At 40.2% G+C, this 72,089-nt stretch overlaps 1 protein-coding gene across 1 annotated transcript; it reads right to left on the bottom strand.

Moving 5' to 3' along the window:
- Positions 1 to 26,410: 26,410 nt before the first annotated feature.
- Positions 26,411 to 56,816, bottom strand: CYSLTR2 (cysteinyl leukotriene receptor 2). Its single transcript, XM_079779486.1, is given in 5 exon segments — positions 26,411 to 28,825; positions 28,828 to 29,831; positions 53,646 to 53,718; positions 53,937 to 54,099; positions 56,642 to 56,816. Coding segments are annotated over 2 exon segments (1,035 nt in total). The 5' UTR covers position 29,831; positions 53,646 to 53,718; positions 53,937 to 54,099; positions 56,642 to 56,816; the 3' UTR covers positions 26,411 to 28,793.
- Between the last annotated feature and the right edge of the window lie 15,273 nt (positions 56,817 to 72,089).

Here is a 72,089-nt window from a genome sequence, read left to right as displayed (position 1 = left end):
CACTCTAACTTTCTCTAGAACCCCCTTCCAGATGCCCAACTGTAGACTGTTCTAGTTGTTGTGCCCATTTCCTCTTCTAGTATAAGTTCTGAACCCTCTCAAGTAATCTCAGGTAGTAGGTATTACTAATTTATATTAAATAGCTTTCTATTAAAATTTATAATTTATTCTCATGGATACCAATATTCTATTGTGTGCTAGTTTATGCTATTTGGTCTTGGAATCTGCTCCATTCATTTGCGGGTTCCTGAATGGAATTTGGATAAATGTCTACATTGGTGTTTTCAATATATTCCGTAAGTCTGAACAAAAGCCTGACATGGTACTGCACACTCATCACTTCCTTCTCTTCAGGAATTACTCTGTGCAATAATAAACGCTATTCCTTCTTAGTGATTTGTTTGTGACAAAAGCCAGAATTGATATTCTGCTGAAGAAAGATCATATTTGCCTTTAAAAACAAAATTTTATTTCTTTCAGCTATAATATAATTTGATTTGTCATTGCTTCATGGATATTACATTTTCATCTTTGTTTTTCTGAATTCTAATATTCTAGTTATCTCTGTTTTATCATGAAGATGATGAGAATTTAAGGCAAAAACTCTCAATACTTGAGCCAGTTTTACTGTTTTCTTTGCAAAGATGTAAGAGATAAAATGACCATTCCTATATTAGCTCCTTTGTCCTGTGGAAAGGAATATAATAGACTTAACTAGAAGCCAAATCTTAGTGTCTTTGTGGTTGGGAATTGTGAGAGTAAGTAATGGCATCTTTATTGACAGCCATGACTATTTGGCAATGAGGGAAAACACTCTGAGCTACTTAGAAGAGTACATTAGCATAGTGAATGTGACACCTGAGTAGGTTACCATATGTGCACTCTCTAGAATTGAGTCTCCTAGTCACTGAGTGATTTCAAATCCAGACACATTACTTTTACACAGTTGGGTGAAAAACTGGGAATTTCATAAAGGACCTCCTCCTTGAAAGGAGACATGTGTCTCTTGCTTGTGAGATCATAGGTCTCTATACCTCACCCTGAGCTGGTGGTGGCTTTGAATGCTTCTTGACAGCACTATAAAGTAAGTGAAGGCCACCTGGGGTATCTTTCCACATTTCTTTCAGGGACCCCTCACATCACTCTGGGTCTCTTCTCTTATGGCATTTCTCGCGGCCCAGAGCCTTTGCTTGGGCCTGATCCTTGGCAGCTCTTACTTCTTTCCCTTCTTTATCACTGCCTTTGAGAGAAAATATAAATACATAACATTTGCTTTTAACACCTATTTCTATTTCAAAACTATCTCTGAACTTTATCTATATAAACGATTTAAAAAATTTTATTGGATTTTTCAAAAAAATAAAACATGTATAAGATATGTATGCTGAAAACTACAACATGCTGTTGAAAGAAATCAAGGAAGATCTAAACAAATGGAAAGACATATCATGTTCATGATATAGAAGATTCAACATAAAAAAGATGTCAGTTCTACCCCAACTGATTGATAGGATTAATACAATTTCTATGAAAATCCAAGCAAGATTTTTTAGTAGATATAGAAACACTTATTCTATAATTTATAAAAAAAACACACAAAAGAATTAGAACAATTTTGAAAAAGAACAAAAAGGATGGTGTCACTCTATCCGATTTTAACACTTATTACATAATACAGTAATCAAGAGAGTGTGGTGTTGGCAGAAGGATAGAAACAGATCAATGGAACAAATAAAAATCAAGACAGAGGCCCATACAAAAATGTTCAAACAAGTCAATGGAGGAATGGTACTGAAGCAATTGGACATCCATAGGCAAAGACAGACAAACAAACAAACAAACAAACAAACAGAAAAACCTTGAATTAAACCTCAAACTTTAAATTTAAATTATCTTAAAATAGATCATAGATTTAAATATAAAACTATAAAACATTTAGGAGAAAATATAGAAGAAAATCTTCAGGACCTAGGGCTGGATGAAAAGGTCTTGAGGTGATACCAAAAGTACAATTCATTAAAAAAAAAAATCAATAAGTTAGAATTCATCAAAATGAAAAACTTTTATTAAAGTTTAGGAGCCTATTAAAATGATGAATGGACAAAATCCAGAGTAGAAGGAAATATTTGCAAACTACATGTCTGAGAAAAAAAATTACATTTAAAATATATAAAGACGTGAAGTCAGAGGAACGGCAGCATGAGAACACACCCTTTTTTCTCCCTTGGAAATTTCAACAAGTTAACCAACTATAATTGAATAAAGAAATCCCTGCTCAACACAGACATATACCTGAGAGACCCGTACACTTATTCCTGGTTACCCATCGAAAGGTGGGCAGCCAGGAATAAATGGGAAACAAGAAAGGAGGAAAGCACAGGTAGCCCACAGACACAGACCTGCAGTGGGGAGCTCATGGCTTGGATGGCCAGGAGAGGATAGAAAGCCAGTGGTACTAGCCACATCCTTTGGCTGGGAGGAACAAAGAGCTGCGGGTGGCAGACAGCAGGGCGAGAGGAATTGAGCAAACAGTTACTGAGTCAGCACACCTGACAGAGCAGGGGGTTCTGCTGCATGGCTCTCCACTGTCTGGTCAGACCGTGGTGTTTCAGACAAAGAAATGGAACCAGGGAGCCCTGTTGCCCTTTGGATTCCCAAAATTTGCCTCTTGTTGCCCTTGGAGTAGCGTCCAGGACCATATCATCTATAAATCAAGATCTTTGCAGTAGAACCACTGTTTCCCTCTGTAACTGATCCCCAGGAGGGGTACTTGGGGTGGGACACCACAGAGGTCAGGGGTTGCCATTACAGTTAGGCCAAAACAAACCCCACCCGAGGTAAAAAATAAAAAATAAAAAATAAATCTTGTGATTCAGCACCATCTACTGGAAAATAGTAGAAAAACCTCTTCAGAGATAAATGAGTAAGTAAAGGACAGCTAATACCATGAAGAACCACAGTAAGGAGGATGACCACAAAGAAAATGAAAAATCCTCAGAAAGCAAGCTGGAACACATGGAAATATGTGATATAAATGACAGAGATTTCAAGATTGCAGTTCTGAAAATACTCAATGAGATGAGAGAAAATACTGACAAGAAATTCAGTGCACTCAGAAAACAAATCAATGAACAAAACATGAACTTTACCAAAGAGATTGAAACTTTAAAAAAGAACCAATCAGGAATCCTGGAAAGGAAGTATGAAATTAAATAGATAAAGAGTGAACTACTGAACATAGAAAACAGAACCAACCAGATGGAGGAAATAATGATATTGAAGATAGGAATGAAGAAATGATGCCAAGGGAAGAAGAGACCTGAGCATAAAGAAAAATGAAACAGCTCTACAAGACTATCTGACTCCATCAGAAAAAGCAATATTAGAATTCTAGGATTGAGGAGGAGGAAAGGAGGAAGTATGGAATGGAGAGTCTCTTAAAACAAACAGTGGATGAGAACTTCCCAAATCAATGGAAAGAACTAGATCCTTGAATCCAAGAGCAAATAGAACACTTAGTTACCTCAATCCAAAGGGGCCTTCTCCAAGGCAGACCTGAAAATACACCTCTCCCAAGAAGACATACAAACAGCCGATGGATATATGAAAAGATGTTCAACCTCACTGTCAAAAATTAATGACAAAGAAAAAAATCTGAAAGCAGTCAGGGAAAAGTAGGAAGTGACTACAAAGGAAAACCCATCCGAATTTCATCTGACTTCTCAGCAGAAACTCTACAAGCCAGGAGAGAATGGAACCAATTATTCAAACATCTGAAAGAGAGAAATTCCAGCCATGAATAATATATCCAGCAAAATTATCCTCTAAATATGAAGGAGAAATAAAGACATTCCCAGACATACAGAATCTAAGATATTTTATCACCAGAAAATATCCATTGCAGGAAATACTCAAGGAGTTACTCTACCTGAAACAAAGAACATAAGGTCACAACACTGTGAGTAAGATCTCCAAAAAACAGCATAAACAGGGATAATTTGTGACAACAAAAACATAAAAGGGGAGGGGGAAAGGTCTGGACTGGCAAAGGAAGATGAAGGTCAGATGCACTAAAAAGAAAAAAAAAACACAGTATATATGCAACTTCATTTTTTATAAACCTAGTGGTAATCACACACACAAATTCCCAAACCAGGACATATAGCATAAAAAAAAAAAAGAGGAAACAAAGGTAAGAAGTATGGAATTCTACAGACAGAAACATAAAGGAAAACAACAGACAGAAACATAAAGGAAAACAAAATGGATCAAAGACATAAACATAAGACCCAAAAATATTAGTTACAGAGAAGAAAATATATGCACCAAACTTATGGAATTAGGTCATAGAGAACATTTTATGGACTTGACCTCAAAGGCAAGGGAGGTAAAGGCAAAATTAATGAATGGGATTCATATTAAACTGAAGAGCTTCTGCACAGCAAAAGAAACTGACAACAAAACCAAGAGGCAGCCAACCAGATGGGAGATGATATTTGCAAACAGTAGCTCCAAAAAAGGTTTAATTTTCTAAATATATAAAGAACTCATAAAACTCAACACCAAACAAACAATCCAATCAAAAATTGGGCAGAGGAACTGAAAATACACCTCTCCCAAGAAGACATACAAACAGCCAATAGATATATGAAAAGATGTTCAACCTCACTGGCAATTAGGGAAATGCAAATCAAAACTATAATGAGATACCACCTTACACCAGTTAGAGTGGCCATTATCAACAAGACAAGCAATAACAAGTGTTGGAGAGGTTGTGGGAAAAAAGGGAACCCTCATTCACAGCTGGTGGGAATGTAGACTGGTACAACCACTATGGAAAGCAGTCTGGTGATTCCTCAAAAAATTAAGAATAGAGTTACCATATGACCCAGCAACTCTTCTCCTGCATATATACCCAAAATACTTGAAATCATGCATTAGCAAAGATATATGCACCCCTATATTCATTGCAGCATTATTCACGGCAGCCAAGTCATGGAAACAACAAAAGTATCCTGAGATAGAGGACTAGATAAAGAAGATGTGGTATATATACACAATAGAATATTACTCAGCTATAAGAAAGGATGAACTAGCGCCATTTGCAACAACATGAATGGTCCTTGAGAACATTATGCTAAGTGAAGTAGGTCAGTCAGAAAAAGCTAAGAACCATGTGATTTCACTCATATGTGGGATACAAAACTGTAACTTGTAAAAACAAACAGCAGAGTGGTGGTTGCCAGAGGGAAGGGGGGTGGGCAGGGAGAAGAGGGTCTAATATGACTTTGGGTGGTGGGCATATGGTTCCATGTACAGATCTTGTTACATAGAAAACCACACATGAAACCTATATATTCATGTTGACCGATGTCACCCCAATCAATTTAATTTTTTCAAAAAGAACCAATGGAGGCACAGAGCTACCAGAAAACAAAAGATAAAATGGTTAGAGGAAATACTCATATATCCGTAATTACCCTAAATGCAAATGGTCTGAATTCACCAATAAAGAGGCACAGAGTAGCAGAGTGGATCAAAAAACAAAACCCAAATAAATGCTGCCTATAAAAGACACATCTAAGCACAAACACAAAGATAGCTTCAAAGTAAAAGGTTGGAAAATGATTCTCCAAGTAAGTAACATCCACAAAACTGCAGGTATAGCCATACTTATATCTGACAAAATAGATTTCAAGATAACAAGAAAAAAAGATGGATACTTTATAATAATAAAGGGAAAATAACACTTCAAGAAAACATAACACTTCTTAATATACATGCACCCAACCAGGGAGCACTGAAATATATAAAACAACTACTCACAGAACTAAAGGGAGAAACAGACCAAAGCACAATCATAGTTGGGGACCTTAATAGTCCATTGATAGCTCTAGATGGATCAACCAAACAGAAAGTCAAAAAAGAAATATAGGTTTTAAATGAAACACTAGACCAAATGGACATAATTAACATTTACAGAACCTTTCATCCCAGAACATCAGAATATACATTTTTCTCCAGTGCACATGCACCATTCTCAAGGATAGACCATATGTTGGGTCACAAAACTAGCATCACAAATTCAAGAAGATTGAAATTACACCAAGTATATTCTCTGACCATGATGCCTTGAAATTAAAAATCAGTTGCAAATAGGAAGTAAAGAAACCCACAAAAACATGGAGATTAAACAACATACTCTAAAGGAGAAATAAAAGATGAGATCAAGTGATATATAGAGACAAATGAGAATGACAATACAACACATCGAAACTTCTGGGATGTAATGAAAGCATTAATAAGAGGGAAGCTCATATCATTACAGGCCTATTTCAAGAAACGAGAGAAATCCCAAGTGAACAACTTAACATGACATCATAAAGTACTAGAAAAAGAAGAACTAAAGCAACCCCAAAGTCAGCAGAAGAAAGGAAATAATAAAAATTAGAGCAGAATTTGAATGAAATAGAGAAAAAAAAGGCTATATAAAAAAATAAATAAAACACAGAGATGATTCTTTGAAAAGGTTAATAAAATGGACAAATCCCTGGTTAGACTCACTAAGGAATAAAGGGAAATGATCCATATAAACAAAATCAGAAATGAGAGAGAAGTCACCACAGACATCACAGATTATACAAAGGATCATACCAGAATATTATGAAAGACTATAGGTCACCAAATTCAATAACCTACAAGAAATGGATAACTTCCTAGAAATGTATAACCTTCCTAGACTAAATCACAAAGAATTGGAAAATCTAAATAGACCAATTAGCAGTGAGGAAATTGAAACAACCATTAAAAACCTTCCAAAAAAACAAAATTCAGGATGAGATAGCTTTACCAGTGAATTCTACCAAACATTCAAAGAAGACTTAAAACCTGTCCTTCTCAAACTTTTGTAAAAAAAATGAAGAAGAGGCAATAATACCTAACACATTCTATGTGGTCAATATAACCCTGATATCAAAACCTGGCAAAGAAAACACACAAAAAAGGAAACTATAGACCAATATTTCTGAATACAGATGCAAAAATCCTAACAAAACACTAGCAAATCAAATACAACAGCACAACTAAAAAATAATACATCACCATCAAGTAGGCTTCATTCCAGGGGCATAAGGATGGTTCAACATATGCAAATCAATCAATGTAATACTACATTAACAAAAGAAAGGATAAAAATCATATGACCTTATCAATAGATGCAGAAAAGCATTTGATAAGATACAACGTCCATTTATGATTAAAATAATCAAATAGGAATCTAAGGAATGTACCTCAACATAATAAAGGCCATGTATGATAAACCCTCAGCTAATATCATACTCACTGGCAAAAAGCTGAAAACTTTTCCTCTAAGATCAGGAACAAGACAAGTTATCCACTCACCACTCTTATTCAACATAGTGCTGGAAGTCCTAGCCAGAGCAACAAGGCAAGAGAAAGAAAGACATCCAAATAGTGAAGGAAGAACTCAAACTGTCACTTTTTGTGGATGACATGTTTCTGCATATAGAAAACCCTAAAGACTCCATCAAAAAACTGTTACAAACAATAAACAAATACAGTCAATTTGCAGGATACAAAATCAATGTGCAAAAATCCATTGTCTTCTTGTATACTAACAACAAAACTTCAAAAAAAAAAAAATGAAATGAAAAAACCCCCGCAATTGCAACCAAAAGAATAAAATACCTAGGAATAAAAGTAACAAAGAACATGAAAGATGTATATTCTGAAAATTACAAAGCATTATAAGGCAGGGGTGGGTGAGAGGATGGGAATAAATCAAAGAACTTGTATGCATATATGCATAACCCATGGGCAGGTGTGAAGTGATACCTCATTGTCCTTTTAATTTGCATCTCTCTAATAATTAGTGACGTTGAGCATTTTTTCATGTGTCTCTTGGCCATTTGTATGTCCTCTTTGGAGAAATGTCTATTCAGGTCTTCTGCCCATTTTTTAAAATTATCTTCCTTTTGTTAAGTTGTATGAGTCCTTTATATATTTTGGAAATTAACCCCTTATCAAAGGTATCCTCAGGAAATATGTTCCTGATACAGAGGGTTTCCTTTAAATTTTGATGCTGGTTTCTTTTGCTGTGCAGAAGCTTTTTATTTTGATGTAGTCCCATTTTTAAATGTTTTCCTTTGTTTTTCTTGCCCTAGGAGATGTATTGGTGAAAATTCTCCTCTGTGAGATATCTGAGATTTTGCTGGCTATGGTTTCTTCTAGTATTTTTATGGTTATATGACTTAATGTTTAAATCTTTTATCCATATTGAGTTTATTCTTGTGTATGGTGTAAGTTGGTGGTCTAGTTTCAGTTTTTTGCATATACCTTCTAATTTTCCCAACACCCTTTATTGAAGAGACTGTCTTTATACCATTGTATGCTCTTGCCTCCTTTGTCAAATATTAATTGGGTGTAATGTCTTGGGTCAATTTCTCTGTTCTGTTCCATTGATCTATATGCCTCTTTTTGTGTCAGTACCAGGTTTTTTTTAATACAATGGCTTTATAGTATAACTAGAGGCCTGGTGCACAAATTTGTGCATGGTGGGGTCCAGCTGGCACACCCCAATGGGGGCCCATCGGGCCACACCGGCCAGGGGGAGGGGCTGCGGGTGGTTGGCTGGCCAGCCCCGCCCCTGATCGGGGTGTTGAGGGCCAATCAGGGGCCGGATGAAGCGGGGGGACTGATCAGGCTGGTTGGCTGGTACAATGCTCATCATAGCCAGCGTTCGTCATAGCTACCGGTCGTTCTGGTCATTCCATCATTCTGGTAGCTTGGCTTTTATATATGTAGATTTGATATCTGATATTGTGATTCCTCCAACTTTGCTTTTTTTTTCTCAAGAAGAGCTAAGCTATTCAGGGTCTTTTTTGGTTCCATATAATTGTTTTGGAGGGTTCAATCTAGATCTGTGAAATATGCCGTTGGATTTTAATAAGGATTTCATTGATTCTATAGATGGATAGTATGGACATTGTAATGATGTTAACTCTACCAATCCATTAATACAGTATATGTTTCAACTTGTTTATATCATCTTCTATTTCTCTTTTCAACATTCTGTAGTTTTCCAAGTACAGGTCTCTTACCTCCTTGGTTAAGTTTATTGCTGAGTATCTTAATTTTTTTGTTGCAATGGTAAATGGGACTGTTTTTTTAGTTTCTCTTTCTGAGACATCATTATTGGTCTATAAAAATGCCATAGATTTCTGGGTGTTAATTTTGTATCCTGCTACCTTGCAGACTTCATTTATTAACTCTAGTAGTTTTTTAAATATATTTTATAAATTTTTAGAAAGAGAAGAAGGGACAGGTATAGAGAGATAGAAACATCGATGAGAGAGAAACACTGTCAATCAGCTGCCTCTTCCTCGCCCCCCATAGGGGAACAAGCCTGCAACCTAGGCATGTGCCCTGACCTGGAATGGCCTCTTGGTTTCTGGTTTGATGCTCAATAGCTGAGCTATATACCAGGTGGGCTTAAATTTAGTCGATTTTTTTTATGGAGTCTTTAGGGTTTTCTATGTACAATGTCATGTCATCTGCAAATAATGAAAGTTTTACTTCCTCCTTTCCAATTTGGATGCCTTTTATGTTTTCTTCTTGTTTCATCACTATGGCTAGGACTTCAGTACTATGTTGAACAAAAGTGGTGAAAGTGGACATCCCTGTCTTATTCCTGTTCTTAGGGGAAATGGTTTTCGTTTTTGCCCATTGAGTATGATGTTGGCTGTAGGTCTGTCATATATGGCTTTTATTATGTTGAGGAATGATCCCTCTATTCCCCTTTGTTGAGAATTTTTATCAAAAAAGAGTGTTGGGTTTTGTCAAATGCTTTTTCTGCATCAGTTGATATGATTATGTGATTTTTGTCTTTCAATCTGTTTATGTGATGTATCAGATTTATTGATTTGTACATATTGTAACAGCCTTGCATCCCTGGAATAAACCCCACTTGATCATGGTATATGCTCTTTTTAATATATTGCTGGATATGATTTGTTAATATTTTGTTGAGTACTTTAGCATCTACGTTAATCAAAGATATTGACTTGTAATTCTCTTTCTTTATAGTGTCTTTATCTGGTTTTGGAATTAGGGTAGATAATGCTGGCCTCATAGAAAGATCTTGGAAGTGTTTCTTTCTCTTGAATATTTCAGAATAGTTTGAGGAAGATAGGTGTTAGTTCTTCTTTGAATGTTTGGTAAAACTCCCCTGTGAAGCCATCCAGATCAGGGCTTTGGTTTGCTGGGAGTTTTTTTTATTATTATTATTACTGCTTCTATTTCATCAGTTGTTATTGGCCTATTCAGGTTTCTGATTCTTCCTGACTCAGTTTTGGGAGATTGTATTTTCCTAGGAATTTGTCCATTTCATACACATTGTCCAGCTTATTCATAGTATTTTTTTAAATGATCCTTTGCATTTCTGTGGAGTCAGTTGTTACTTTACCTCTTTCATTTCTGATTTTGTTTATTTGGGTCCTTTCTGATTTTTGATGAGTCTGGCTAGAGGTTCATCAATCTTGTTTATCTTTTCAAAGAGCCAGCTCTTGGTTTATTGGTCTTTTGTATTGTTTTTATAGTCTCTGTCATTTATTTCCATTCTGGTATTTATTTCTTGCCTTCTACTTTGGGCTTTTCTTATTGTTCTCTTTCTAATTCCTTAAGTTGTAGGGTTAGATAACTTATTAAAAATTTTTCTTGATTTTTGAGGCACTTCTGTAATGTTATGAACTTCCCTCTCAGGACTGCTTTCACTGTTTCCCAAAGATTTGGGGTTGTTGTGTCTTCATTTTCATTTGTTTCTAGGATGTTTTTTATTTCTTCTTTGATCTCTCTGGTAACCCATTCATTGTTTAATAGCATGCTAATTAACCTCCATGTGTTTGAATGTTTTTGAGTGTTTTTATTGTAGTTGATTTCTAATTTCATGCCATTGTGATCAGAGAAGATGCTTGATATGATTTCAATATTCTTGAACTTGTAGAGACTTAGTTTGTGCCCTAACATGTGGTCTATTTTTGAAAATGCATTTGAGAAGAATGTATATTCTGTAGCTTTGGGGTGAAATGTTCTGAAAATGTCAATTAAATCCATCTGACCTAGTGTGTCTTTAAGAGTCAGTTTCCTTATTGATTTTTTGTCTAGAATATCTATCCAATGATGTCAGTGGAGTGTTAAAGTCCCCCACTATGATTGTATTGCTGTCAATTTCTCCTTTAAAATCCTCCAGAAGTTTTTAAATATATTTGAGGGCTCCTATGTTGGGTACATATATGTTTACCAGAGTTATGTCCTCTTGTTGTATTCATCCCTTTATAGAGTAGTCTTGGGTTCAGTCCCTTGGTTTTTATTACTTTGTATACTTCATGCCATTCCCTTCTGGCCTGAAGTGTTTCTATTGGGAAGACAGCTGATAGTCTAATGAGAGCTCCCATGGAGGTAACTTTCTGTCTCTCTCTTGCAGCCTTTAAGATTCTTTATTTGTTGCCCTAGCCAGTTTGTCTCAGTGGATAGAGCATCAGCCTACAGACTAAAAAGTCCCGGGTTCGATTCTGGTCAAGGGCACATGACCCGTTTGTGGGCTCGATCCTCAGTGGGGAGCGTGGAGGAGGCAGCTGATCAATGATTCTCTCTCATCATTGATGTTTCTATCTATCTCTCCCTCTCCCTTCCTCTCTGAAATAAATAAAAATATATTTTTAAAATATTTTTTCTTTGTATTTAATGTTAGCCATTTTAATTATTATGTGGGTCTTTTGGGGTTCATCTTGGTTGAGACTCTCTGTGTTTCATGAACTTGAGTGACTTTTTCCTTCACTAGGTTAGGGAAATTTTTTGCCATTATTTCTTCAAATAGGTTCTCTATTGTCTTTCTTAATCTTGAGTTCAAAGTCATACAGAGTATAATGAAACCATGGAAATTGGATATGATATGACTAAGACTCATGCCGGTGAACAGCTGTTTCCAAGGGATTATTTAAACACTGTTCTCAGGAAATTCTATGGTTTTGCCAAATGGGGTCCACATCCATTCAGACTGAGAAGCAGTGACCAGCATTCACAGAGCGTTGGCGAGGGAGGCAAAGCCTGTTGCAGAAATCAATTTGATAAAGATGCAGGGCTTAACAACTCCACTTTCAGCAACTGTGTAAATAAAGGCTAAGAAGTCAGTATTACCATCTGAAGCAGGAAGTGGACACTTCAGCAGAGGCAATGAAGGAAAATAAGACTCAGGAGGTCTCCTGGGATGTGGCAAAGATACCGCGTGGGCCTCTCACCACATGAGGGCAATACCCCCACCCCACACGTCGTAAGTGAAGATAGACGGAAGTTTGATGACAGAATTCAGCAGGGGTCACCACACAGTAGTGTTTGAATTACTGTCCTCACGAATACAGTAGGTTCAGCCATCTTTACCAAATTTTTTTAAAGTCTCAAATTGAAGAACACATCTGACTGGAATATCTGAACAGGGTGGATCCAGGGGAGCCTTCCAGTGTGGACAGAGCCCGGTAAGGAGCCCCTCCAGAGCTTTTCTTCATGCACTTTTTGCCTTTGTGTCTATTACAAATGCATGCCTCTGAACGTGGGCATGAGGAGAAAGGGTAGAAGGGGAAACAGGAGAACTAAGGTTTACTAAATACCTATCTCCAAGACCTTATCGTTAAGCATTTTATTAACATGATCTGCAGTCCTTACAGGTGTCCTGAAAGATGGACATTGTTAACTTTATTATACAAACACAAACACGAGGTTAGAGAGGTGAAGCCATCTTGGCAGACATCACAGCTGGGAGACTCTGAAGCTGGGCTCTGCCCATCTCTTGTAGCTGGTTCCTGGAAACCTGCAGCTGCAGGCAGGCTTCCTTCTCTGGGCCCTCGGCCTGTAGAACAGGAGCTGTACCGTGATTAGCAGAGTTACTTCTTAACACAAACAACCACCTTGCCATGTAAGGTAGCTTCTTGGTGAAGAGGTTTGGAAACTCCTGCAGCAGGAAATGATGCTTGTATCAACACAGCACAAGCTGTTGAGAAGGCAGCATGAGAAAGCTTTTTAAGTGCATGCCGTGGTGGTCATTAATGTGTTACTCAAAGTGGTCATTAATGTGTTACTAAAGGTGGCTCAGAGAAGGGTGACTTGTTACAGGAGAACATGTAAGAATAGCTTCCCCTTTTTGCCTTGCAGACCCCATGCCTTATCTAATTTAATCACTGCTTTCCTAGAAAGGTAGCAGAGTCTTTGAGAGACTGGGGAAGTTATCAAGGCCACACAACTCCTAAAGAGCAGGACCACTCAGACTCAGGTGTTCTGTCTTGGGAACTCAGGATTTCTCTGCTGTGATCCAGATGCAGCACTTCCCAAAAGAGCCTGTTGGTGCTCCCAGACAGTTGAAATTGTGCCACCTGCAGCTTTGGGCTGGCCAGCTCTGTGGTGTGATTTTCAGAGACATTAGAGGGGCGGGGGGCGGCCCATTAACCGTAGACTACCCCCCATCTATTTCCTATGGCGGGGGATTTTCTTTTAAACAAGGGACAAGTCCACATCCTATAACTAGAGATGTTGCAAAATGCAAATACTGGTGCAAAGGTAGCAGCATTGATGTAAAGTGTAAATAAGCAACATAGTACAAAGGGAAGAGTTCTGACTTTGTTGAGTCAGAACTGATTTCAAACCTGGCTCTGCCAGATGTGAGCTGTGTGGCCTTGGGCTTGTTGGTTTGTCTCTCTGAACCTCAGATTCCTCATCTGCAAAGTGAAAGTTATGCTGCTTACCTCTAGGATAAACAGAAAAATTACTTGAGAAGTACACAGAAGTGCCCAACACAGTGCCTGGCACACAGTATATTCTGAATCAATGATAATTATTCTTTTTATGACCATAACAACTCCTCAGTATTTTTGAGATCCCCAAATGTGTAATCATACAGGACAAATAGCAACTGTTATTTGCTGACTTCAGCTCCACCATTTGGTGGCTTTGCAATTTTAGGCATTATCCTTTACCCTCTTAGCCTCATATCCCTCACTTTAAAATCAGACCATTGTATTAAGTGAAATAATGTATGTGAAAGGGCATGTAACATGGAAAAGTCTGTCAATCTGCAATTGTGGTGGATATTTGAAAGTGGAGGGTTATACAGAAGTATCATTAGTTTAGAATTATAACATTATTGACCAAAGTACTAATTACAGGTTATCGAATGTTGATGGCAGAATCTTGCTGGAGTTGTAAAGAAATTTCACCTTAATGCTGTATCTATACTAATGTGTATATGTGTAAATAGACACCATTTTATAGATATGTGTAATAATATGTTGTATGATGGCATTAGTTTAATTATGCCTCACATAAATTCAGCAAGAGGCCTGTGCTTTGTTTTGAAGCACTTCGTAGTATTATCCTCAGGCCAATCTGGGAATAAATGCTACTGTACATGTGGATTCACAAAAACAAAACATGACACTGAGTTGGGTCACCAAACACCCAGATGGAGCCTGAGGTCACACCAGGACCTGAAGGCAGCATGCCCCTGAACAGAACTTGTATGCAAGCATTACACAGACATGGGCTTCCTCTGAGGTGGCCGGACAACAAATATGAAAAAGCTATTCACAAGGTTTCCCAGGCAAATAAGTTCAGAAATAGGCTCGGCAGAGTAGAAAGCTCTTTGAAGTTGTCTGGGCAGCTGCTGGTGGCTACTGTATCTGCTCTGGGGTCTGGCAGCCCCGCTCCTCCTGACAGGTACTGTCTCCTTCACAGTATGCCTTCTGTCTTCCACCCCCTCCTTCAGCTAAAACAGTATTCTCAGTGTTCATCGGCTTGCCACAAATTCTTGGGCTGTGTTTTACCAGAAAATTCTCTTCCCTCCAGAGAATTTGCCAAGAGGGCCTTGCATACAGAGCAGGTTAGGATGCCAATAAATGCAAAAGGAAAAATAAAGGTTGTTTTTATGAAGCTGTTGGCCAATTGGATATAGTTAGCAGCTATCAAGCCCTTGAAATATGAAAATTAATTAAATTTAATTTGATGAATAAGACTAGTCACTTCAAATAGGATACTGTGATAAATAACCCCTTACATAAGAACAACAATAATTTCAATACTATAGGTGCCTTATTTTGAGAATTGCTGAAATGCAAAAAATAAAAATACAAATAAATCCAAGTGTATGAAGAGAATGGAACAAATGATAATGAAGCCCTGCCCTGAAGGCCCCACCAGCGGGACTCCTGCTTCTCCCATTGCAGCCAAATGGGAGTGCTGTGATCACCAGAGGTACACACTTCTCCTCGGAGTATTCATTTCCTATTGCTGCTATAACAAATTACCACAAACCTAGAGGCTTCAATCACCTTTTTGTTCTCTTTTGGTCTGTACATCAGAAGTTTGATATGGGTCTCACTGGACTATAATCAAGGTGTCAGCAGGACTGTGTTACTTTTGGAGACCTTAGGGGAGAATCCATTTCCTTGCTTTTTCTAGCTCTTAGAAGTCACATACATTCCTGGCTCATGGTCCCCTCCTGCATCTTCAAAGCCAGTGAAGTAACAGCTTCAAATCTCTCACTCTGACCCTTGCTTCCAGTTTGGCATACTAGCACATGCACTTAGAGTATATACATTTGTCCAAATCCATAGAACGTACAACACCAACAGTGAACCCTAAGGTGAACTGTGGACTGGGGGGGATAATGATGTGTCATTGTAGGCTCATCAGTTGTAACACATGAACCATTCTGGTAGGGGATGTTAACAGTGGGGGAGGCTGTGCATATCTGGAGAAAGAAAGTAGATGGCTCAATTTTGCTGTGAACCTAAAATGGCTTTTTAAAATAAAATCTCTTTTTAAAGTCTTTTAAGAGAAGAATTATGTGAGCAATGTTCTTGAAAAAGTTGGGAACCACTGCACTTGAGAGAAGAGATTCTAACTTATGTCAACGTTATGTCCTGAGCGTCGCACAAATGCCTGCCTGTGGAGGGAGCTAAATCCATGACCAAAGACCAGAGGGAGACCAGGGTGTGGTCAAGATTGAGCCCTCAGTGACAGTGTCTGCTTTTGCAGTGTGATGGCTCCTCCTGTAGCCCAGAGCATAAGCGGGGAAGGAAACTGGCATTGTTTAGCTCTGTGCCAAGTACTTCTGTATTGTCTCACTTCGTGCTTACAATAACTCTACAAGGTAAGTACTAACAGTTCCATTTTTAAATTAGAAGAATGGGCTCTACATGGCTAAATAACTTGCTGAGCTATAGCCTCAGGGGCTGCAATTCAAATCCAAGTTTGTGTGAATCCAAAGCCCAGGCCAGGCTTCCTCCTCAAGTGAAAAGAGTAGAGGATAGCAGTTCTTTGTGAGTGTTCTGAGCTCTGGGTGTGGAAAATGATGCAGAAAAATGAGCCTGCAAACCAGGAGAGGTCCAAAGGGAGGATTCTCTGTTGGTTTACAGTTGTTCAAATAGAAAGTAATATAATAATTAATAAATAATAATTCAAGAATAAAGTGTTTTGCATACTCACAATTGTAACCCTACTTTTGCCCCACCATGTATTCATATAAAAGACTGGCTGTCCCTGAAGGAATTTTCAACCTTTGTAAGATGCCAGTGGTCTCTGTAGGCCCTCCCAGAAAGGGGAGCCACCTCTCAGGCCATCAGACTCAACCAAGAAGTGCTGGAGCAGAGAGAGGCCAGCAGAGGGCGCTGTGCAGGCATGTTGGCCAGGTCTTTCTTTCCAAGGCCCCTGCCCAACAGACCCAAGACACCCAGAGTAGGTGCCTAGGACTAAGGCAGGGAAGGAGAAATGTCTTTTTGAACTAAATTGGTTTCCTTACCTTGAGAACATGTAGCCCAGAGAATATTTTTCAGAAAATATTGGGGAGTGAAGTTTGCCTCTTGCAAAATTACTAATTGTTGTAGTTTCTTTTTCTTACATAAAACTTCCTTTTGCCCCAGTAGATGTGAGGAGGCAGTGCAGAAAGTGGATATAGCAGCAAAAGTAAGCATGTGCAGCCCTAGATCTGTCTCTTATGAGAGGTATGGGTTTGCTCTGAGCCTCTTTTTTGTCTTCTGGAAGCTGGAGATCAAAGGCTTTATCTTACAGGTCTATTCTGGAGAATAAAGAGAACGCACCAAAATGGTACATAAGTACATGATGTCACACAATTTGCAATTATTTCGGTCTTGTGTCCCCTTTACACTCTTAGAAATTATTGAAGACTCAAAGAGCTTTTGTTTATATGGGTTCTATCAATCAATATCTACCACATTAAAAACTAAAATTTGTTTTTCAATTAAATTTCTTATTAAAGTATTTACGTTAGAAAATAACAATAAGCCTATCACATGCAAATTTTAAAACCTTGTTTTTATGAAAAAGAATTACATTTTCAAATTTTAAAATAGTTAGAAGAGTAACAGTGTTTTTTATTTTGCAAACCTATTCTGTGTTCAGACTGTTGTGACTTCATACACCATGTAGCCTGTGAAAACTCGTGAAAGAATGGGAGTGAAAACACAAATAATATCTTAGTGTTCTATGAAAATTGTTTTGATCTAGGCACTCAATAAGTGATATTGATTACATTGTTCCCTGAGCAAGTTTATCCCAAATTCCTGGTAGCAACTCTAGCTTATAACAAAAGATGCTCTAGCAGGTAACTTGATCTTTGGAGAGAATTTCTGACTAGGGGGTTATGAGAAGTTTTACTCAGCATGCAAAGAACTTGATGAAAAATCAAGTAATTGATGAAATAATGCAGACATGCACAGCTGGAGCATGCCTGAGCTTGTGTACCTTACTGTATGCCAAGGTAATATCTATCTTGAATATAAAAAATCAAGTCACTCAGACAGCAATTGGTTAACCAAATATTTTATTAGAAACTAGAGGCCCGTGCACGGAATTCGGGCACAGGAGGGGAGGATCCCTCAGCCCAGCCTACACCCTCTCACAATCCGGGACCCCTTGGGGAATGTCCGACTGCCAGTTTAGGCCCGCAGGGATTTGGCCTAAACTGGCAGTTGGACATTCCTCTCGCAATACGGGACTGCTGGCTCCTAACCGCCCACCTGCCTGCCTGCCTGATTGCCCCTAACCACCTCTGCCTGCCTGGTCACCCCTAACCACTCGCCTGCCTGCCTGATCACCCCTAACTTCTCGCCTGCCTGCCTGATCACCCCTAACCTCCTTTGCCTGCCTGCCTGGTCACCCCTAATCATTCGCCTGCCTGCCTGATCGCCCCTAACCCCTCTGCTTGCCTGTCTGATCACCCCTAACAACTCGCCTGCCTGACTGATTGCCCCTAACCCCTCTGCCTGCCTGCCTGACCGCCCCTAACCACTTGCCTGCCTGCCTGATTGCCCCTAACCACTCGCCTGCCTGCCTGATGACCCCTAACTGCTTTCCTGCCTGCCTGATTGCCCCTAACTGCCTCTGCCTGCCTGCCTTATCACCCCTAACTGCTCACCTGCCTGCTTGATCTCCCCTAACCGCCTCTGCCTGCCTGCCTTATCACCCCTAACTGCTTGCCTGCCTGCCTGATCGCCCCTAACCACCTCTGCCTCAGCCCCTGCCACCACGGCTTCGTCTGGAAAGACGTCAGAAATTATGTACAGAAGGTCGTTCGGCTGTCCAGTCTAATTAGCATATTACACTTTTATTATTATAGATTAACATAAAATCTGCCTTTTATTGACTTCTAAAATGTTTCATTCCTTCCTGCTTTGGATGATGAGATACATTTACTGTATTTCCATCTCCTCCTCCCCAGGTGGCATCCAAGCCTGATGAATCCCGTGTTAAGGAACTTCTGCCTCCTGCTGAGACCTGTGTCATCTCCCCTCAGGTCTGAATTGGCCTGCTTCTGCCCATGTGGGCATAAAACTTTACCCAGGCCTTCTGCAGAGGGACATCACCGGCCAGCATAACCAACTGTGTCTCTAGATTCCTCTTCCTCCCCTACTCCTTCTATGCTGCCATCCTTTTACAAAGCACACTCTACTTGATCCTTTAGATTCTCTCAGACCCTTTGTAACCCCCATTTCTTCTCTAGTTTCCTCTGTCAGCCCAGCCTGAATCCTACTCTCCACTGACTCACTGCTCTCTCTCTGTCCAGGCCTACCTCTCCATTCAGGCCCTTCTTCCTCCCTCCTCTCTCCTCTGTGCCTTGCAATAGAACACCTTTCATGTGCAGGGAGCCAGAGCCCCAGTCATGAGGGGCCTATGAGCCATGGTAAGCTGTTATAGGATTTGACTTGTTTCTAGGTATAATGCTTTTTACATTGTATCATGTAACCTCTTCAAGGAGCTATCATAAGAGATAGTACAGTTTTAAAGATCAGCAAAGAAGGTGGTTTGGACTCTCATTTGCTTTCCTTCAGTCTACTCGCCAACCAGCCAACAATCGGAGTGAAGGTTATGTACAAGATCAAGAATGCAAGGGACAACTCTTCCTAACACCTCCCTTATTCTTCTCAGAGAACCCAAGTTCTGAGTACATATAACTCATGAGGAAAGAGGAATATGCCATCAAGAGGAGCCAGAACCACTGAGCTGAGGAGAATCATGTTGTTCTAAGGGGCTCTGCCTCAAAAGTATCATTACGCTCTTAAAGACTGAACTGCTTTCCCCAACAAATTCATATGTTGAAGCCTTACTGCCCAATGTGACCATATTTGGAGATAGGACTTTCATGGAGATACTTAATGTCATAAGGGTGGGACCCCAATCTAATAGGACCGGCATCCTTATAAGAAGAAAAAAAAATACCAGAGCACCCTCTGATGAGCTTGCCTCACCCCCAGCACCCCCCACACACCCCATATACACAGAGAAAGGCCATGTGAGGCACGGGGAGAAGACAACTATCTACAAGCCAGGAGGAGAGGCCTCACCAAACCACACCTTGATCTTGGACGTCTAGACTCCAAAACTGTGGGGGAAAAAAATCTATGGTTTAACCCATCCACCTGTATTTTATGGCAGCCTGACCAGACTAATATACACTCCAATGAGTTATTTCTGCGTTGTTTCTTATTGCATCATTGGACTTTTATGAGGCCAGGTCATGACCTGCCTTACTAACAAACTGGGGAGGAGGGTCCCCTCTGACTTCTAGGAAGGGCAGTTTTGCTTAAAGGAGGGCTGAGCCAAGGGTGGTTTGGAATCCAGGATGCCTTAAATTATTTATGACTGTTCCTTCATCTATAAAATGGGAATGATAATACCAGTGCTTTGGGGGAAGGTCTAAATATAAAATTCAATTGGATAAATAGTTGCTGACTTTGTTTATATATAAGGTGTTGTACTGAGAAGGATATAAGGGTAAATGTGTTTGTATCCCTTATGGGAAATTTTTCTTCATAATAATGTATGTGTGTAATATAGTTGTGAAAGCACTTTAGGGATATGACATTTAGAAAGGAAGAAGAGTCCTAGCCGGTTTGGCTCAGTGGATAGAGCATCGGCCTGAGGACTGAAGGGTCCCGGGTTTGATTCTGGTCAAGGGCATGTAGGTTATAGGTTCCCCAGCCCTGGTTGGGGTGTGTGCAGGAGGCAACCAGTGGATGTGTCTCTCTCACATTAATGAATGTTTCTCTCTCTCTCTCCCACTCCCTTCCACTCTCTCTAAAAACCAATGGAAAAATATCCTTGAGTGAAGATAAACAATAAATAAATAAATAAATAAATACATAAATAAATAAAATAGAAATTAAGAAGACTTTAAATTCATAATACTAACAAACTTATTACTTGTTTAATGTAATCATTATAATATTCTAAGTATTGTCTCTTTTTAAAGTTCAAGGATACATCATTTATTGAAAATTCTAGGGCTAAAAAATTTAAATTTTAAAAAAATCTTTGTGTTTTCTTAAAGTTTTCAATTATAATTGACATTCACTATTATTTTACATTATTTTCAGGTAGGTAGCATAGTGCTTAGACATTTATATAATTTACAAATAGCACTCTACATCATTACAATATTATTATTTTTCCTATGCTATACTGTATTTCCCCATGACTATTTTGTAACTACCAATTTGTACTTCTTGATTTTTTTTTACCATTTTACCCAGCCTCCCAACCTTGCCTTCCATCTGGCAACAATCATTTTATTCTGTGAATTTGTTTCTATTTTATTTGTTCAATTATTTTGTTCTTTAGATTCCACATATAAATGAAATAATATGTTATTTGTCTTTCTCTATCTGACTTATTTCACTTAGTGTAATATTCTCTCAGTCCATCCATGTTAATGCAATCTTACATGGTAAGATTTCATTCTTTTTACTGGTATGGCTGAGTAATATTCTATTGTAGATATGTACCACCTCTTCTTTATCCAGTTATCCAATGATGGGCACTTAGGTTGTTTCCATATCTTGGCTATCTATATATATAAAAATCCAGTGAAGGGAACACCATAACAACCAGAACAATTGGTTGCTATGATGCCCACTGCAGCCAGCAAACCCGCCTGATCAGCGGGTGGGGCCTGCTGGCCAACCTCCTGCAGCCCCTCCCCCTGGCTGGCCCCTCCCCTGATTGCCCCCCCCACTCCCATAGGGTGCAGGGCCAGCCCACCAACTTTCTGCAGCTCCTCCCCCTGGCCAGCCTCACCCCAAAAGGAGGCGGGGCGGAAGCCAACCTCTTGCAGCACCCATGGCCCCTACCATCCCAATCAGCCTGTGGCCCCTCCCCCCAGCCAGCTCTGCCCCCAATCGGCCCCCCCAACCCCATTTGGGAGTGGGGGCCGGCCAGCCCACCCCCCATAGCCCCTCCCCATGGCTGGCCCCACCCCCAATCAGCCCCCACCACCCAATCGGCCCTGATCGGCCCCCTCACATACCAATCAGGGTAGGGCTGGCTGGCCAACCTCCCATGGCCCCTCCCCCAGCTCCATTCGGGGGGCAGGACTGGCTGGCCCACAGCCCCTCCCCACAGCTGGCCCTGCCCCCAATCAACACCCCCACCCCAATCAGGAGCAGGGCCCACCAGCCAATCACCCACAGTCTTTTCCCCCAGCCGGCCCAGCCCTGATCAGCCCTGATTGGGATGGGCCAGCTGGCTAACCTCCCACCATCTCCTCCTCCCAACAAGTTCAGGCCCAACCCGCTGATTGGGGCCAGGCTGGCTGGACCCCACCTGTGCACAAATTCGTGCACTGGGCCTCTGGTTATAAATAATGCTGGTTCCAGGTGCACTTAAAAAGAATGTATATTCTGCTGTTTTGAAGTGAAATGCTCTAAAAATATACAATAAATCTATCTGGTCTAATTGTGTCATTTAAGGCTACTATTTCTGTACTGATTTTCTGTCTGGAAGATATATCCATTGATAACAATAGGGTATTAAAGTTCCCTACTATGACTGCTTTATTGTTGATTTCTCTTTTTATGTCCATAAATATTTGCTTTATAGATTTAGGTGCTCTTATGTTGGGTGCATAAATGTTTATAAGGATTATATCATCTTGTTTGATTTATCCCTTTATCATTATGAAATATTCTTCTTTGTCTCTTAGTATAGCCTTTGTTTTGAAGTCTGTCTTTTCTGATATAACTATTACTACCCAAGCTTCTTTTGTTTGTTTCTACTTATAAAAAAATATCTTTTTCCATCCCTTTACTTTCAATCTCTGTGTGTCTTTCAAACTAAAGTGGATCTCTTGTAGAAGCATATATATAGGTCTTGTTTTCTTATCCATTTAGCTACCCTATGTCTTTTGATTGGAACATTTAATCCATTTACATTTAAAGTGATTATTGATAGATGCATAGTTAATGGCATTTTATTAGTTGTATTTATGTTCTTTCCCCCCCTCCCCCTTCTTTTCCTCAAAGAAGTCCCTTTAGGATTTCTTGTAATATTGGTTTGATGGTGATGAGCTCCTTTAGCTATTTTGTGATTATGGCTTTTTTCATATATTTTTGTAGTTACTAAATATATTATGTAAGAAGCTGTTTATAGATGTCTGCATTTGAGAGGAGGTTAAGGAGAGCCAGAGTTACTTTGAATCATAAAGAATTTGGCTTTCATGATGCCACGTCTTAAACAAAGAGGATTAAAGTAATTTGGTCCCAGGGACCCCTGTGGTCCACTTGGAGGAGCTCCAGAATGTTGTCTTCTCCCTTGAGGGGCAGGCTCCCTTCTGTCCAGTGCTGCATTATGCTACATCATTGCAATCTTTTCAGTTGAAACATGACTATGACCTATTTTCAGAACATTCAAAATAACCAAATTCAAATACAAACACACACACAAACACACACACACATACACAAACAAAACAAATTAGGGACTGACTCATCACAAAATAATTATTTGCTTTAATTAAATTTATTGATTATTTCACTTGCATGGCAGACTCCACAAAGGCATTTAAAATGTAATTTGAGTAATAAAACTCTGTTTATATAAAATATCTAGTAGTATATAATAGCTTGCATTTCTGTAGGGTTTTATAGATTTCAAAAGAATTTGGTATGTGTTTTCATATTTTATATTGTCTTCATCTTGCAAGATTGGACTTGTATTGTCATTTCCATGTTACGAATAAGAAAACTAAGGCAAAAAGAGCTAAATCCTTTGCCTAAGCTCACATAGCTGAATAAGTCCTGACACTATTTAAACTCTTTGTTTAAATATTCTTTCCCTATAAGCATATTTCTTTTTCCGATTTATATTTTCCATTGAAACTGAACTTAGATAGTTAGGGGCTATTTTGGGGGTACATTCAAATTTGAAATGGAGAACTGTTTATAAAAAATGATTTGACTTCTTCCAAAGAGAGTAGTTGGAGATCTGTCAGGTTCTGAAAAGAGAATATAAAAATATATTCCATCAGGATCACCAGTGAAGCTTTTAAAAAACACAGGTGATAGGAACCAAGATGGTGGCATAGGTAAACGCTGGTACGTGCTGCTTCCCACAACCACATCAAAATTACAGGACCACCATCACTCAGAACGGCCTGAAATCTGGCTGAATGGAAGTCCTAAACTAAAGAAGTAAAGAAGAAAGCACATTGAGACTGGTAGGAAGGGCAGAGGTGGGGAAGAGGTTGGTCCAACACCCACGTGTGCTGTTTTTTTAATCAGGAGGGAGATCGTCCCTGCGTAGGCTGTCCATGAGGAGCAAGGGGTCCCAGCCCCACACCAGACCCCCATCCAGGGTTCCAGAGCTTGGAGAGAAGTCCCCATAACTTCAACTTCAGGCTATAAAAACCAGCGGAGATTGTGGCTGAGGGACACAGAGGCTGCTGGAGACCCAGGTGTTCCTCTTAAAGGGTCGATACACAAACTTACTTGGACTTGATCCCTCTAAGCTCCAGCGCCAGGCAGCTTTGGGGGTCCCAGATACATATGGGGAGGAACTGGATTGTCTGGCATTGGGACAGGAACTCTGGGGTGGCTTTCTCACAGACAGGGATTCTCACAGGGGTCATTGTTCCTATGCTGGAACCTTCCCTCTGTCCCAGGGCTGACTGGCAGCCATATCTGAGTCTTCATGGGCCTGGCTCACACTGTTTGCTCTGCCCTGGTGATTGACAGAGACCCACTCCAAGCTGTGTTTCTTTGATCTCTCTGTGGATTTGTGTGCCAGTGCCATACTCTTTTTATTTATTAGAGCTTTGAAATACATGTTAACTTGTTAACAAGCCCTCTCTTATTATATTTCTCCTTTTGACTTTTATTAGGCTCAACTAACTGCCTCTATCTAATTGGGGGTGAAATGTCCTCAGAGGAAGAATCTCCCATTGCCATATTCCCTCCCTTTTCACCCCATTCTCCCCTGATAGGGTCTCTACTTTCAAGTTCTGTTCCAAGAATAAAAATGAGTTCTCTATGGAAAGCCACCACCTTGCCTATCTCCCCCTCCTAATCTGTTTTGGGCCAGTTTGCCATTATTTCTACTTCAGAATAAGTTGCAAATCAACTCAATTAAATTTAAAATAGAGAATTGGTCATATAAAGCACAGTTTCAGTATCATAGTTATACTAAAATTTACACAACAAAAATCCTCTCTTCCAGTTGAACAATTTATGTACTTGCTTGGGGGGTACCTAACCTCTCAAACAAAAACAAACGGTGTCTGAAACCCTGGACACTCTTGGTTTTCACATTGGTAAATAAAGAGTTCCATTTTGTTTTCTTCCTCAAGGACAACATTCTTCAACAAATGAGAAAATGAGTTGCTTCATCCTGGCTAGAAAATGTCTTGAAAAATGGAATAGTAAGTCATTAAGCGCTCTCTCTCTCTCTCTCTCTCTCTCTCTCTCTCTCTCTCTTAAATAGTTCTTAAAAGGCCAAGAGAGGTTCCCACCCTATCTCTCTCTCTCTCTCTCTCTCTCTCTCTCTCTCTCTCACACACACACACACACACACACACACACACTATAGACTTAAGGACACATAAATTACAACCCCTGCATTACTGCTCATGCCAAGGGCCTTGGTTGCTCTCAGTTATTTCCAGTTTTATATGAACTATCTTATACTTAGAGAGTTGTTGAGATTTCTAGTTGTCATTTGAAAATCTCCTATAACTTCTTCAAGTGCAGCATCCTTCCACCTTCCTCGGCTGCAGGGCCTGCTGCTTAGGTACGGGCCGTGCCCAGCATGGATGCCTGGCTGGTGGCAGTTCTCTTTCCAACTCATTGAAGGGCAGGATATGTGGCTTCTGCAAGCCTCATTTGCTTCTTTTCCAGCTGAATGTTCAATGGTTTAACTCAAACCTCAACTCTAAGTGTAGACTCATATCATCCTTACTCAGAGCAATCCTTTCTTTCCTGATTTCCTTTAGAAGCTGAGTGTGTGATCTGAGTAGATCTTACCAAAAGGAAGCTCATGACTTTTTTTTAGTTGAGTTGGGCAGGAGAGATTCTGTTTCTTCTCCTGGATGCAAGTAAAGAAGTATGTAGCCCCAAGCTGCTTGCAACCAGCTTTTTCATGGAACCAAGCCAACACCTGGAGAGGGAGGCTCACAGAACCCTGACGGAATAAAGCCAACTTCCTTGTATTATGTTTCAGTTATGTGAGATAATGATTATTTAAGCCACTTGGAGATGTGTTTTCTGTTACTTGCAATTAAAAAATATCCAGATCTTTCAAATCACCTCTGACCCCAGGAAGGGACACGCCTCCCATGGCAGAGGTGGGTGGGCATCCGTCAGGGTTCTGAATCCAAGCCTAGTCCTTTTCTGCTTTTCTTTCTCCTGTCAGTATTCAATTTCCATTTCTGGTGGAATTTCTTTTTGTCTTCCTCATTTAAAAAAAGACAACACAAATAATTGATTTGAGGTTTAAAATTTAATTTTAACTTAATTTTTATTTCATATCAGCAATACATATTTGTAAGTTAGACAGTTAAATAGTTCTTAAAAGGCCAAGAGAGGTTCCCACCCTATCCTCTCACCTGCAACTTCTCTGTAGAGTTAATCCCTGTCTATTCTTTTCAGTTTCTTCTGGACTTTAGCTCTTATTGCTAAATAAATTTTTATACAGTTATTTATCAGTTTCTAGCTTTAGTTATGTATTCTCTGTGATGGTAGATGGGGATTTAGTTTGCTGACACTCCTCTCCCACATACAAATCCTAACCCCCTCATTTCTTGAAAAAAAAGTTTATATCATAATATTTTGTTATTTACATTATTCTGTATATAAATATTATTCACAGCTAAACCATGCAGTATATTATATCCTTTCTTTAAAAACAAACAGGTTTCCCTATTATTTAATAATTGCATTGTCTTTTCACTTGCTATTTTTCTACTTATCTTCACTAGCTCATCCTAAGTTCTCTAAGAAACATATAAATCGCTCCAATGTTTACAAATCAATTTGTTTCTTTTGTGTGTGTTTTTGCTGCATACCAACATCCTGGGAATTCTTTTCATCTTTCTCCTGTGTTGGATTTCTTGTTTCCTACACTGTTATGTTTTCCTCTATCTTAGTTTAACCTGTTATTTTGGACAAGAACATCCTCCAGTAGATTTCTAATCAAAAGTGCAAAGGTGATAACAAATTTGAGAACTCTCATACTAAAAATATCTCTATCTATCTTCTCATTTATTTGTTAGTGTTTTCCAAATCTGGCCCTTTTTCTCCAATATGTAGTAGTCATTGACTATTCATAATTAAGAATGAGACTTTAACATGTTAATAGATACTGTAGACAATAGGGCAAGCCCTGGCTTTTGTGTTGGGGAATCCCCAACAGTCTGTATATGTTGATCTTTTTTCTTGGGATGGGCAGTTTTTTCATGGGAGGATCCTCCAGGCTCCTGTCTTGACAGGCTATGCGTCTGTCATCATTCTGGCAGCTGAGTAAGGGAAGGGTTCTGGCGCTCTTATTTACCATGAAGGCTTTGATGCATGTCCTCCCAAGCTGCAGAACACCACCTCCCTCCCATCCTCCACTGTGCCCGAAGTCAACAAATCAGAAGAGAAAACCTCCATCTTCAGTCTTCTCATGAGAGTGAGGAAGGGTAGATGCCTGCTGGGAGAAGAGAACTGTTATTCTGACTCCCAACCAATCTTCTTAGAAGTTTTCAGGGGGAACAGTGGAGGAAGGACCCAGCCAACCAGCCATAGAGGTTTTTAACTCTTATGATCTGTGTGAACTTGAACAAGTTTCTTGATTTCTCTGAACTTCAGTTTCTTCATTTGTAAAATGGAAACACAGGGCTTTGGTGTGAGCATTAAATGGGATCAATGAGTGTGAATGCCTGTCACAGTCTGCCCAGCATAAAGAGGGCACTCCATGGTTGGACATACAGTGGTCATGATGGTAGTAGTTGTAGTCTCCTTAGCCTTTCTACACTCTCAAAAGGAGAGCCTCCCTACTTATGTTCTGCCCAAGTTTTAATAAAATTTCAGGGGCATCACAACCTTTGCAACTTGTCCTCCATGCCACTCTCTCTGAGCACCCACTAAACCTTTAAAACGCCCTCCTCCATTCTGACCCCTAACCCAATGGATTAACATGAAAGATTGAGAACTTCAGTGAAGTCAGTCTGAACCCAAATCTCAAAAGTAAAACTGGTCACCCTTCTCCCTTATTCTATGCAATGCCCTCTGTCTTTCTCCTATTTTCCCTCTCTTATCACTCCTGGCAAAAGAGAAGAGAAAGGAACCTTCCTGCCTTCAGTGTGCTAGAGTCCCTCTCCCAGTGCAAAGTGAGATTCCTCCTTCCCACCCTTCTCACCAGTTCTCTCACGCCCTTGTCCTTCTTCCCCATTTTTCTCACTACTCATTTGGGACAGGATAGCCTTTCTCTTCACAATCAAGGTCTTTTCCCTAAATTCTTAGGATACTTTTCTTATCTGCTCTGGAACCTCCAGCAACTTTGTTAATTGGCTATATCTCAGGGGGATTGAATAAGGAAGAGGAACTGAAGAAGCTGGAGAAATTGAGATTATCTTAAAGTTAAGAATTTAGAATGCTTGATGGGCCATCTAGTACAGAATCTGATGAAAAGTAGCACCCACTGTGTTTGGCATTTTTTCTCAGTCTGACACTTCAGATTGCAAAACTCTAGTTAAGAGTGTCCCTACTATGTTCCTCATGTGCCTCAACCACTAAAAATACACCTAATGAAATTTTTGAAGTAGGTCTTACTAACAAAAGTCATGGTGAAGTAAATGTTGGAAATTGACCTTTGTTGGGAACGAGGTAAATACATGATCATTTGGAAACTATGTTTTAATAAAAGTAGATAGTGAAATATAAGAGCAAGCCTCATTTAATAATCTCTTACATTCTTATTTCCTTTTTCAACCACACGCAACAGGAAAGCTGCACTTTGTTGTCTGTGCATGACTTTTTCTGAATGCAAACCTTAGTCTGTCCTTAAAATTCTCCCCAGCAAAATAATAAAGCAAAGGGTTGAGGCAGCTATTGGCAGCTGCCAAGGCCAGTGTGATGATCACAGCTTTTTGCAGCCTGTCTGTGCATGTACCCACTTTCCACACAACCAGGTGGAAGGTTCTCAGTACATGATAGGGCAGAAAACACAGGAGGAAGATGATCAAGGCGATGACGATGGTGACAAGCGCCTTCCTGTGAGAAACCCGCAGCCCTGATTCTGGGACCTCCACCTTTAACAGGGCTCGAATAATCAGCAGGTAACAGATGCTGAGCGTGCAGAGTGGCAGCAGGAAACCCACCACTAAGGCGATGTAGTTCATGATCTGCAGTTTAGCAATTTTATTGAAATTCAGCTCTAAGCATGATGTGACATTACCCTTCTGCTCAGAGCCATTCTTCAGAAGTATTGTTGAAGAAGCCATGATGAGGGTCCATATGATCCCACATAGGACCCAGGCACTTCTGATGCTGGTGACATGGAGGAGCCGGAAGGGGTGAACAGTTGCCAGGTAGCGCATAACACTCAGCACAGTCAGGAAATAAATGCTGCTGTACATGTTGGCATACAAGGAGTAAGACATAATCCTGCAGGTCAGGTCCCCAAATATCCAATTGGAGCCTCTGAGGTAATAGTCAACCCTGAAGGGCAGTGTGGTTGTAAACAAGAGATCAGAAATGGCCAGGTTCAGCATGAAAACGTTTACAGATGTGGACTTCTTATAAGGCTGCAGAAAAACATATATGGAAAAGCTATTTCCCAAGGCTCCACAGACAAATATTATCAGGTACACAATAGGATAAAAATCCCTCTTGAATTTTTCAATCAGGCAGTCCTTGTGGCTGTTGTTATTGCTGAAGGTGTCATTGGGTTCCATTTCTGATATGGAAGTGGATAGAGGCAAAGACATAAGTTTTCTCTCCATGCTAGATTAAAAAAAAAGACACAAAAAGTTACTTCCTGCTCACTGTTTACATATTTTCAGGTTTTAATGAAGTGTGGAGAAATATTAGTTTTTCTTTGAAACTTAAATCAAAAGTATATTAGCTAATATTTACTATATGCTTCATTATATTTCATGATAAAATTCTAGGATGCAGAATATACATTAATTCATTTGATTGGAGCTGAAGCCTTAAACTTGAGAGACTTTTGGCCTAGTGTCCATGTTGACATGAATGTCCTGCAACACTGCGGTCTAAATCTACCGGACAGCAGATTTCTGATTACAATCAATGGAACACAGAAGGAAGTGGTACAACATTTTTCAAGTGCTGGAAAGAAGGCTCTACCAACCTAGAGTTCTATAACCAGCAAAAATATCCTTTAAGTGTGAAGGCAAAATCAAGACATTCTCAGATGATAGAAAACTAAGAGAATTTGTTGCCAGCAAACCTACTTTAAAGAACGAAGAAAAGAATTTCCCAAACAGAAAAAAATCAATAAAAGAAGGAGCCATGGAATATCATAAAGGAAGAAAGAACACAATAAGCAAAAATATGAGTAAATGCAATAGGACTGGTTCTTTGAAAAGATCAATATAATTGACAAACCTATAGCAAGATGAACAAAAGAAAAATAGAGCAGACACAAGTTACTATTATCAGGAATAAAATAGGGAATAAAATAGGGGACATCATTATAGGCACTGCAGACATCAAAAGGATAATAAGGAAATACTATGACCACCTCACAAACATAACCTTGACAACTTCAGTTAAATGGATTAATTACTCAAATAATACAAACTATCCCAATTCACCCCATATGAAATAGGTAATGTTACTATTAAGAAAATTATCTTCTTAATTAAAAATTCTTAATAAAGAAATTGCCAATACTAGATGGTTTCACTGGAGTATTCTACCAAACATTTAAATACTAGTAAGAATTAACACCAATTCTATACAATATCATCCAGAAAATAGAAGAGGAGGATACCTACCCCAATTTATTTTGTGAAGCTAGTATTACCTTGATATCAAAACCAGACAAAGGCAAACAAATAAAAAACCTACATAAGACTACAGATCAATAATCTTTATGAAAATAGATGTAAAAATCTTAGCAAATAGTTTTTAGCAATATACAAAACAAATTTTTTTACACCATGATGAAGTAGGGCTTATTCCATGGATTCAAGATTGGTTCAATATTTTTAAAATACTCAATGTAATTCATGTAAGTAGGCTAAAGAAGAAAAATCACAGGATCATATCAATAATATACACAAAGCATTTGAAAAAATCCAATAGCTATTCATGATCAAAATTCTCAGAAAGAGAGGAAAAAGGGGAGTTCTTCAATTTGATAAAGATCATCTCAAAATATCGACGGCTAACATGCTTAATGGTGAAAGACTGAATGCCTTCTCCCTAAAATTGGGAAAAATGCAAAGTCCACTCTCACTGCTCTTATTCAACATATTTCTGTTACATTCTAGTCAGTTAAATAAGGTAAAAAAAGGAAATAAACATCATACAGATCAGAAAGGTAGAAATAAAACACTTCCCATTTTCAGTGACATGATTGAAATTAAAATACAGTTCCGTTTGTAATCATTAAAAAATGAGACTTAAGTGTAAATCTAACAAGACATTATAAGATTTGCATACTGAAAACTACAAAATGCTAATGAAATAAATTGAAGTTCTAAATAAATGGAGATAGGTACCATGTTCATGGACTGGATGGTCAACAGAATAAAGATGTAAGTTTTCCTCAAAATGATATACAGGATTAATGCAATTTCTACCAACAATTTTATAGGACTTTTTTTGTAGATAGAGACAATCTTATTCTAAAATGTATGTGGAAAGGCAAAGGAAGTAGAACATTTTTAAAAAAGAAGAATAAAGTGGAAAGAAGCAATCTACTCAATTTTAAGACTTATAGCAAAATTTATCAAGATTGTATGGCATTGAAGGGATAGACACAAAAAATCAGTGGAACAAAATAGGGAACCAAGAAACAGATTCACACAAATGTGCCCAAGTAATTATTGACAATGGTACAAAAGTGATTCAACAGTGAAAAGACAATTTTTTGAAGTGCTAGAGCAATTAGATATCCATAGGCAAAAGAATACAACTGAACCTGAATCTCACACCTTATACAAAAATTAACTAACATGGATCATGGACTAAATGTAAAAAGTAAAATTATAAATTTTTTTTTAAGAAAAAAGCATAAGATAAAATCTTTGGGATCTAGATTGAGGGAGAGAATTCTTAGTTTTGACATAAAAAAACATAATCCATAAAAGGAAAAATTGATAAATGGGACTTCATCAATATGAAAAAGTTTTGCTCTGCAAAAGGTCCTGTTTATAGGATGAAAAGGCAAGCTATAGACTAGTAGAGAATATTTACAAACCACATATCCCACAAAGGACAAGTACCTAGAATATATAAAGAACTCTCAAAACTCACCAGTTAAAAAACAACTAAAACACCAATCCAATTATAAAATGGGCAAAAGACATAAACAGATATTTCTGACAATGTATAGATAACAAGCACAAGAAAAGTTGTTCAACATCACTAGCCATTAGGGAAATGCAAATTATAATTTTAATGAGCTATAACTACATACTTATTAGAAGAGCTAAAATAAAAATTAGTAACAACACCAAGTACAGAGAAATTGGACTACTCATATATTACATGCCAATGATACAGTCTTTCTGGAAAACAATTTGGCAATTTCTTAAAAAACCAAACATGCAACAACCTCACAACCCAGTAATTTCACTCTTGGAAAATTATCCCATGGAGGTGAAAATGTATGATCATACAAAAACCTATACATGAATGTTTATAGCAGCTTTATTTGTAGTAGAAAAAATTGGAAACAAGCCAGATGTCCTTCATGGATTAAATAAACTGTGATATACTATATACATGTCATGGAATACTACCCAGAAATTAAATGGAGTGAACTATTGATACATGCAATAACTTGGATAAATCTCCAGGGAATTATGCTATAAAAAAGCCAATCTCAAAATAGTATAAAGTACAATTCCATTTATAAAATAAAATCTTTGAGCCCAACTGGTTTGGCTCAGTTGATAGAGCATCAGCTTATAGACTAAAGGGTACTGGGTTCCATTCCAGTCAAGGGCACATGCCCCAGTTGCAGGCTCAATACTTGGTGGGGGTTGTGCAGGAGGCAGCTGATCGATGATTCACTCTCATCATTGATGTTTCTATCTCTCTTTCTCTCCCTCTCCCTTTCTCTCCGAAATCAATAAAAATATATTTAAAATCAATAAAAAATATTTTAAAAAATATTTGAAATGACAAAAATGTAGAAATGAATAACAGATTAGTAGTTACTAGGGATTAAGAAGGTGATGGTAATAGGAGAGAAGTGGATGTGGCTATAACAGGGCAGCTTGAGGAATCCTTGTGATAGAAATGTTCTGTATCATAACTGTCCACGTCAATATGCTGGTTGTGATATTATCCTATAGTTTTGCAAAATGCTACCATTGGGGGAAAAGATAAAAACAAGTGATATCTCTATTGTTTCTCACAATTGCATGAAAAGCTATAATTAGCTAAAAATGAAAAGTTTAATTAAAAAGGAACAGGTTAGTTGTAATTTAAGCAGGATACCCCAGATGACTGTAGAATTCCATCTGGAAATGGTTTTGGATTTAGAGCCTTTTATTATTATTATTGTGAAAGGTCCCCTTCCCCACACACAGCATTCCTCTCCAACCTGTGCACACTGTATACCAGGAGATATCATCTCAAGGAAGATGGGAAAGGGCTCTCAGTAGCCTTGTTGCAGTTAGTAATAAAGCCAACTTGTTCAATAACAGGTGTGTTTCTGGTGGTCTTCGGCTGAAGGATATTAACAAATTGGAGTTTGACCAAGATTCCTGCAAAGTTTTTCCTGACTTAAACTAGTACCTCAACTCAGTAATAGTGCACAAATCTGAGACCCCTGCTCATGGTTGGATATGAGTTCATATTGCATTGAACTCTGACATTTTATTGAGAACCTTCAGCAGTGTGCATTTTGTTTTCTTAGGAATAGATCCTCTGAGTCATTTTAGTTACTGATCAGACTTGTAAATTTAGTAAATTGTGAGAATGGTTTCCTAGCCTTCTAACACCAGATCTATAATCTGTCTATTGTCTTGAGTGTTATTTGTCTATCAGGGGAAAAGTGTATAAGGAAAGAACAAAATAATTCCCTATTACATCCATCCTTGAGCTGCCCCAGGGGCTGAGTTCAGAAGGACCAGCATTCCTCGAACCAGCTTTGTCCTTTGGATAAACTTTGTGTCAGGTCATCATTTCAAAACTTTGACAGACTTGCTGTGTCTTATCTTTGTGACCTTAAAAACTGTTATCTTTTCTTTTTTTCAGCCCTAATTGGAGACAACTGACCTTTGTCCAAATTCCAAGACAAAAATTCATACAGGCACCATCCTTTTTTTATTATTATTGATTTCAGAGAGGAAGGGAGAAGGAGAGAGATAGAAACATCAATGATGAGAGAGAATCATTGATCAGCTGCCTCCTGCACGCCCCTCACTGAGGATTGAACCCGAAACCCAGGCATGTGCCCTTGACCAGAATTGAACCCAGGACCCCTCAGTCCGCAGGGCGACGCTCTATCCACTGAGCCAAACCAGCTAGGGCCAGGCACCATCCTTTCACCCCTGCAGCTCTCGTGGGGCTCCCTCAACCTAAAACGGCACCTCTTCCAAGCCCAAGACCTGTTTCCTTCAGCTTTTCTTACTGTAACACAAATGTGTGCTTATCTCTACAACTGGCACAATTTCACCAGGGATGATTTGGAATTACAATAGCCACTTTGGGAAGCTTTTGACATAAGATTATTTACTTGGAAGCACTCTAGAACAATAAGTTTCTTTTGTTGAATGTTGGCGATAGCCTCCTCCTTTGGTTCCATACTTTGGGAATTAATAAGCACTGGCTTTTTAATCAGTTATTGATAAAATTGTCAGGGACTTAAATCAATTTTAATGTAACTGTTTTATAGGTGTATATTTCAAAGTCTGTTTTCTATGCTTTCCTCTCTTTGCAGAGGGAACATAATTCTCCTTTTTCAGTGTTAATGTCATATTCATATGAAGCAGCCTCCCTTTTAATCATGTTTAATTGTGATTCCTCTCTCTTTCCTTCTCATAAGAAATTAATGATTAACAGATGAAAAGGGTCACTCACTTTGTATGTGCACATTATAGGACTATCTAGCCCAGATAAACAGTCAAAATGTCTGAAATAAACATTTATTAACATGTGTTGCACTTTATGAATACTAAAAATATCTACACTGATAAAAGAGAAACATGCAAATTGACCATACCTCCGCCACGCCCACAAGCCACGCCCACCAACCAATCAGGAGTGAGTATGCAAATTAACTCACCCAAAATGGCTGCGGCCATGGAGCCAGCAGGAGGCTTGGGTTTCCCTGGCAATGGAGGAAGCCAAGCTTCCCGACTGTTCTGGCCAACCCTGGCCTCTGCTCAAGGCTGCAAAGTTTCAATTATAGAAGATAAATAAATCCCAGATACCAGGGCCTCCACTTGGGTCGCTGGGGGGGCATGGCCGGCCTGCAAACCACCACAGGCCCCTTGCCCAGGCCGCCCCATTCCCCAAGGGAACTCCCACCCTGATCCGGGACACCCTTCAGGACAAACCAGCCAGCCCCCACCCGTGCACCAGGCCTCTATCCTATCTAATAAAAGGGTAATGTGCAAATTGACCGTCACTCCAACACACAAGATGGCTGCCCCCATGTGGTCAAAGATGGCTGCCCCCATGTGGACACAAGATGGCCACCACAAGATGGCCAGCAGGGGAGGGCAGTTGGGAGGGACTAGGCCTGCAAGGGAGGGCAGTTGTGGGTGATCAGGCCAGCAGGGGAGGGCAGTTAGGGGCAATCAGGCTGGCAGGGGAACAGTTAGGCATCAATCAGGCTGGCAGGGGAGTGGTTAGGGGGTAATCAGGCTGGCAGGCAGAAGCGGTTAGGGGCAATCAGGAAGGCAGGCAGGCGAGCAGTTGGGAGCCAGTAGTCCTGGATTGTGAGAAGGATGTCCAACTGCCTGTTTAAGCCCAATCCCGGTAGGATCGGGCCTAAATGGGCAGTCAGACATCCCTCGAGGGGTCCCAGATTGGAGAGGGTGCAGGCTGGGCTGAGGGACACACACCCCCGTGCACAAATTTCGTATACCAGGCCTCTAGTATTTACATAATAGGTTATTATTACAGTTGTGAGAAAAGAAGAAAAGGTATTATCTTAAATTTAAAATATAACATTTTTTGGCATGATACAGAGTCTTTAAATATTTAGTTTAATATATAAACTAGTGTCAACACAACATTTTGGTTTGTAGGCCAGGGTTAATTTTTTTTATTAAACTAAATTTTCTACTTTGGTTTTATGAGTCAAGCAATATTCCACTACTTTGATAACTTGTTTAAATTTTAAAATATACATATAAAATCGCATTCAACTAAAATAAGTGAATAAAAAAAAATGAATGGCATTGTATTAAAATAAAAGGAGTGATAGTAATGAATGCCTTTTTAAAGTTAAGATTTAAATTTATGAAATCCTCACATTGTTATACATCATAATGATTTAATGTGGTGGAAACGAAAATTATAATTTCCTGATCCTTACCTAAATTTAGGACCTTAGGCAAATGGTTAGTTAATAAACCTTTGGATGCCTAAATAAATAAATAAAACATACAAAACACTGGCCACTAAATATAATATTTACCTTATTCGTTAGAATTGGCAATAGATAAAATATGCAAATGCCTTTGGATTATATGTTTATACATCAAAATTGTTTTCATTGAATGATATAAACACTAATAGAAAAAATATCTAAATAATTCCTTATCTCCTCTAATTGTTTTTATGTTTGAAGAAAAAGGTTAATTACTTTAGTTAAAGATGATAATTAATATAACTGGTTAATACAGAGAAATACAAATATGTATATAAGATAATGAATATGATTTTATGTTTATTAGGAAGCTGAAACAATTTATTCAGAGGATAAATTAAATATGATATACACATTATTTTATTTAATAGATTTCATTTTAAAGCTGTAAACACTTTAAATTTATTATTTATTTATATACTAGAGGCCTGCTGCACAAATTCATGCACCAGTGGGGTCCCTCGGCCTGATCTGCGGGATCAGGCCAAAACCGGCTCTCCGACATCCCCTGAGGGGTCCCAGATTGTGAGAGGGCACCTGCCAGGCCAAGGGACCCCACCAGTGCATGATCGGGGCTAGGGAGGGACATGGGAGGTTGGCCAGCCAGGGAGGGACCATGGGAGGGCTCCAGAGCATGTCCGGCCCGCCTCGCTCCGTCCTGATCTGCTGGACCCCAACAGCAAGCTAACCTACCAGTCGGAGCATCTGCCCCCTGGTGGTCAGTGCACATCATAGTGATTGGTCGACCGGTCGACTGTCTGCCCCCTGGTGGTCAGTGTACATCATAGCAAGCGGTTGAGCAGCCTTAGCGTATCATTAGCATATTATGCTTTGATTGGTTGAATGGACGACCGGACAACCAGACACTTAGCATATTAAGCTTTTATTATATAGAATTTACAAATTTGTGAATGTCTAAATGCAGTCATATGCACTGAGTGGCCAGATTATTATGACCTCTGAATGCATAATAATCTGGCCACTCAGTGTGTGTGTGTGTGTGTGTGTGTGTGTGTGTGTGTGTGTATTAGAGGCCTGGTGCATGAATTCGTGCTTGGGTGGGGTCTGGCCAGCCTGGCCAGGGGGAGGGGACATGGGCAGTTGGCTGGCCTGCCTGCTGATCGAACTCCTGGTCGAAGGAACAATTTACATATTAGCCTTTTATTATATAGGATATACACTGAGTGACCAGATTATTATTATTGTGTTCAGAGATCATAATAATCTGGCCACTCAGTGTAAGTGCATAATAAGAAATCTTTTTCTGCAGATTATTACATGAATAATGTACAAAAAAGAGTAATATTCAAATTTGGGTCTTTTTTTTTTTAAATATATATTTTATTGATTTTTTTTTCTTTTTTTTACAGAGAGGAAGGAAGAGGGATAGAGAGCTAGAAACATCAATGAGAGAGAAACATCGACCAGCCGCCTCCCGCACACCCCGCACTGGGGATATGCCCGCAACCAAGGCACACGCCCTTGACCGGAATCGAACTTGGGACCTCCCAGTCTGCAGGCCGATGCTCCATCCACTGAGCCAAACCAGTCAGGGCCAAATTTGGGTCTTCTTAATATAAAATTAGCTCTCATGCTTCTGACACAGTTATAAATCATTTTTAAAAAAGATTCCTTGCTTTAAAAATAGTTAAGTCCCTAATAACTATTGTTAATTGCTGGGAATTCTTACAATGTTGACCATAATTATTTCTTGACTTTAAATACTTGTGACTTATATTTTGTCTCCTCAAACAACTATTCTTTTTTTTAATAAAGGCTTTAAATGCTGCAGGCATTTTTTAAAAATATGTTTTCATTGAATTTTAGAGAGAAAGGAAGGGGGGAGAGAGAGAGATAGAAACATCAATGTGAGCCCTAACCGGTTTGGCTCAGTGGATAGAGCATCGGTCTGTGGACTCAAGGGTCCCAGGTTCGATTCCGGTCAAGGGCATGTACCTTGGTTGTGGGCACATCTCCAGTGGGGAGTGTGCAGCAGGCAGCTCATCAGTGTTTCTCTCTCATCGATGTTTCTAACTCTCTATCCTTCTCCCTTCTTCTCTGTAAAAATCAATAAAATATATTAAAATAAAAAAAGAAACATCAATGTGAGAATCATTGATTGGCTGTCTCCTATATTGAGGATCAAGACAGCAACTCATGCATGTGACCTGACTAGGAATTGAACTGTGACCTCCTGGTTCATGGGTCAACACTCAACTACTGAGCCACACCAGCGGGGCTCAAATAACTATTCTTGATTCTTCCTTTCAAGTTCAGAATGAAACTATATGCATTTCTGCCTAAACTACCTTTGGGTTTATTAAAATGGCCAATAGGTAACATGAGATTAGTTCCTTCATCCTATAAATGGAAGGACAATGGAAATAATTAGATTTCTAAAAATTTATTGAATTTTAATTAATTTAAAACTATTATGAGAGTCTTTGTTTATCAAACTTAGTAATAAAAAACTGATAAATTACAAAGAAAGTGGATTTTGCTAAGTTAATTATACTTAAGTAAAATATACTATAGTATAAATATCTTTCAAGGGTTATAAACTTTTTAAGTTAAAGGAAGCATTCTCATGTTTAAATACAAAGAACGCTATAATAAATGAGTATCAAAAGACTTTCTTCCAGGATTCTAGATTTACAAATCCTTTTCCCTCTTCTGTCATGACAAGTCTGAGCAAGCACTAGGGGTTCTGACTCAATTACATGGGAACTACCAGAGATCAAGGCTCATTTTAGTTATGGACTCAGTAGCCACAGTGTAACTATATTGTTTAAGAGCTATAGCAGCTGCAGCAAGGCTCGCAGAAGCCTTAAGTTAACTTAGTCAACTTAAATCTAGGGTCTCCACTAAACAATAGTTTCTCTGCTGTGCAGACACTCTTTATTGATAGAAATAACTCAGGACTTTTCAGCTAATCACTTAAACTCCTGTGCAATGTTGGTGGTTTCCCTTCAACATCACCATTCACTGCTGTAACACTCTAAACCCAGCTACCCTCCTTCCCACCTCTGTAGAAGGACACCAGTGATTGGTTAGTTTGGTTAGGGAGGTATACATACCCTGCATGGACTTTCTAAATTCTCCCTTATTTAACTTTTTTAGTTGGTTGGTTCATACTTAAAAAGAAAAATTAAAAATTGTCAAGCAGGCTATGCTATTGCTGACTTGAATTTACCCTGAAACAAAATAAGGTCAGATGACTAAATTAATAGCCTGTACCCAGACTTGCCAGCTGCCAAAAAGATAAAAGAACAAATATTGATATTGATATATGGTGTATAATTTTGGATTCATCCATTAATTCAAACTGGTTTAGAAGTAGAGATTTCCTAACACTACTAGAGCCCCTATGAAATAGATGACAAATTAATGAACCTTGGGATACTTTGCTATAACCTAAAGAGAGAGCCATAATAAAAGTAGAGTTTAGCAAGGCTGCTTCGTCATATTAGCTACAGTAGCAGAGATAAACTGGCAATGACATTAAACAAACACTGGTGGGGTAATTTTAGGCTATTGCTAGGGCGGTTCCAATGCACGCCCTACCTGCCATCAACACAATCTTAGCGAGATTGTGAAGGAAGAAGATGGAAAACCGTAGCCTCGAGGCTCCTTTGAACATCTCTAAAGAATCTGTGAATGTGCTCTAGTTGTTTATTTTCAGAATATGTTAAAGCTTTTCTTTGCTGAACAGCTCTGTTGTAATAGTATAAAACTTTGCTTAATTTTGTAATTCCAACTTGTCTCTACATTAAAAGAGACACACATTTCACTGATACAGTGTTAAAGAACTGTAAAGCTTTACCTTTTACTTAGAAACATCACTGTCCTTATCCACAAACAGCAGAGAAATGACTAATAGAATTCTACAGCCCTCAAACTTTAAATGGCCCAAGCATTTCCATTGACCTTGATGGCAGGTAGTAAGAGCAATCTCTTCTAGGACCCACAAGTTATCCTCCTCTGAGTTAACGACAGGCTGCCTTATGCATGGGAATTACTTCCAATTTTTTATCCTATTCCTATTGCAATCTACTGTGATGAATGCAGGAAAGATGCATTTCCAAAATATTCTCCAAAGCAGCCTCCATGTGATCTGAAACCTAGATATTTGGTCTTTGGGAAACATCAGAGAAAAACTCCTCTTGAACCTCGATGGAAAGGATTTTATTGGAACCTTTAACAACTGGCATAGCATTAGAACTCCAATATTTTAGTGTTTGAATTCATGGTTACCAGCTAAAAAGACATAACTTCCCCTCAACTACTGGAAGTCCTCAAACTGAAGATTTTAAAAATTCTCCAGAAGCTGTTGATTTACAGATGTGGACAGCTTCTGCCCAAAACAGCAGTCTACAGACTGCAGAAGCAGACAGCTCCTACACAACACAGAACAACATTACTTTTCTAATTCTTTGGCACTTTTTTCATTCCCTTCACTACTCATCTTGTCCATCATTATACTTTCACTCTCTCTATTAACTAATATGATCTCCTTTCTCTCTTTTTTTAAATATATGTTTTTATTGATTTCAGAGAGGAAGGAAGAGGGAGAGAGAGATAGAAACATCAATGATGAGAGAATCATTGATTGGTTGCCTCCTGCATGCTCCCTACTGGGGACCGAGCCCACAATCCAGGCACATACCCTTGACCAGAATTGAACCCGGAACCATTTAGTACACAGGCCAACTCTATCCACTGAGCCAAACCAGCTGGGGCTGATCTCCCTTCTCTTCATCCTATAACCCATTATGGTCTTCTGCCACTTAAGAAAAAAAATTGACATCTATACAGCAAGACCACCAAGCACCAGCCAAATGTGAAATTTGACCATAATCCTTAAGTCTGAGCTACTACCAATGGAGCATTCATTACTTACCTAAAGCTCAATTAACTCAGAATAAGGTCATACTGGAAAAGTTGCATAAAGATGGTGGAGTAGGTAAGCACTATGCTCATCTCCTCCCATGACCACATCAAAATTACAACTACATTATAAAACAACCAACCTGGAAAGGTTGAAGACTAGCTGAACAGAAGTCCTATATATAAAGAAGAAGCCACACTGAGACTGGTAGGAGGGGCAGAGACCTGGAACAAACTTCTCCCACACTCACATGTGATGATTGAGAATCAAGAGAGATATCTCCACTGCAGAGTCCTCCTGAAGAGTGGAGGGTACCAGCTCCACACCTGGTTCCTCAGTCTGGAGTACCAGTGCCATAAAGAGGAGTCCCCACAACATCTGGCTGTGAAAATCAGTGAGGATTCTGTCTGGCCCGTTGAGACAGAATGTTGCTTGAAACCCAGGCATCCCTTAGGGCCTGCAAACAGACTCACTTGCTTGCAGGCACTTACCCTAGGCTCTGGCAGAGGGACAGTGGCTTGGAGAGGACCAAAGATGTACTGGAGGGACTAAATGGCATGGCTTAGGGCAAGGTAGGGAGGACAGCTGCCATTGTCCCTGTGTTAAGCCTTCCTCCTACCATCCAACAGGCAGATACCATCTTTCTTGTGTTGAGCCCTCCCCTCAGACAGCCAAGTCTGAATCTTTTAAAAATTGTGCATTGACCCCACATCAACAAAATGCTTGCTGAGGTTTTTACCACCCTATCATCAAAACCCAACACTTTAGGTGTGGGAACAAAGGCTGGGCATATCCTGGATAAAAACAGTTCCTTCATTTTCTTCAAAGGCATTCCAGACTGCTTTGCAAGACATGTTTGACTTTACTAAAGGAATCTATGAATAAAGACTCATTTCTGTTGTGATAAATAATTCTTAAACTCTCAATACCCATATAGCCTTGGCCTCACTGGGATACTTCTCATGTGGATAGCAGGCTTATACCCACCTGTCACACACTAACTTAGCCTGTGAAATCAGGATAATTGTTGGAAAATTTTAGAATTTTGAACCATCAGCTCTTCGGTGAATCATCATAGAAACCTCTGGAAAGGTAAGCACTGCTAATTGAGAGAACTTGCAGGACTAATAACTGACTCCCAGGTATGCTGACTGTGCAATCAACTACTACCAGAGTTGAGACAATGCAACTGGAAAGGATCATCCAAAACTCATCTCTGACCCTGGAAAAAGTCATAAATTATATAACGTCTCTAGAAGTTGGCAAAAGTTCTTTTCTTAATCAAACTCCAGCCAAGCTCCTCTGAGCTCTCTTCTCAAAAGGGATTCCTTGGCCAAAAAGACTCGAATAAAACATTAACATAGCTCAAGGCCACATCTGTGTGATGACCCTAACCTCCCTTTCTCAAACAGCCTGAGAAACTCAAGGCTGTCAAAAGAATTTACTGTGTGTCCCAGCTAACAGCAGACGATTGGGCCCCTGCCTCCCAGCCTCTATGGGAAGGTAGGAGCCTAACATCTATAACACCAGTTAGCAAACCTAGATGCATTTGACAGGGACCAAACTTCCCTTCCAACTTTTTATAATTTTTCAATTCCCTGACCTACTGAGCACCACCTCTATTTACTCATTCTCCTTTGAGAACATTCAGTTATCTCTATAAAAATCAAAACTGAGTTCAGTTCTTGTTGGACTCTTTTCTCTATTGCAATAGTATATTACTGATTAAAATCTGTCTCACTTTATCTGGTGTCCAGCTTTATCTGTGAAAAAGCCTATGTTTAAATGTAAATTTATTAGACAGAGTTGCCATGGATAATGACAAAGTCCTTAATTTCTTCTTAGCCAGTCAAAGGGAAATTTATGCAGGAGTAAACACCTCTTATTACAACTGTATAAATACTACAGAACAGCCCATGACTAGGGTGGGGTGTTGGGGAAGCTTCCTGAATATATAGAAAAGAACAGGTAGAGATCAACCAAAGGACTTGTATGCATGCATATAAGCCTAACCAATGGACACAGATAACAGGGGGGTGAGGGCATGAGTGGGGTGGTGGTGGGGGGGCAATGGGGTGATAAGGACACATATGTAATACCTTAATCAATAAAGAAAAAAAAAGAACAGGTAGATTTTGGGAGACATATTTTCATTGTCTGGCTACCTGTTTCTCAGAATCTGTTATAAGAATTAATAACCACTTTTGTTCCTGGAATGTCTTGCTTTCTTGAATCTTACTCCCAAATTACTTAACACAAGCACGAATCCTATAACTCCTCACATATTCATTCTGAGACATCCCGGTTTCTCAACGTGTACATTCTCTTTTGATACAATAAAGCAATAAATCCAACTTATTCAACTACAGGCATATTCCTAATGCCCTTGGACTAGAAGATACTGACTGTGAGAATCCATGTAATAATCTAAAGAATAAAAAAGGTATGGCAAAAATTTAACATTAGTTAAATTAACCTACCAAAAGGTGGTTTGTAAGTATATTTCTGATGCAGTATGGATGTTTTTCAATTCTCCTTCAGAGACTTATGTGAAGATGTGACTCAGACAACATGGTTTGCATAAAAAATGTCAAAAAAGAACAGCTTTTTTTTCCTTTAACTTAGCAATTCCACAAGTATCTTCCAAAGAATATGAGTTACATGAGATGCTCTGTAATATGGCCTCCATGTTCAAATCAGCCTGAAAAACACAGCAAGCTCTAGAATTCTTCCCTGGCAGATTCAGAATCCATGTTAAAGGCTCTATGGGGGCTCTGAAGGGGGAAAAATGTCTGATTTATACAGAGTATCCTTCCTTTTTTTTTTTTTTACTCTGAATACTTTTTTGCACATTAACACATACTTCTATCCCACATAACTAATATTTTATGTGGTCTTACTTGTGAAATGCTGATGTTATTATATAATATATCTGGGAGATAATTTTGATTTTAAAAAAAGAAAGAAAAACCTCTACCCGCCCACCCCCCACTCCCCAACAGACCAAATCAACAAGCAAGTGTTCAAGTGTTTGGAGTCAAAAAGCTCTAAGCACTTTAGACTAAATTAGCATTTTTGAGCATCCATTACTGCATTTATAAAATAGAGATTGTATTAGTTTCCTAGGGCTGCCTTATCAAAGTACCACAAATTGGGTGGCTTAAAACAACAGAAATTTATTCTCTCACAGCTCTGGAGGCTGGAAGTCTGAAATAAAAGTGTCAGCAAGGCCATGCTTCCTTCTAAGTCTCTAGGGAAGAATCCTTTTTTGCTTCTTCTAGCTTCTGGTGTTACCAGAAATCCTTGTCATTCCTTGCCTTGTAGATGCATCACTTTAATCTCTTGACTCTGTCACATAATGTTTTTCTTATGTCTTCCCATTATCTTCCCATTATGTATTTTGTGTCTCTGTGTCTTGTCTTCTTCTTAAAAGAATACCAGTCATTGGGGTAGAGTTCATCTTAGTTTAGTATGACCTCATCTTAATTAATTAAATCTGCCAAGATCCTATCCTATGTAATAAAAGGCTAATATGCAAATTGTCCCCTGGACCGGGAGTGACCAAGAGTTCGAGCAGGGAGTGGGGCTGGCCGGCCAACCTTCCGCATCACCTCCCCCTGGCCGGCCTGGCCCAATCAGCCCCAATTGGGGCGGGCAGGCCGGACCCCACCTGTGCATGAATTCATGCACCAGACCTCTAGTTTCTCAATAAGATCACAATCACAATTACCTGGGTTTAGGACTTGGACTTAACTTTTGGGGGGACATAATTCAACCACCACAGTGACATATAACACCTATTTCATAGAGTTGTTGTAAAGATTAAATGAGAAAGAGAGAGAGTGCGAGAGCACTTCACAGAGTACATGGCACTGGTAAGTGTTCCCAGCTGCTTCACTCTCTTGAATAGTAAATGATCGAGCTTCAACATCTGTCATTCCACTGACTATGAGAATGAGTTGATGACCTCAATTCTCATATTCATATGAAGTATAAAATGTAGATTTCTCTCCCTAGCCAGTTTGGCTCACCAGATAGAGTATTGGCCTGCAGACTGAAGGGTCCCAGGTTCAATTCTGGTCAAGGGTTTTGAGCTCAATCCCCAATAGGTGGCGTGCAGGAGGCAGCCAATCAATGATTCTCTCTCATTATTGATGTTTCTATCTCTCTCTCCCTCTTCCTTCCTCTCTGAAATCAATAAAAAATATATTTTTAAGCAGATTTCTCTTGGTGTTTGCTAGAAAAGCATACTCTATAAAAATACTGATTACTCTTAGATTATTCTGACATGTTTATGATGAAAATCTCTCAAAAATCACTTCACTCCTTTACTTTGAGTCTCTGCCTACCAGGAATTTTCTGATAACCCATCTTCTTAGGCCTCACTGGAAGAGTGGACTATGGTTTGTGAACTAGAAAATTCCAATAAAGGGAAAGTAGAATCCCCCATTATAAATACACAAATCAGAATTCTGGGTTAAAAATTTGTTCTGTATGAGTTTTGTTTCTGTAAATTGATTTCTTGAGGCTTAGGAGTAGATTGACAAGATGAAATTTCTCATGTACAGAGCTGAGGGCCATATCCTATTTCGGAGACAACCAAGGACCTTAATGCTGATTGCATGGATGGTGGCTCTCTCCTTTTGATCTGTTTCAACAGTGAATCTGAGGTTTCTATTTGGGTTATAAGAAGAATGGTGAGGCCATTAGCTGAATGAGAAACACATATTCTAGACTCAGGAGACAGAACAAGGCTGCTGATACAGTTCAGGGAGATAGTCATGAAGAGACCGGAAGTCTGGAAGCCTGACTTGGGAAAGGGAATACAGCAAAATCAGAAGCTTGGAGATAGTGTTTTAACCAATTTCATAGAGAACTAAAGTTTCTATTGGTTGGCAGGGCCAGGACAGAAGGATCAAACCCCAAATCAGAAAGGACAGTGTTGCAATGCTGGAGTTCATACAGGCAGCACACACAAACCAAGCCCGTGAGGCAAACATGGATTTGGATGAGATGTCACAATTATGTGTCAGCTCTGGATGGGCATAGCACTACAGTCAGGGTTAACACACAGAGCCTAGGGGATAGGAGACAAGGCAAGGAAGCCAAGACTGGTATGTGACCAGCCAGATAAATTTTCAAGGAAGTGTTCTATTACAAATGGGCTTTTTTTTTAATAGGATGGACACCTGTCCCTATGGCCATATAGAACCTCTTTAATCTAAAGAGCCTGACCATAGAACCCGGATTGTGACAGAATCCTGAAGAAAAGTAAGAGGCCAAGGAAAAGTCTGAATTAGTACAAATAGACTTGAAAATAATCAAGTCCTTAAACTTTTTGACCATGAAGACCACCACTTCTCCCATCTCAAGACCAACAGGGCTTGTGTATTGTAATGAGAAGGCAGCCTGGGGTGTGGCAAACCTTTAGGGATGCTGTCAGCTACAGATGCTGGGGGAAAGTCCCTATCATAGGCAGAGCATGGGATCCAGCAGGTATGACCCACAAAGGTCATCAAAAAAGATGGTACAGGTGGTCCACTAGGGAGTTGAGGGGTGCGGGGATCAAAAACAGACTCTAGGGATTCCTTAAGCAACTGGGGAGGAAGAAAGAATTCATGGGGAGGTCAGTGTGCAAGCAGCCAGACCCTTTACTGCCGAGCCACAATGCAAAGAGAGGACTTTAGACCTGAGAGGAGGCCTGGCCAGTGCAGGCAGGTCCTGAGTCTTGGAGAGCCCAAATGCTGAACAAAGCCTTGGACACAGGCACTCAGACCACAGATGCTAAAACAGGGGTCCATTTCCCTGAAGGAGGTAGAGACCAAACCTCAGGAACAAGAGAGATGCCCAATTTTAGAGTCCATGCACAAGATCAGGATCAGATCATCCCCAAGGGTAACACTGTGTCCCAGAGCTGCTTCATCTCCTCTGCCTGAGATTAGGATTGGTTCTGGGCTTCCGAGGGGACTGCGGAAAGTGGTGGGTAACTGCTAGACTTCCAGGACTGCAGGGAGAAAACAACTACAGAGTCTGCTTTGAATCCAAAAGCCTCTTAACCCATGTTAAGCTAAAAAGGGAAACTATACAAACACTCTTCCTAGGAGCCTCACTTAGCTAACAGGCACAGGCTAAAAGCAGGGCCAACTCAACCAAAATTCCATTTAATTCAACACTTCCTCTTGAGAAACCTTTGAAACATTGTGACTGTTCCTTCCTGCCAATACAAAATATATTTGACTACACTACACTGCAACCTTTCATTAGGCTTATTAAAAAAAAAGAAAGAAAGAAAGAAAGAAATCACCTGCTAGATGTGGCTGTAAAAACCAGGCAGACCAATTAAGTATGTGACAGGAAGCTGAGAAATATATGAACAGGTAAATTCAAGGGAAATTTGGAAATAAACTGAGAGCATAATTTCTACTGCCTTAGAGAGAGAGGAGAGAGTGTGCATAGCTTTTGGTACTGAAAGTGGGGTTGGAACAAAGAAAGACTGAAGGCTTTGTCTCCTGCGGCTTAACTGGTAATAAAACAACAAAGAAGAAACAGTGGGAATCAGCAGCAGATGGGGATGCCATACTTCAGCTACGGAGAAACCCAAATGTGCTGCTGGACCAGTTGAAATCGGAGGAGGGTGAATACCTTGCATTGATGCTGACTGTTTTCATGATCATAGCAACGCTGCAACTGTCCTGAACCTCACAGAAGTTATTTTCCTTTATACTTAGAAAAAAATATATTTTCGATGCATTCACAGGAGAACTTGTCGCAGAGTCCTCCCCCACCGTCAGCACTGACTGGGACTGTGAGACCACTGATGTGCTCACCTTCAGTTCCAGATCTGGGCTTGTGATCTGCACTCTGAACCTCAAGACTGACGCACTCATACACACTAACATGGACATACCTAGAAGAGCAGCGAGTGATGTGCAATCAGACAACCAGCTGCCGTGACATTGTGGTAAGCCGCTAAAGAACAGATAATGTTCTGGAGAATCGAGGTTGGTGCAGTGTGCATCATCATTGCAAGGCATTAGTGGTGGCATTTCGTGCAGAGCAGTCCCTAGGTGAAGGGCAGCAGCCCCTCATGGGAAGGAGAACTGGTAGACCTGCCCTGCCAGCAGACTCCCTGATTGCTACTAGGTGATGTGCTGAGTCCTCTGTTTGGCCACTGTTTCTGGGCCTTCAAACTCCCACAAGGAAAATCCTTGTAGTAAAATTGACATCAGGGTCCTTGTCTGTCTGACCCATCAGCCACCCCCACTACCCCTCACTGCAAGTCCCCCAGCTTTGGCCAAACCTGCCTAAGGACTCTGGGAAAGCATGCTTCCTCTATCAGTCCACCTCCACCTCCACCCCCACCTTCACTTCCACCTCAGGCCGCAAATGCTTGTGTATTTAACAAGGAGCTATAGCCAACCTGCACTGCATTTACTCTGTGGTAGGCACTCTGTGAAGATCCTTTGTATATTAACTCAAGTAACCAGGATGGGTGAGTGCTTGGGCAATTATAAACAGAGGTAGCTGAGGACCATGGTGGGGCTCCAGTGGGGGGTCCACAGTCAGGTGAAGACGAACTGATAGTGGGCTGAGCAGTCAGGAAATGGAAAACCATGAGTCCTCAGGGCCACAGAAGTCAGGGAAGGAGTGGAGTTTCAAAGGCAAGACATGAAGATCAGATGAGAAAAGAGAGGAGAATCAGCTGCTGAGCAGTAACAAATGACCTTAGCCTACTTATGTATAATTCAGGGTCTCTGTGGTGGTGGGATGGGGCAGGGCAGCTATTGCTGTGGATTAAGAAGAGGAAGATGAGATAGAAATGACAACAGTAATTTAGGAACTTTAGGCATAAAAGGACAAGGAAATATAGAAATTTGAATAGGTCGTGGAGTTAGGTAGAAGAGGAAAGTAGCATTTGATTGACCACCTGCTATGCATAGTGAATACATTCTTTCATTTACAACTCAAAATAATCCCAAGGGACTATCTTTACTAGCCTCCTTTTCAAAGTGAGGAAGCTAAACCTCAAAGAGTAATGGTTATACAGCTAGAAAGTGAGTGGGTGGGGAGTCAAACTAGCTATGCTGGGCTCCAAGTACAGAGTGCATTCTACTCTAGTATGATTCAGACGTATGAAGGTTGAAGAGACAGGAGAAGAAATGAACAGAGGAAGAAACTGAAGTCACTTGGGGGAGATGGGCTGAGATTAAGAATCACGGTGTCTCCAGAGAAAAGAAGACTGCATCGTCCCTGCCTGACTCAAACTTTTCCTCCAGCAAGAAACCCTTCACAGTTGCAGGACGTGAGAGTGTCCTCTCCCTTCATTGTGGTCACTTTATCAACTGCTGCGACTTTACCAGTTTCCTGTCCTTGGGCTTCCACTGCCCCTCCCCTCACTGTCTAGTCAATGATAACCTTCTTATTGCTAAGTTCTTTGATACTTTTATCCCCACTAAGTACTCCCCCCTTAAATCAGTCTTTCTCTTGGTCTCCTCGACATTGCGTTCTTGATTCATCTCTTACTGTTTGGCCAGTCTTTCCTTCCAGGCTGCTGTTCTCTTTGCCTGTCCCCTAATTATTGATGTTTCCCAAGGTTCTGTCCTTGATCCTCTTTCCTTCTCTGTTCTCACGTCCTTGCATGAACTCATCAACTTCTCTGGCTTCAGTTACCATCAAGGCCCCTAACTTAATCAGGCTCCCTCAGCTCTTCCTCCCCAGCTCTAGATGCAAAGAAACAGTTCTACTGCACGTTTTATAAATGCTTCAAATTCAAAATGCCCCAAGTTTTCTTCCAAACTGCAACTCTCATTTCTTTGTGAAGGCTTCCAGACTCAGCTCCCCAAAGTTGTGCAGAGAAGATACAACCCTTAGTTGAAATAGGCACCAAATGTCATGGTAGAAACTAAGTTTTGTTGACCTTCCTGGCCTCCTGGGAACAGTCTCATGCTTTAAGAATTTTTTCAAAAGGATAAATGTAGTTCTTGGAGATCAAAACAGAAATGTAGACAAAAAGAACTGAGATCACAACATCTGGGTTGGAAGATTCTACATGTTTGTCCCTCAAAATCCCAGAGGTCCTAGATTGCTGAGCTAATATGCCTCCCTCCCCCAAATAGGGAAGCATCACTGAGTGCCTAGTTCTTGAAATCCAAGACTGCTAGCTCATTCCTTAGTTGAAATGTCATGGTAGAAACAAAGTTTTGTTGACCTTCTTGGCCTCCTGGGAACAGTCTCATGCTTTAAGAATTTTTTCAAAAGGATAAATGTAGTTCTTGGAGATCAAAACAGAAATGTAGACAAAAAGAATTGAGATCACAGCATCTTTTGAATGAGGAACTGAGCTGGTGTGCAGGCTTCCAGAATCAATGGGGGCAGGGCAGTGAGCCACACAGTTCTCCATTCTATGGAGGCAGCAGCTTGGGTCATTCTGCTGCTCCAGTTGTCTTCCATGCTATCTCCCTCAAAGTTCCTCAAAATGCCCCGACGTGCACCACCAAGCTAACACCCTTTGCCTTCCCAATATCATTTGTTTCCCCAGGCCTCATAACTGTAAAATCAGCACCTTGGGCCCATTAGTAAAAGGGATATTTGGAGAACTGCTGAAAATCAGTAGGTGTTTAATAATATTTATGGCTCTGGAAGTTTCCTGAGAAAGGAACTCTTTAGACCACTTTCTCTGCCCTGCAGAACTTCTCTTCAACAATTCTGGGGCCCAGAGAGACTTCTTAGCCAGACCCCTGGGGCCTGATTACTCACCCTGCAGGATGACTGAAGTTTCCCCTCTTGGGTCTCCGCAGAGCAGAGTTGTACTGTCTAATATTTGTCCTCTGGTTAGGACTCCACATTTGGAAGTTGTAAAGCTCATAAAGCCCTGTCCTCCCAGTACCTAAACAAATGGTGTCTGACTTGCCCTGGAGCTTAGCAGACAGAAAATGCGCCGTGTTGCCCATGGTGTTACTATGGGATCCTAGAGTAACCTGAAGTCCCTAAGAACAGTCTTGGGAACCTGTCTGTTTTTCATGGGGGAAGACCTGCATGAGATCTTGCAGCCAGGGTGGGAAGGTGTTCACAAGCAATTGTCACAACAGGCAGAGAATCCCTGTGGGAGACAAGGGCACTGAGCAGTTTCTCCCTTGTAATGGCCTAACCTAATTGGCTTCTTTTATAAGCAAACTTTCGAGCTCCCCCTCCCGCACCCCCCCTTCACTATTTCTCCTCAGATTTCTCAGGAATTCACCAGGATGGAGCCAATGGGAAGAGGGATGTTGGTGATTGGTTGATCTCTCTGGCCTGCCTCCTGACTAAATTCTAAAATGCTCAGTGAAAGTTCAGAACTCCCTAAAATAACTTCTGAATTTCATTAACCGGATTTCCTATTTTAGTTCTAAAGACCAGATATGCCCTATGATATTGTTTTCTAATTAGAACATTTTCTTGAAATCATTGTAGTTGTCAACTTTTCAATGATTTCTCCCAGCTGCCCACCCATAGGCGCCCTTCAACTTGCACCTCCTTCTTTTTCTAGCACTGTCCCTGACTCCTGAGAATCCATGGGAGCCCCTGAGCCTTTGTGCCTGGACTCTGCTGAAAGTTGCTAGGCCTTCTTGAAATATTGCCCACTTTAGGGGAAGGATTGGACATGCAGTACACATCAGCTATGACCTTCTTCCTCTAAAAGGAGAACTTTGCTTAGACCACAGAATGTGTGGTAAAATGACATCCACCATCACAAAGGTACATGGACAGATGGGAGGAGAGGCACTCCAGAAGATGTGTATTGTCAGAGCCACCATTAGGGCAAAGAGCTGCGTGGGTAAAAAGTAACAATTTGGAAAGTTCTGGTGTGGCCAAACTGCCAGATCCTTTAAGTATCAGTGTTGGACTGATGGTTTAGCAATAGTTGTCTTTTTTCTATCCTTCTCTGACAAAATTTTCCTCTCTGTTTACTTGTTTGGTTAGTTTGCACATTCTCCTCTGATGTTCCTTACTTGAGAATTTCCCTGTGCAAAAAGGTGCCGACAGATTTTAGACACAGTTGGGGATAACTAGCCCCTAAAATTGGAGTTGTTTCACAATTTGATTCTTTTTATGATATTTTGAGAGGACAAATGCTCCCAGAGAACAACTTATCCCCAGGGACATAGAATTTAATGTTATAAACTATCTCAACAAATTTTTGTCATTTTTCTAGTGTACTTTATTAGTACACTTTATTAAGGAAGATTGGAGGTATCTATTATTAACCCAATTTCTGATCTAAGTAAGGCTGCAGAATCATTTTCATTTGAATCTTGATTCTTAATTCTTCTAATTTCAAAGCCAGAAGAAGAAAGATAGTAGATCAGCAGGCATTACTTCAGAGGCCAAACTCCTTCCAATAATTCCTAGGGATTGTGTCAGCAAAAGGAACCTCTCCTTTCCCTCCCCCCAATATCAAAGTGACTAAATGACATGACTCAGGGGCTCCCAAAAGCCCACTAATTCAAATTAAAATTCCCTCTCTTTCCCTTCCTTCCTACCTAGGCATTAAATTCATTTATTAGAGCAAAGGAATTATTTACAAAGGTAGCTTGTTAAACATCATATGTTTCCTAGAATGATATGAAGGTATTGTGATATCATGAAAACCCTTGGTGAGTAAGTCCCAACGGGATCCAAATCCTGGCTCTACCTCTTGCCAACAGTGTGAGCATTAGCAAGCACTCATCCTCTTGCTGTTACTGAGAGAGCCAGAGGAGGCAGTACAGGTGAAAGCCTCCTACATAGCTGCACTGAGCCTGGCACATCATGTACATCCAATGCATTATCATTCCTGTTGCAATCCTATGTTGTCCAGGAAAGAAATGCCTAAGAACTTGTTAGAATTCTGGGTATAAAATACATGTAAAGATAGTAGGAAACAAGCAGATAAGGAGAGGATGTCTCCATGTGTCTGGAAAACTTGAAAAACAGGGAATTAATTGCCTGAGAAATGCCCTAGGCAGCTGCCAATAGCTTGGGATCAGTGGGCCTGAACCGATAGAGGAGAGGGCAAGGACCAAAGCAAACTGCCAGCTTTCCTCCTCCCCCAGACCATCCTGCTGCCCAGAATCTCCTGTGAGGCAGACCTGGCATCATTACCCACCTGTCTCCACGAGGTCCTTCTTCTGTCACAGGAGCCAGCTCAGGGCTTTCCTAGTACAGGTGTCATCTCTCACCTGGACGACAGAGAACACAGTCTCTGTCACGCCCAGCTTCTACTCTTGCTATTCTCAACCCATTTTCTACCTGGTGGCCAGAGTGACCTTTCCAAAATGAATAGCTGACTACTCACACTTCTGTTAACAAGGGAAGCCTCCTTCAAATATCTCAGAGAATTTATAAGGAAACAAAGCTATTATTAAGGTAAACTCAAAATAAAAAGAAATCAACTTACCTTAAGGAATCTATGATGCCTCCAAGTACTCTGTAGACAATTGTGCTTTCTGAACTAGAGTTGCAAATGAGGCAAAATGCGTCTCTATAGCTTCACAGGATGACACTTACACAACACATATTTTTTTCTCATGATAAAAATCTTGTTTTTATAATGTACAATCCTATATAATAAGAGAGGAATATGCTAATTATCCGTTAGGCTCTGAGGCGAGCATAATGACCAACCGCATAATGACCGGATCACAGATCTGCAGGAGGGTGGAGCAGCGAACTACAAGTGGGCAGCAGAAAGCTGCAGGATGGGGCAGGGCAGCAAGCAAGTGGGAGACGGAGAGTTACAGGAGGAGGCAGGGCAGCAAGCTATGAGGGGGGCGGGGTGAGTTACAGGAGGGCGGCAGCGACCTACTGGCGCACGGATTCGTGCACAGGGCTACTATTACAATTATAATGTACAATAACCGTGGACTGGGTCCTTTTCAATTCTCCCAGCGTAAGTAATCTTTAAACTTCCAGAAACAAATAGGCTCTTCTCCTCTCTCCCTCTCCTCTTCACCCTCTTCTTCCTGTCCCTCCCTCGCCTGTTTTCCCCTCCCTTGTCCTCCCCTCTCCTGTCTTCCTTCTGTTCTTCCTCAGATCTGCTTCCTCTCTTCTTTGAAACTTCTCCTTAAAACACCGAAGACACGAAAAGCTTCCATGCCTGGCCCTGGCTTTTCCTAAAGACCCTTCCAACTTCGGGGTTCTTTGGCTCCAACTGCTCAGGCCCTCGCTACTTTCTTTGTCAAAAGGGTGAACCCATCCTGCCACCAACTTATCAATCCTATAGGAGAAGTTTTCCGGCAAATATTGTCAAAAATGCTACTATTTTCTCCATGGGTCAATTAATATAAAGAGATTAATAGGTTCAACAGAGATAAACATGTGCTGTTAACTAAAGTCCACATTCATTCATGAATTAATTTATTTACACTTTCCCATTTATTCTTAGTGGAGCCATGTACTGGGTTTTCTGCGAGAACTCCAGCCTCAGGCATTCTCTGCCCGATAAAAGGATGAAACCCTCACGAAAGTAACTACAATACAAAGAAGGCAGTGGGTAGTATCCAGAGAAAAGCATAGAGACAGTGCTGGGTGTTGTCTTGGGGATCTGATAAGGCTCTATAGCAAAGCTGAGCAACCCAGGCAACTGCTTGCCTTTCTCTGCATTGTCCAGCTTGGACACTGCATTTATCCAGAGCTCACTGGACAAGTGCACAAGCTGAGCCCCTGCTAGACTTCTGTCTTCCAGGCTTAGTCTTGGGGAACTAGCACACCTGAGATGTCTGGTGTGCAAGATAAACTAGAAAAGCAGGATCCCTGAGCCTGGAATGAATACACACGAGATTTTTTTAAATGTCCAAGATGATCCTGACACACACCAACGGACTCACATTGCAAAAGTATAGCAGCTTTCTTCCAGAACCCATGCTATTTAGATGATAGGGGTACACCTTAGGACCCTAGGTGGGTAGGGAGGCAGAATATTAACAGATCTAAACAGGCTAAATTTTGATTCATTTAAAACATTCTGGAGTCTCAGTGTCTCTAACTTTTAACCACCAATATCTTGAAAACAAATCAATTTCTTTAAAGCATTAGTAAATTGAAACTCTCAAGAAGATTTTCATCTCAACAGTTTATGCGGTTGAGATGGATGACAGAAATTGCTAGAAGTCTTATATTTCCCACAAAGTACTCTGGCATTATTAATACAGTGTTAAAAGGGAGATTTAGGTGGCTTGCCTGAAATTATACCTTTCTTTCCCTTGATTTTGTATTACTCCCAGGTATGTGTCAGAAATAGGAAAATATTTTAAATTACTTAGGTCAGTTGTTATTGTGTTGGGAGGGCATTAGAACCACCTGCGAAAGTTTAGAAAAAAAAAGAAAAGTAAGAAACTACTACAGATGACTGCCTTACCTTCAAAAGTTAAGTTTCCCCTTTTCTAGGGGTAATTTTCTAATCTCCTCAGGATCAGCTAGAGTACAATGTGCAGCTAGAGTAGAAAACCACTGATTGAGACCCCAAAGGGGTAATAAACAGGTAATAACATATGCTCTCACATACACTTTCCCTGTCATTGTGACTCTGAGTAATTCCAATGAAATCTACAATATCCAATTTAACTTCCCCCCCCCCCCCCCGCAAAAAAAAAAGACCCTGAATGGAAAAATACATCTTACATAATAAAATGACCCATTTATGAAAAATAAGAAAGATGCTATATAGCCCAAAATGAAGGTATAGTAAAGTACAGTAAATCCTTCCAATGTAATATTGTCCAGCAATTTTAAATTGTGACTATCAAGAATTTATGGCTGTGTAAAAAAAATAAATATAAATATATCTATACCATATGAACACAACTATTAAAATCAAACTAAAGTTATACATAGAAACACACAAAAGAAAAAGAATGTAAAATAAATACCATACACACACACATACACACACAAACATCAATAGAGGCTATCTCATCTGTGGCATTTGCTTCCTTATTTTGTACTTTCTTAATATTTTCTAAACTGCTATGTATATGGTAAGAAACAATTTTATAGTCAAACAAAAGTAACGTATTTTTCAAAAATAATTCTTCTGACTGTGTCTAAAGTGACAAGCAAGGTATAAGTCTCAACAATTAACAAAACAAAGATAAAAATTCTCACCTGAGGTTTCTTTATTTCAAGTGACTTAGCGTTTGTGTCTTCTGTCTCTCCTGCTTTCCTCCTCCAAGTAATTCAGCTTGCTCATTTAAAAGAAAAGTGAAACTGTGAATTATACTTTATAAACAGTGTTAGCCAATAGCAAGGGAATAAGGAACTTTTTCAGGCAGTGGGCCATCTGTCCTTCATAGAAACTGGGTGTGGGTGTTTCCCTCTCAAAAAGGGGAAAGATTTCCAGTTAGGAACTACATCTAAAAGGAAAAAACCTAGATGAGCTCTGACTCTCTAAGGACTATTTTTATCAGCATCTTTTACAACAGATCAAGGGGATGTGATGGGCTGGAGTCAGTGGTTTTAAATGGCTTTTAGTTCTCCTAACTGTTTTTTGTTTCCATGGCAACAGTAACATCAACATTTTAGCCTTAAGTATACAGCACTTCAGTTCTGTTTAGAGGACTTCCCATCACCCACTTGCTTTATCAACTTACTTGCCCTCAGGCAAAGACCTTACCCATTCTGCTGAAAATGCTCCATGGAAGGCTACCAAAGACTGCTTCATTGCTCATGTCAAAGGTTCTTTCTTTCTTCATCTTCATCTTCCTTCCCTAATGGTTATACAATTAATCAATGCCACTTTCTTGAAACTTTTACTCCTTGTTTTTCTCATTCTCCTGGTTCTTTTTCAACCCCATCGGTTGCTTCCTCTTTGCCTCCTTTTCTGATGCCTCTTCTTCCACACCTTTTCTAAAAATGAGCTTTCCCCAAAACTCTGTTTTCTGACTGTATTGTTTTATCTATGTCTACATTACCTACTTATGACCAAATTTTATATGTCCAATACAGAGCTTTTCTCTTCCCCTATCAAGCATACCTTCCTCCATCAATACAATACAATCAAATGTCACCACAATGATTTACTCATTAATCAGTTTATAAACCAAGAAGTCATTTTTATCTTCTCTCATTCTCTCACAGCCAGCATCCAAGCCAAACAATTCCATTTGCTCTATCTGAAAAATATTTCCCAGATTCAAGCAGTACTTACCTCCCTATCCTCATTAAAAATTATCATCATTTCTAGGGTAAAATGTAGTAACATTAATCAAGAAATAAAGGCACCCAAATTGGAAAGAAAGAAGTAAAATATGTCTGTTTGCAAATGATATACTGGTACTCTTATATGTAGAAAATTCAGCAAAATTGCAGAATACAAAATCAACACAGAAAACTCAATTTCATTTCTATACACTATCAATTATAACATTGAAAAGAATAAAATATTTAAGAATTAACTAAAGAGGGAGAAGATGGTGGCCAAATAAGCAGACCTTTCTTGTACCTCCTCCCAGGGCCAGACTAGAAATACAACTAAATTGGGAACATTCACCCAGAATTACCAAGTAAGGTCCAACTGAGAAGAGATTTATATTAAGGAAGGACAGAAAACACTTGGAGATTGCACCTGCAAAACAGCTTGCACGACGTGTTCAGGGCTGAGCCTCACAGTCAGCCAGGCTGAGAGGAGACTCCTCCAATGAATTGGACAATGACATTCATGACCCGATTACAATAGGAAAGTCCAAGTAACTCACACAAGGGACATTCGTAGAACAACCAGCTCACAATATTTAAGATACTGCACCACTGGGTCCCACAAAACACTTACAACATAAGACCACACCATGAAGACTGGGGTAGCAATTTGATCTGATACATTGAAACAAATACAAAGGGACAGTAAAAATGGGGGACAAAGAAACAACCCCTAAATGAAAGAAAAGGTGGACACTTTAGAAAGAGAGCTAAATGAAATAGAGGCAAGCAATTTATCAGCTATAGAGTTCAAAGTAATGGTTATAAGGATACTCAAAGAATTTAGTGACAATTTCAAGAAACTTAATGGGAATAATAACGGCATGAAATGAGAAATAGAAACCATAAATAAGAATCAGTTGGAAATGAAGAATAATATATCTGACATCAAAAATACACTGGAAGGAATCAAAAGTAGGTTAAATGAAGCAGAAGACTGAATCAGTGACTTGGAAGACAAGGTAGAAGAAAACACGCAATTAGAGCAGCAAAGACAAAAAAGAATTAAAAAGCAGGAGAATAGTTTGAGGGAACTTTGGGACAACATGAAACATAACAATATCCACATCACAAGGATGCCAGAAGGAGAAGAAAGTGAACAAGGAATAGAGAACCTGTTTAACGAAATAATGACAGAAAACTTCCCAAACCTGGTGAAGAAAAAAGTCACACAAGTTCAGGAAGCACAGAGAATTCCAATCAAGATGAACCCAAAGAAATCCACTCCAAGACACATCACAATCAAAAGAACAAACATTAAAGAATCTTAAAGGCAGCAAGAAAGAGACAGAAAGTTACTTACAAGGGAGTACCTTGTAATTAGAATGTCAGCTGATTTATCAGCAGAAACAATTCATGCCAGAAGGGATTGGTATGAAATATTCAAAATAATGAAAAATAAGGACCTGAAGCCAGGACTTCTCTATCCAGCAAGGCTATCATTTAAAATTGAAGAGGAAATAAAGAGCTTCCAAGATACAAAAAAGGCTAAAGGAGTACATTATTAACAAACCAGCATTTCAGGAAATGTGAAAGGGAGTGCTTAAAGAAGAAGAAATTAAGAGAGAGGTACATAGGTATAAAGAAAAAAATGCTAGTAAATAAGTACCTACCAATAAAAATATAAATGGATTTAAATGCTCCCGTCAAAAGACATATAGTAGCTGAATGGATAAGAAAATATGTCCCATATACATGCTGTCTACAAGAGACCCATCTCAGGACAAAAAAAAATTCACAGACTGAAAGTGAAGGTATGGGAAAAAATTTCCATGCAAAGAAAAACGAAAAAATAAAGCAAGGGTAGCAATATGTGACAAAGTAGACTTAAAAGCAAAAGACATAATAAGAGACAAAAATGGCCACTACATAATACTAAAGGGATTGATCCAACAAGAGGATATAACCTGGTAAACACATATGCTCCCAATATAGGAGAACCTAAATACATTTTAAAAAGCTCTTGGAGAAATTTAAGGGAGAGATTGACAGGAAAACAATCATAGTAGGGGACTTTAATACCCCAGTGACATCACTGGATAGACCTTCCAGACAAAAAATTAACAAGGAAACAGAGACCTTAAATAATATACTAGATCACATGGATTTAATTGACATTTACAGAACTTTCCAACCCAAAGCTGCAGAATATACATTCTTCTCAAGTGTACATGGAACTTTCTCAAAGATAGACCACATGTTAAGAAACAAAATAAGTCTTTATAAGTTCAAGAGGATTGAAATCAGATCAAGCATCTTTTCAGATCACAATGGAATGAACTCAGAAATCAATCACAATAAAAACACTCAAAAACATTCAAACACATGGAGGCTAAATAGTATGTTATTAAACAATAAATGAATCACCAATGAAATAAGGAAGAAATAAAAAACTTCCTGGAAACAAATGAAAATGATCAGGCAAAAAAGCAAAATCTATGGGACACAGCAAAAGCAATCCTGAGAAGGAATTACAGGCCTACATCAAGAAACAAGAAAAAGCTTTAATAAATTATCTAACACTACAACAACAACAAAATTAGAAAGAGAACAATAAGAAAAGCCCAGAGTAGGTAGAAGGAAGGAAATAATAAACATCACAGAGGAAATAAATAACATAGAGATTTAAAAAATGATACAAAAGATCAATAAAACCAAGAATTGGTCCTTTGAAAAGATAAACAAGATTGATGAACCTTTACCCAGACTCATAAAGAAACAAAGAGAGAGGACCCAAACAAATAGCATCAAAAGAGGTGAAGTAACAACTGACACCACAGAAATACATAGGATTGTAAAAAATATTATGAACAATATACACCAACAAGCTGGACAACCTGGATGAAGCAGACAAAATCCTAAAAAATACAATCTTCCAAAATTCAATTAAAAAGAATCAGAACATCTGAATAGGCCAATAACAACTGATGAAATTGAACCAGTAATAAAAAAACTCCCAGCAAACAAAAGTTGTGGTCTGGGTGGCTTCACAGGGGAGTTTTACCAAATATTCACAAAAGAACTCACACCTATCCTCTCAAAGTATTCCAAAAATTCCAAGAGGAAGGAAAGACTTCCAAGCTCTTTCAACATGGCCAGAATTACCATAATTCCAAAACCAAATAAAGATACTACAAAAAAAGAGAGAGAGAGTTATAGGCCAATATCCTTAATGAACATAGATGCTAAAATCTTTAATAAAATATTAGCAAATCAGATCCAGCAATGTATTGAAAAGATCATACACCATGACCAAGTGGGAATTATTCCAGGGATGCAAGGTTGTTACACTATTTTCAAATCAATAAATGTGATATATCATTTAAACAAACTGAAAGACAAAAATTCTATGTTCATATAAATAGAGACAGAAAAAGCATTAGACAAAATCCATGACCCATTTTTGATAAAAACTCTCAGCAAAGTGGCAATGGAGGGATCAGACCTCAACAAAATAAAGTCCATATATGACAAACCTATAGCCAACATCATACTCAATGGGCAAAAACTGAAAGCATTCCTCCTAAGAACAGGAACAAGACAAGGATGTCCACTTTCACCACTCTTATTCAACATAGTACTGGAAGTCCTAGCCAAAGCAACCAGACAAGAAAAAAAAAACATAAAAGGCAAACAAATTGGAAAGAAGGAAGTAAAACTGTCATTATTTGCAGATGACATAATATTGTAAATAGAAAACCCTAAAGACTCCACCAAAAAATGACTAGATTTAATAAATAAATTCAGCAGGATACAAAATGAACACCCAGAAATATATGGTTCCATAATGATGTCTCAGAAAAAATAACTTTAAAAATCCCATTTACTATTGCTATAAAAAAATTAAGATACTTAAGAATAAACTTAACCAAGGAGGTAAAAGACGTGTACTCAGAAACTACAGGTCAATGAAAAATGAGGTAGGAAAATATACACTGAGAGGCCAGATTATTATGATCTCTCAGTATATATATATATATTGTTTTTACCCAATGGAATACTATGTAGCTGTGAAAAAAAAGGCTCTCTTACCTTTGAGATAGTATGGAAGGGCCTGGAAAGTATTATGCTAAGTGAAATAAGCCAGTCAGAGAAAGACAAGTATCACATGACCTCACTTACATGTGGAATATATTGAACAAAATAAACTGAACAAAATAGATCCAAAGACAATGAAGCATGCAACAGACTGACATATTTCAGAAGGGGAGGGGAGAAATTAACCAAAGACCTTATATGCATACCAGAGGCCCGGTGCATAAATTCATGCACAGGTGGGGTCTGGCTAGCCCCCCCTCTCCCTGATCGGGAGTTCAAGCAGGAGTTTGACCACGGGGCGGGAGGAAGGGCTGCAGGTGGCTGGCTGGCCGGCCCCGCCCCCAGTCGAACTCCTGATCAAGGGGACAATTTGCATATTAGCCTTTTATTATATAGGATATGCATAATGCATGAACACAGACAATAGTGCGGTTAAGGCTTGGGGAGTGGGTGGGAGAGAGTGAAGGGGTCAATGCGGGGGAAGGGACATCTGTAATACTTTCAACAATAAATATAAAATTTAAAAAAGAATTAACTATAGAGGTGAAACACTTGTACCCTGACAACTACAAAATATTGCTGAAATTAAAGAAGACATAAATAAAAGGAAAAACATCTCATGTTCATGAGGTGGAAGACTTAATATTATTAATATAGCAATACTACCTAAACTGATACACAGATTCAGCACAATCCCTATTAAAATGCCAATGATTATTTTTCAGAAATAGAATAATACATCCTAAAATTCACATGGAATGTTAAGGGACCCCCAAAAACCCAAAATAATCTTGAAAATGAAGAACAGAGAACCAAGATGGCAGCATAGGTAAACTCCTGTACTTGCTGCCTCTCACAACCACATCAAAATTACAACTAAAGGTCAGAACAACTATCATCCAGAACCGCAGGAAAGCTGGCTGAATGGAAGTGCTACAACTAGAGGTAAAGAAGAAAGTGCATTGAGACTGGTAGGAGGTGTGGAGGCGCAGAACAGGCTGGCACCCAGGTGCGCTGCTTTTTTAATCAGGAGGGAGATACAAGCTCCCGCTTGCTCTGAATTCCAGTTCCAGGTGAGACTTTGGGGGATCCAGACACATACTGGAGAAATTGGACTGTCTGGCATCAGGACAGGAACACGAGGGCGGCTTTCCTGCAGACAGAGGTGCTCGCAGCAGTCATTGTTCCTGCACTGGGAACTCACCAGTGCAGGGCTGACTGGCAGCCATTGCTATTTGCTCTGCCCTGGTGATTCACTGAGACTCAGCCCCACCCAATTTACAGCCCCACCCAATTTACAACCCCACCCAAGCTGTGCACAGTGGCTTTTGCATATGAATGGCCTGTCCTTTTTCAGCCTAAAACCTGTCAAACAGGCAGCAGCGGGGTTGGGGAGCTCCAAAGCTATCAAAAGAAGGCCAAAGGCTGGCAGCAACAGCCTGCTTTACTTCATAGCTGAGCCTTGTCTGGGCACTTTCAAACCTGATACAAAGAGGAAGAATCTGCAGATGTCTCTTTAGCTCCTGCTGGGTGGCCCCAGGCAGTGGCTGACTTTGCACCTCCTTGGAGATCCAAGAGCCAGTGTACCCAGTGGTCAGTGTGAGACCAGACCAGATTACAACTCTTCACATCCATAAGTGACACACTCAAGGGGCAGACTCAGTGAGCACCAAAGCCCCACTAAACCAAGTCCTGCCCCATAAGGGTATCTCCTGCACAGCAGCTCTTCCATTGTAGACACAGCTGGTCCCCACAGCCAATTGGCCTGGAGGTCAATTCCTCCCAGGGATACCAATAGCAATCAAGGCTTAACTACAACAAGACTGTGCACACAGCCCACAAAAGAGTGCACCAAGAGTGTTCACCTCAGGTGATTGGGGAGGCTGAGCCACTGGGCCCTATAGGACACCTATTACACAAGGCTACTCTATCAACTCAAAGAGACTTAGCAGTTATCCAATACATAGAAACAAACACAGGGAAGCAGCCAAAATGCAGAGACATGTCACAAATGAAAGAAATGGATGAAAGCAAACTACTGGATATAGAGTTCAAAACCACAGTTATAAGACTATTCAAAAATATTCTAGAAACCTCTGAGGAACTTAGTGAGACCTTCAAGGATCTTAGTGAGAATGTAAAAAAAAAATGGAAAAGGACCAGTCAGAAATTAAGCATACACTGACTGAAATAAATAATAATATACAGAGATTCAACAGTAGACTAGAGGATTCCAAGAATCAAGTCAAAGATTTAAAATATGAGGAAGCAAAAACCACCCAACCTAAAGAGCAAAAAGAAAAAAGAATCCAAAAATATGAACATAGTGTAAGGAGCCTCTGGAACAACTTCAAGCATACCAACATCTGAATTATGGGGGTGTCAGAAGAGAGAGAGCAAGATATTGAAAACCTATTTGAAGAAATAATGACAGAAAACTCCCCCTACCTGGTAAAAGAAATAGACTTACAAGTCCAGGAAGCACAGAGAACCCCAAACAAGAGGAATCCAAAGAGGATCACATGAAGACACATCATAATTAAAATACCAAGGGCAAAGACAAAGAGAGAATCTTAAAAGCAGCAAGAGAAAAACAGTTAGTTACCTAGAGGGAGTACCCATATGATTGTCAGCTGATTTCTGAACAGAACTATGCAGGCCAGAAGGGAGTGGCAAGAAATATTCAAAGTGATGAATAGCAAGAACCTACAACCAAGATTACTCTACCCAGCAAAGCTATCATTTATAATTAAAGGTCAGATAAAGAGCTTTATAGACAAGAAAAAGTTAAAGGAGTTCATCACCACCAAACCAGTATTATATGAAATGCTGAAAGGTATTCTTTAAGAAGAGGAAGAAGAAGAAGAAGGTAAAGATAAAAATTATGAACAACAAATACATATCTATCAACAAGTGAATCTAAAAATCAAGTGAATAAAAAATCTGATAAACAGAATAAACTGGTGAATGTAATAGAATCAGGGGCATGGAAAGGGAGGGGACTGACAATTCTCAGGGGGGAGGGGGTGTGGAGGGTGCAAGAAGAGATTGGACAAAGATCTTACACCTATAAATGAGGACAGTGGGGAGGGAGGGGGGCGTGGGCCTGAGGTGGGAACCAGGTGGAGGGAAGCTATGGAGGGAAAAAAAGAGGAACATCTGTAATAATCCTATCTAATAAAGACAGAATATGCAAATTGACCGTCACTTCATAACAAAGATGGCAGCGCCCACAGCCAATAAGGAGGGAATATGCAAATTGACACAACAAAGATGGCGGCAGCCAGGCCAGGGTGCTTGTGTCATTGCCATGGCGATGATGCAGGCGTTCCGCCCCACCCTGGCCACTCCGGGCCTCTGTGCAGTGTGTGAAGGCCGCTCCAGCCCTGAGTGAATGTGGAAGGTGGTGGCCAGAGTGAAGGCCTGGGTCCTGGGTGTCAGCAGCCAGGGGAAGGAAGGCCTATTCTTGCATGAATCTTCATGCATCGGGCCTCTAGTTTGAATAATAAAGATTTTTAAAAAACAATCAACCGCCCCCCCCCCCCCAAAAAAAAGAAAAAGAAAATGAAGAACAATGTAGAAGGACTGATACTTCCTGATTTCAAAACTTACAATAAAATCTTGTAATCAAAACAGTATACTTTTGTTTTATAGACGGTTATGGAGCCTAATGGCATAGAATAGACAGCTCTGAACTAAACCTTCACATATATGGTCAAATGATTTTTGACAAGGGTACTAAGACCACTAATGGGAAAAAATAGTGTTTTCAACAAATGGTTCTGGGAAAACTGGATATCTACATGCAAAGAAATGAAGTTGGACTCTTACCTAACACCATATGCAAAAATTAACTTAAGATATAAGAGCTAAAACTATAAGGAGCTTAAGCTGTTTAGAAGAAAATAGAGAAAAAGCTTCATGGACTTAGCAGTGATTTCTTAAATATGACACCAAATGCATAGGTTTTAAAAGAAAAAATAGACAAATTAGACTTGGCCAAAATTAAAGTTTTGTGCATCAAAAACACTACCAACAGAGTAAAAAGGCATCCACAGAATGGGAGGAAATATTTTTAAATCACATATCTAATAAGGGATTAATATCTAGAAGACAAATAAAACTCCTACAACTCAACATCCATTAAAACAAACAACACAATATAAAACTGGGCAAAGGACTTGAATAGACATTCCGCCAAAGAAAATATACAAATGGCCAGTAAGATAGTCAACATCATTAATCATGAGGGATGTACAAATCAAAACCACAATGAGACACCACTTCATACCTATTAGGATGGCTATTACAAAAACAACACCAAAAAAAAAACACAACAAAAAACCAACAAACACAAGTGTTGTCAAGAATGTGGAAAAATTAAATCCGTGTGCATTGATGTTAGGAATGTAAAATGTTATAGTCACTATGGAAAACAGTATGGTGGTTTCTCAAAAATTAAAAATATCATATGATCTAACAATTCCACTTCTGAGTACAGTAGAACCTCAGTTCTTGAACTTAATTGGCCCCAGAAGTCTGTTCAAGAAGTGATTTGTTTGAAAACCGAATAATTTTTTCCCATTAAAAATAATGTAAATTGAATTAATCTGTTCCCAACCTCCAAATGGTTCCCCAATGTAACCTTTCTTATATTCATTACATGTCTAATGTACTGATTAATCTATAAATAAACCCTTCTTTTCTTAAATTTATTGAACCACCCCCTACCAGCCTTAAATGAATCACTTTTAGCATTCAGTCCAGGAATGTCTTTCAGGTCAATATGCAGCATCTTTGTTCATATATCACTGCCTCTGAAATGGCTGTCACTGGCTAACTGCTTTTCGTTTATCAAAATCAACAACAGTTTTTCTACCTCTTCAATTGCCTAAGATTCTTGTTTCTTTCACACCCTTAGCACCATTAGCTCTCTTTATGGCTTCTTTATGCTTTAAATTTGTGCTAATCAAGATTTGGCCAGCAACAAAAGCATTTTCTCCTTTGTTGCCTGAGGACTCTCTTTGTCATGCTGTGGTATCATCATGAAAGGTTGTCAGGTCGAAAACCAAAGTTTGGTTAGACAACTGAGACATTTTTTCTGTGAGCAACTTGGTCCAGAACTGAGTTGTTCGAGATGGGAGATGTTCAGGAAATGAGGTTTGACTGTATATACTCCAAAGAATTGAAAGCAGGATCTTGAAGAGATATTTGTACACCCATGTTTATAGTAGCATTATTCACAACAGACTAAAGGTGGAAGCAAACCAACTGTCCATTGATTGATGAATGGCTAAACATACCATGGAATGTTATCCTATCTAATAATAGACATATATGCAAATTGACCATATCTCCAACACACCCACAAGCCACGCCCACCATCCAATCAGAGCGAGTATGCAAATTAACCCAAACCAGGATGGCTACAGCCACAGAGAGCAAGGTTTTCTAGGTAACAGAGGAAGCCAAGCTTTCCGCCTGCCCTTGCCAGGCCTAAGCCTCCACTCAAGCTACAAAGTTTCAATTATAGAAGGTAAACAAATTCAAACAAATGGCGGCAGAATGGAGCTTGAGAGAGCAGGCCAGGGTTGCCGGCGGGCAACAGGGGAAGCAAAGCTTTCCGCACACCCTGGCCAGGCTCACCCGCTTAAGGCAACATAGTTTCAATTATAACCCCAACACAAATGGCTGCCTGCCTCGGAGGGAGCCCCAGGCTTGGCTTGGCTTCGCTCCAGGCTACAAAGTTTCAATTGTAGAAGGAAAATAAATTCCAGATACCAGGGCCTCTGCTTGGGTCGCCAGGGGACGTGGCTGGCCTGCAAACCACCACAGGCCCCTCGCTCAGGCCGCCCCACACCCCAAGGGAAACCCCACCTGATCCAGGACGCCCTTCAGGGCAAACCAGCTGGCCCCCACCCCTGTACCAGGCCTCTATCCTATCTAATAAAAGAGTAATATGCAGATTGATCATCACTGCAACACACAATATAGCTGCCCCCATGTGGTCAAAGATCCTGCCCACCATGTGGTCACAAGATGGCCACCACAGATGGCCAGCAGGAGAGGGCAGTTGGGAGGCACCCGGCCTGCAAGGGAGGGCAGTTGAGAAGGACCAGGCCTGAAAGGGAGGGCAGTAGAGAGGGACCAGCCTGCAAGAAAGGGCAGTTGGAGGTGATCAACCCTGCAGGAGAGGGCAGTTAGGGGTGACCAGGCCGGCAGAGGAGGGAAGTTGGGGGCAAACAGGCTGGCAGCGAAGTGGTTAGGGGGTGATCAGGCTGGCAGGCAGAAGCAGTTAGGGGCAATCAGGAAGGGAGGCAGGCAAGCAGTTGGGAGCCAGCAGTCCTGGATTGTGAGAGGGATGTCCGACTGCCCGTTTAGCCTAAACGGGCAGTCGGACATCCCTCAAGGGGTCCCAGATAGGAGAGGGTACAGGCTGGGCTGAGGGACAACCCCCCTCCGTGCACGAATTTCGTGCACCGGGCCTCTAGTTTAGAATAAAAAAGAAGGAAATTCTGATATATGCTAAAACAAGGGTGATCCTTAAAGACATTTTAAGAGAAATAAGTCAATCACAAAAATACTGTACTATTGTAATTATATAAGGTACCTAGAGTAGTCAAATTTATAGAGACAAAAAGTAGAAGGGTGTTACCAGGGACTGAAGGGATTAAATAAATAATAATCAGAAATTATTATTTAATAATAGTGTCAGTCTTGTGAGATGAAAAAGTTCTGGAGGTTGTGATGGTTACACAACAATGTGAATGTACTTAATGCCATTGAACTGTACACTTAAAAAGGGTTAAAATGGTTAATTTTATATTATGTATATTCTACCATAATTTTTAAAAATAAAGTAAGTTTTAAAAATAAATTGAAAGTAAAAAAATATGCTGTAGGCACATCCTACCTAATTGCCTTCCTATTTCCACCCTTGCTGCTCTATAGTCAAGCTTATAAGAAGTAAATCAGCCTGCCCAGTGTGGCTCAGTGGTTGAGCATTAACCTGTGAACCAGGAGTTCATGGTTTGGTTCCTGATCAGGGGACATGCCTGAGTTGCAGGCTAGATCCCCAGGAAGAGACAGCCAATCCTTGATGTTGCTATCTCTCTCCCTCTCCCTGCCTATTGTAATAATGTTATGGTCATAAGGAAACCCCTCTAATGTATGAAATAATTATTGTGTGAAATGTTTGCTGTGGAAACCACAATACTCTGTAACTTCCAAATTGGTGAACACCCCACGATCTTGATGTGAAAGCCCTGAGCACTTAAAGTGTAAACGCCCTGCTCCTAGCATAAGGCACACCGTCTGGCCCACACTGATAAGGACACAAGTTGTTTACTACCGGCTATATAAGCATCGGACCTTTTTTTAGTCGAAGTCTCCTGCCTGATAGAGGAGGACTGCAGGTAGCTCTGTGAGATGAGCCCCTGACCGACTGCTCTGCTGTGCGAACCTGAACCAACTGCGGCCTCCTGTCTGTCTCCGTCTTCGTCGTCCATCTTTCGGTGTGCATCGCCGGGTGGCCTTTGCTGGAGCCTAGGACCCACTAGGAATAGGTAAATAAACCCTGTGTGATTGCATACTAATTCTGTCTTGTGTGTTCATATGTTCCGGTTCGGCTCAGCTGTCTAGACATTGAAGCACCAGGGGATAGGCCGTTATTGCTGACTCCTGGTCACCTGCGTTTGTCCCACTAAGTTTAGACAGATAATCAATCAATTGGGGCATAATTGGGACAATGCCTTTCTCTGAAATAAATAAAAACATATTTGGGGGGAAAAAGAGAAGTAAATCAGATTGTGTCATTGCCCTACTTGGTACTCTGCAATGAGTTCCCAACATACTTTTAAAAGAAATCCTTATTCTGGTCTACAAAGGCCTGACCTGATCAGCTCCTCCTACATATCTGTACAACTTAATCTCTAGCCACCAGGACTTCCCTGTTACTATTCCAGGCACCTGTGCTGGAAAGCCCCTGCCCCCTCACTCCCTTGCTTCATTCAGGTCTCTGCTTAAATGCTGTCACTTTGGAGAGCTTATATGTTTGTATACACGTCTCAGACTCCTTGGAGTTCTGGCTGGAATGTGGCCACCTCAGAAGTCTGCAGCTGCCTTTGTTCTTGTCCCACCCTTAGCTGTCTCACAAACATCAGGAGCCCCAACCTCGGCTCCTGTGTCCCGGTGACACTCCAACCTTCATATCCATTTATATCCCCATCCCTGCAAACAACTGCCCTTGGTCACCCCTAAAACATAGAGCTACACATGGTATGTTCTGTACATCTGGAGAAGAGTCCACACAGCCTTTGGGGACACTTGGTTGGGCAATGCTCAATATCCTGAGCACACTACAGACAGCAATGTGTGTTTGTGTGTGTGTGGGGGGGGGGGGGGGGTCCCCCTAACCATGGTACCCAGGACAGTGGCTCCTCTTGCTCAAGTCTGTGAGTCGTCTGCCTTCATGACCCCATTCCAACCTCCCTTTCAGGTCACACTGCCTGTTAGTGGCTTTCTTGTTCCTTTCCATGCTCCAGTCAAACGGAATCATTTGTTGATCTCCAAAAATAAAAGCCACTATTTTAGAACCTGAGAATAGCATGAAGTGGTAAGGAATTTAATTGTGTTGGATAAAAATAGCAAATGCTTCCCTGAACATAAACAAGGAAGACTTTGTTTTGCTGTTTATATAGTTTTTTTGTTGAAATAGTCACCTTAAGTCATCATGATACTAAGGAACAAATGGAAGCTTAGGCCTACTGAGCAGCTTAACCTTTCCACACAGCTAGTTAATGTCACACCAGGGCTAGAACCCAAAGCAGGACCTGAAAAGCTACTAACCGCAATGCCTGCCCATCCTACCCAACTCCACTAGCATCCTCTGCTCGCCCAAAGGCCAAGGGAAAGACATCCTGGATCTGGACACACCCTCACCCTAAGTCTCCTTTAACCCTGGAAACCACTGATTCTAGTGCCCTGCCCCAGCCCTTCCCAGCCCTGACTCTGGCCTGGTGCCAAGGGTTGAAACTGTGAATCATCCCCTTCTTCATCCCTTCTGTAGCTCCCACAAGTGACAAAAACCTTGAAACTTGGAAGAAATTAAAATTATGTTTCCCTTGACAGCTCTAGACTGCTGTGAAAATGAAGAGCAAGGAGGACTCTGGAACCATTGAATGAACATCCCATAGCTCTCTGAGAATGGCATGGCCAGGACAGTGCAGTAATCTGACCCTCACACTGCAGTACGCTGGGTGAGGGCAGGTGGCAACTAAATTCCTTACCACTGCATGCTATTCTGTGTTCTCCTCCTCCTCCTCCTCCTCCTCCTCCTCCTCCTCCTCCTCCTCCCCCTCCTCCTCCTCCTCCTCCTCCTCCTCCTCCTCCTCCTCCTCCCCCTCCCCCTCCTCCTCCTCCTCCTCCTTCTTCTTCTTCTTCTTCTTCTTCTTCTTCTTCTTCTTCTTCTTCTTCTTCTTCTTCTTCTTCTTCTTCTTCTTGATACTATTACAGATATCCTCCATATCCCCCTTACCTGCCTCCACTCAACCCCCAACCCCGACCATCACCACACTGGTATCCAGGCCTGTGGGTTATGCATGTATGTTCTTTGGCTAATCCCTTCATTTTCTTCCTTCAGTCCCCCCATTTTCCCTTCCCTCTGACTGCTATTAGTCTGTTCCATGTATCCATGCCTCTGTTTCTATTTTGTTGGTCAGTTTATTTGCAGCTTCTTTGTGGAGCTGTGGGGAAGGGGCTGGGCCAAAGCTGCTGCTCTAAGAACAGGTTCTTCCCAGACATGGGACTCTGTTTCTAATATTTGATTAACCAAGAAGTGTGAAGAAAATTCAACCCTGCCCTCCCAGAGCTAACTCCTGCACGTCAGGTGTCAAGGAGCAGAACAAGACTCTCTTCAAGCACGTCAGAAAGATGAGGAGGGGACAGCCCTCCTCCCCTTGCCTCTGACTATGTAAACCTCGGGGAGGGAGAAGTCTCTTCACAGCTGTCTTCTATTTTTAGAGCAGCCTGGGGTCTTCAAACACTCCACAGGCAGTAATGTCACTGAAAAGTACCCATTGGAAATTCCTTCTTTGTATAACTTAGCTGTTGACATAAAGAGATGAAATGTTAATTTAATCAGATTTCCCTGGATGAAAAAGGAAGTCATTTGTTTCGAGTCGCTAGGGAAAGGGTCCCTGACTTTAAAAAGTAGAAGATCCTGAGAGAGCAGAGAAATGGTTCAACACATTTTCCGGTTTGCTTCTCCTGATGCCCTTGGGAAAACCAAAAAATGGCAGCATGCTTCATGCATGCAGTGCAC

The sequence above is a fragment of the Cnephaeus nilssonii genome (genome assembly GCF_951640355.1).
Source record: "Cnephaeus nilssonii genome assembly, chromosome: 8".
Taxonomy (NCBI): Eukaryota; Metazoa; Chordata; class Mammalia; order Chiroptera; family Vespertilionidae; genus Cnephaeus; species Cnephaeus nilssonii.
The sequence above is the reverse complement of the archived record's forward strand: the minus strand, read 5'-3'. Positions and strand labels throughout refer to the sequence as shown.